The sequence below is a fragment of the Vicugna pacos genome, unplaced genomic scaffold (genome assembly GCF_048564905.1).
Source record: "Vicugna pacos unplaced genomic scaffold, VicPac4 scaffold_77, whole genome shotgun sequence".
NCBI lineage: Eukaryota > Metazoa > Chordata > Mammalia > Artiodactyla > Camelidae > Vicugna > Vicugna pacos.
The window spans coordinates 20034-91925 of record NW_027328758.1 but is presented as its reverse complement, the minus strand read 5'-3'; positions in this window follow the sequence as shown (position 1 = coordinate 91925).

The following is a 71892-nucleotide window of genomic DNA, read 5'->3' as shown; positions in this document are numbered from 1 at the left end:
AAAGGCAGAGTGAGATGTACAAACACGTTCTCTGATTTCTCAATATGTTTCTTAAACCTGGTTTCAAGTAAAAGTGGTTTGCAGTGAAAAACTGAGTTCGTGCTAGTATGTCCCCATATATATGAAAGCAGCAAAGTTTTCCTTGGACTGAAAATATGGGTTTCCAACAAGCTAGGTGAAAGGCGGCTTCCACACTTCTACATTCCTGAAAATTGAGCATGTGGAGAGGCGTCCTTTCATCCAGAACAAAAGGCAGAGGGACTTCCAGACACACATTCTCTGATTTCTGAGCATGTTTCTTACGCCGGTTTCAATGTAAAAGCGGTTTGATCTGGAAAAAGAAGTTGGAACGAGTGCCCCCCCTTACATATGTAAGTAGCTTAGTTCCCCTATACAAGAAAATCTGGGGTTCCAACAAGTAAGGTGAAGGACGGCTCCAAGAGAAATTCAGATGTCAAAAGTGAGCTTATGGAGAGGCTTCTTTCATCCAGCCTTGAAGGTTAAGTTACATACAGAAACAAGTACTCTGATTTCTCAGCATGTTTCTCAAAGCCGGTTTCAAGTAAAAGCAGTTTGCAGTGAAAAATCGAGTTCGTGCTAGTACATACACATATATTGGAAAGTGCAGTTTACCTTGGACTGAAACACTGGGTTTCCAAAAAGCTAGGTGAAGAACGGCTTTCACACTCATACAGATCTGATAAATGAGCATGTTGAGAGGCGTTCCTTCATGCAGCATAAAAGGCAGAGATATTCTAGACACAAATTCTCTGATTTCTAAGCATGTTTCCTAACGCCTTTTTCAATGTTAAACCAGTTTGCTGTGGAAAACCACTTTAGAGCGAGTGCCTCCCCTTACATATGTAAGAAGCGTAGTGCCCCTATACAAGAAACTTTGGTTTTCCAACTAGTTAGGTGAAGGACAGCTCCAACACAAATGCAGATGTGAGAAGTGAGCTTGTGAAGAGACGTTCTTTTATCCAGCATTAAAAGTTACGTGACATACATAAACATTTACTCCGATTTCTCAGCATGCTTCTCAAGGCCCGTTTCAACTAAAAGCGGTTTGCAGTGTAAAACCGAGGTCATGCTTGTTCGTCCCTATATATATGAAAGTAGCTTAGTTTACCTTAACTGAAACTCAGGGTTTCCAACAACCTAGGTGAAGTATGGCTTCGAAAATCATACAGCTCTGAAAATTGAGCATGTGGAGATACGTTCTTTCATGCAGCATAAAATGCAGAGGTATTCTTCACACACACCCTCTGACTTCTCAGCAGGTTTCCTACCACCGTTTTCAATGTAAAACCGATTTGCTGTGGAAAACCAAGTTGGAGCAAGTGCCTCCCGTTAGATATGTAAGCAGCTTAATTCCTCTATACCAGAAACTATGCGTTTCCAACAAGTTATTTGAAGAACAGCTTCAAAACACATTTAGATATCCGACGTGAACTTATGGAGTGGCATTCCTTCATCAAGCATTGAAGGTTAAGGGACATACAGAAACAGTTACTCTGATTTCTCAGCATGGTTGTCATAGCCGCTTTCAAGTAAAGGCAGTTTGCAGTGTAAAATCGAGTTCGTACTAGTACGTCCCGATATAGATGGAAACAGCGTAGTTTATATTGGGCTGAAACTATGGGTTTCCAACAAGCTAGGTGAATTACGGCTTCCACACTCATACAGTTATGAAAATTGAGCATGTTCAGAGGAGTTCCTTCATGCAGCATAAAATGCAGAGGTAATATAGACACACACTCTCTAAAATTTCAACATGTTTCCTAATGCCGTTTTCAATGTAAAAGCGATTTAGTGTGAAAAACACGGAGCAAGTTCCTCCCCTTAGATATGTAACTAGTGCAGTTCCCCTATAACAGAAACTCTGGTTTTCCAACAAGTTAGGTGAAGGAAGTCTCCAAAACAAATTCAGATGTCAGAAGTAAGCCTGTGGAGAGGCGTTTTTTCACCCAGCATTGAAGGTTAAGTGATATACAGAAACAAATTCTCTGAGTTGTCAGCATGTTTCTCAAAGCCGGTTTCAAATAAAAGTGGTTTGCAGTGTAAAACCAAGTCCGTGCTAGTAACTCCCGATATATATGAAAGAAGCGTAGTTTCCATTGGACTGAAACTCTGGGTTTCCAACAAGGTAGGTAAAGGATGGCTTCAACACTCATTCAGTTCTGAGTATTGAGATTGTGGAGAGACATTCGTTTGTCTAGCATAAAGGTAATGGTTTCCAGTAGAAACACCTACACTGGATTCTCAGTATGTTTCCTAGTGCTGGTTTGAAGTTCATGCAGTTTTCATTGTAAATCCGAGTTGGAAGTAGTAACTCCACATTTCTACAAATGTAGTGAATTTACCCAATCATAAAAAACTGTGTTCCCAACAAGCTAGCTGACAGAAGACTTTCACACACACTTAACTCTCAGAATTGTGCAAGTGGAGAGATGTTCGTTCATCTAGCATGAAGGGAATGGGTTGCAGTAGAAACACTTGTTCTGGATTCTCAGTATGTTTTCCTAGGGCCGGTTGGATATTCATGCACTTCACACTGAAAAACAGAGTTGGAGCTTGAACCTCCCAAAATATATTAATTTCACACAGTTTCGCACAGAAAAGAAACTGTGTGTTCCCAAAAAACTATGTGGTTGACACATTTCATACTCATTTAAATGCCAGAATTCAGAATGTGATGAGACGTTCGATCATCTAGCATTAAGGGAATGGGTTGTAGAAACATGTACTCGGGTTTCTCAGTATGTTTTCAACTGCCGGTTTGAAGTTAATGCAGTTTTCACTGTAAAACCGAGTTGGAACTACTACCGCCCCAAATATATATAAATAGTGTTGTTTCCAACTGAAAAGAAACATAGTGTTCCCAACAAGCTATGTGAATGACGGCTTTCACACACATTTATTTCTCAGATCTGAGCATGTGGAGAGAAGTTCGTTCATCTAGTATAAAGTTAGTGGGTTGCAGAAGAAACACTTACTCTGGTATTACAGTATGCTTCCTAGCGTCGGTTTGAAATTCATGCAGTATTCCCTTTAATACCGTGTTGGAGCAAGAACATCCCCATATATATGTATGTACTGTTTTTCCAACTGAACAGAAATTTTATGTTCTCAAGAAGATAGGTGAAAGACCACTTTGATGCACACTGATTACTCAAAATTGAGCCTGAGGAGAGGCGATCGACCATCAAATATAATGGGAATGTTTTGCAGTTGAAACACTTATTCTCTTTTCTCAGTATGTTTCGTACTGCTGGCTAGAAGTTCATGCAGATTTCATTTTAAATTAAAGTTGGAGATAGCACCAACCCTTCCAAAAGTATGTAGCATTTATTCAAACTGAAAAGAAACTTACTGTTCCCAACAAGAAACCTGAAAAACGGCTTTCACACAAACACTTACTTTAGAACTGAGATTGTAGACAGAAATTCGTTCATTTAGCATAAAAGAGATGGTTTGCAGTAGGAACATTTACTCAGCGTTCTAAACCGGTATTCTAGAGTCAGTTTGTAGTTCATGCAGTTTTCACAGTAAAACGGTATTGGAGATAGAAAATCGAAATATATATACATGCAGTGTATATCCCACTGAAAAGAAAATGTGTTCCCAAGAAGCAGCTGCAGAATGGTTTCACACAAATTATCTTTCTGAGCTACTCATGTAGTGAGAAGAACGTTCATCTAGCACAAAGGGAACGGGTTGCATAAGAAACACTGACTCAGGATACTAAGTTTGTTTCAAAGTGCCGATCAGAAATTCATGCAGTTATCGACATAAAATATTATTGGAATTAGAATTTACCAATATATACGAATGTAGTGTAGTTTCCCAAAGAAAAGAATCTTTAATGTCTAAACAAGATAAGTGAATAGAAAATAATACATAAAAACACATAAAATTGAGCATGTGCAGGGACATTCGTTCATCTAGCACAAAGGGAACTGGTTGCAGGAGAAATACTTACTCTGATTTCTCAGAATGTTTCCTACTGCCGGTTTGAAGATCCTGTAGTTTTCACGCTAAAACCGAGTTGGAGCTTCTACCTCACCATATATATGTATGCAGTGGAGTTTACAACTGAAAAGAAAATTTGTGTACCTTTCAAGCTAGGTGAAGGACGGCTTTCACACACACTTATCTCTCAGAACTGAGCATGTGGAGAGAGGTTCGTTCATCCAGCACAAAGGGAAAGGGCTGCAGGAGAAACATTTACTCTGGTTTCTCAGTCTGCTTCCTAGTGCCGGTTTCAAGTTCCTGCGGTTTTCACTGTAAAACAGAGTTGGTGCTTTTACATCCCCATATATATGTATGGAGTGGAGTTTGCAACTGAAAATAAATTTTGTGGTCTCTTCAAGCTAGATGAAGGACGGCTTTCACACACACTTACCTCGCAGAACTGAGCATGTGGGGAGACGTTCGTTCATTGAGTACAAAGGGAAGGGGTTGCAGGGGAAAAACTTACTCTGGTTTCTCAGTCTATTTCAAGGGCCGGTTGGAAGTTCCTGGGGTTTTCACAGTAAAACCTAGTTGGAGCCTGAACCTCCCCATATATATGTATGTACTGGAGTTTGGAACTGAAAGGAAAATTTCTGTTGCCTTCAAACAAGATCAAAGATGGCCTTCACACACACTTATCTCTCAGAACTGAGCATGTGGAGAGACGTTCGTTCATCCAGCACAAAGGGAACGGGTTGCAGGAGAAACCCTTACTCTGGTTTCTTAGTCTGTTTCCTAATGCCGGTTTGAAGTGCCTGCCGTTTTCACTGTAAAACCGAGTTGGAGCTTGTACCTCCCCATATATATGTATGGAGTGGAGTTTGCAACTGAAAAGAAAATTTGTGTTCCATTCAAGCTAGGTGAAGGACGGATTTCACACACAATTATCTCTCAGAACTGAGCATGAGGAGAGACGTTCGTTTATCCAGCCCAAAGGGAACGGGTTGCAGGAGATACACTTAATCTGGTCTCTCAGTCGGTTTCCTAGTGCCGGTTTGAAGTGCCTGCCGTTTTCACTGTAAAACCGAGTTGGAGCTTGTACCTCCCCATATATATGTATGGAGTGGAGTTTGCAACTGAAAAGAAACTTTGTGTTCCCTTCAAGCCAGGTGAAGGACGGCTTTCACACACACTTATCTCTCAGAACTGAGCATGTGGAGAGACGTTCGTTCATCTAAAACAAAGGGAACGGGTTGCAGGAGAAACACTTCCTCTGGTTTCTCAGTATGTTTCCTAGTGCCGGTTTGAAGTGCCAGCCGTTTTCACAGTAAAACCGAGTTGGAACTTGTACCTCCCCATATATATGTATGGAGTGGAGTTTGCAACTGAAAAAAAACTTTGTGTTCCCTTCAAGCTAGGTGAAGGACGGCTTTCACACACACTTATCTCTCAGAACTGAGCATGTGGAGAGACGTTCGTTCATCCAGCACAAAGGGAACGGGTTGCAGGAGAAACCCTTACTCTGGTTTCTCAGTCTGTTTCCTAGTGCCGGTTTGAAGTGCCTGCCGTTTTCACTGTAAAACTGAGTTGGAGCTTGTACCTCCCCATATATATGTATGGAGTGGAGTTTGCAAATGAAAAGAAACTTTGTGTTCACTCCAAGCTAGGTGAAGGACGGCTTTCACACACACTTATCTCTCAGAATTGAGCATGTGGAGAGACGATCGTTTATCCAGCACAAAGGGAACGGTTTGCAGGAGAAACAATTACTCTGATTTCTCAGTTTGTTTCCTAGTGCCGGTTTGAAGTGCCTGCCGTTTTCACTGTAAAACCGAGTTGGAGCTTGTACCTCCCCATATATATGTATGGAGTGGAGTTTGCAACTGAAAAGAAACTTTGTGTTCCCTTCAAGCTAGGTGAAGGACGGCTTTCACACACACATATCTCTCAGAACTGAGCATGTGGAGAGACGTTCGTTTATCCAGCACAAAGGGAACGGGTTGCAGGAGAAACAATACCTCTGGTTTCTCAGTATGTTTCCTAGTGCCGGTTTGAAGTGCCTGCCGTTTTCACTGTAAAAACGAGTTGGAGCTAGTACCTCCCCATATATAAGTATGGAGTGGAGTTTGCAACTGAAAAGAAACTCTGTGTTCCCTTCAAGCTAGGTGAAGGACGGCTTTCAAACACACTTATCTCTCAGAACTGAGCATGTGGAGAAACGATCGTTTATCCAGCACAAAGGGAATGGGATGCAGTAGAAACACTTAGTCTGCTTTCTCAGTCTTTTTCCTAGTGCCGGTTTGAAGTGCATACCGTTTTCACTGTAAAACCGAGTTGGAGCTTGTACATTCCCATATATATGTATGGAGTGGAGTTTGCAACTGAAAAGAAACTTTGTGTTCCCTCCAAACTAGGTGAAGGACGGCTTTCACACACACTTATCTCTCAGAACTGAGCATGTGGAGAGACGTTCGTTCATCCAGCACAAAGGGAACGGGTTGCAGGAGAAACAATTCCTCTGGTTTCTAAGTCTGTTTCCTAGTGCCGGTTTGAAGTGCCTGCCGTTTTCACAGTAAAATCGAGTTGGGGCTTGTATCTCCCCATATATATGTAAGGAATCGAGTTTGCAACTGAAAAGTAACTTTGTGTTCCCTTCAAGCAAGTTGAAGGACGGCTTTCACACACACTTATCTCTCAGAACTGAGCATGTGGAGAGACGTTCGTTCATCCAGCACAAAGGGAACGGGTTGCAGGAAAAACAATTGCTCTGGTTTCTCAGTTTGTTTCCTAGTGCCGGTTTGAATTGCCTGCCGTTTTCACTGTAAAACCGAGTTGGAGCTTGTACCTCCCCATATATATGTATGGAATGGAGTTTGCAACTGAAAAGAAACTCTGTGTTCCCTTCAATCTAGGTGAAGGACGGCTTTCACACACACTTAACTCTCAGAACTGAGCATGTGGAGAGACGTTCGTTCATCCAGCACAAAGAGAACGGGTTGCAGGAGAAACAATTCCTCTGCTTTCTCAGTCTGTTCCCTAGTGCCGGTTTGAAGTGCCTGCCGTTTTCACTGTAAAACCGAGTTGGAGCTTGTACCTCCCCATATATATGTATGGAGTGGAGTTTGCAACTGAAAAGAAACTTTGTGTTCCCTTCAAGCTAGGTGAAGGACGGCTTTCACACACACTTATCTCTCAGAACTGAGCATGTGGAGAGACGTTCGTTCATGCAGCACAAAGGGAACGGGTTGCAGGAGAAACCATTACTCTGGTTTCTCAGTATGTTTCCTAGTGCCGGTTTGAAGTGCCTGCCGTTTTCACTGTAAAACCGAGTTGGAGCTTGTTCCTACCCATATATATGTATGGAGTGAAGTTGGCAACTGAAAAGAAACTATGTGTTCCCTTCAAGCTAGGTGAAGGACGGCTTTCACACACACTTATGTCTCAGAACTGAGCATGTGGAGAGACGTTCGTTCATCTAGCACAAAGGGAACTGGGTGCAGGAGAAACACTTAATCTGATTTCTCAGAATGTTTCCTACTGCCGGTTTGAAGATCCTGTAGTTTTCACGCTAAAACCGAGTTGGAGCTTCTACCTCACTATATATATGTATGCAGTGGAGTTTACAACTGAAAAGAAAATTTGTGTACCTTTCAAGCTAGGTGAAGGACGGCTTTCACACACACTTATCTCTCAGAACTGAGCATGTGGAGAGAGGTTCGTTCATCCAGCACAAAGGGAACGTGCTGCAGGAGAAACATTTACTCTGGTTTCTCAGTCTGTTTCCTAGTGCCGGTTTCAAGTTCCTGCGGTTTTCACTTTAAAACAGAGTTGGAGCTTGTACCTCCCCATATATATGTATGTACTGGAGTTTGGAACTGAAAGGAAAATTTCTGTTGCCTTCAAACAAGATCAAAGATGGCCTTCACACACACTTATCTCTCAGAACTGAGCATGTGGAGAGACGTTCGTTCATCCAGCACAAAGGGAACGGGTTGCAGGAGAAACCCTTACTCTGGTTTCTCAGTCTGTTTCCTAATGCCGGTTTGAAGTGCCTGCCGTTTTCACTGTAAATCCGAGTTGGAGCTTGTACCTCCCCATATATATGTATGGAGTGGAGTTTGCAACTGAAAAGAAACTTTGTGTTCCCTTCAAGCTAGGTGAAGGACGGCTTTCACACACACTTATCTCTCAGAACTGAGCATGTGGAGAGACGTTCGTTCATCCAGCACAAAGGGAACGGGTTGCAGGAGAAACCCTTACTCTGGTTTCTCAGTCTGTTTCCTAGTGCCGGTTTGAAGTGCCTGCCGTTTTCACTGTAAAACCGAGTTGGAGCTTGTACCTCCCCATATATATGTATGGAGTGGAGTTTGCAACTGAAAAGAAACTTTGTGTTCCCTTCAAGCTAGGTGAAGGACGGCTTTCACACACACTTATCTCTCAGAACTGAGCATGTGGAGAGACGTTCGTTCATCCAGCACAAAGGGAACGGGTTGCAGGAGAAACCCTTACTCTGGTTTCTCAGTCTGTTTCCTAGTGCCGGTTTGAAGTGCCTGCCGTTTTCACTGTAAAACTGAGTTGGAGCTTGTACCTCCCCATATATATGTATGGAGTGGAGTTTGCAAATGAAAAGAAACTTTGTGTTCACTCCAAGCTAGGTGAAGGACGGCTTTCACACACACTTATCTCTCAGAATTGAGCATGTGGAGAGACGATCGTTTATCCAGCACAAAGGGAACGGTTTGCAGGAGAAACAATTACTCTGGTTTCTCAGTTTGTTTCCTAGTGCCGGTTTGAAGTGCCTGCCGTTTTCACAGTAAAATCGAGTTGGGGCTTGTATCTCCCCATATATATGTATGGAGTGGAGTTTGCAACTGAAAAGAAACTTTGTGTTCCCTTCAAGCTAGGTGAAGGACGGCTTTCACACACACTTATCTCTCAGAACTGAGCATGTGGAGAGACGTTCGTTTATCCAGCACAAAGGGAACGGGTTGCAGGAGAAACAATTCCTCTGGTTTCTCAGTATGTTTCTTAGTGCCGGTTTGAAGTGCCTGCCGTTTTCACTGTAAAAACGATTTGGAGCTTGTACCTCCCCATATATAAGTATGGAGTGGAGTTTGCAACTGAAAAGAAACTCTGTGTTCCCTTCAAGCTAGGTGAAGGACGGCTTTCAAACACACTTATCTCTCAGAACTGATCATGTGGAGAAACGATCGTTTATCCAGCACAAAGGGAATGGGGTGCAGTAGAAACACTTAGTCTGCTTTCTCAGTCTTTTTCCTAGTGCCGGTTTGAAGTGCCTGCCGTTTTCACTGTAAAACCGAGTTGGAGCTTGTACCTCCCCATATATATGTATGGAGTGGAGTTTGCATCTGAAAAGAAACTTTGTGTTCCCTTCAAGCCAGGTGAAGGACGGCTTTCACACACACTTATCTCTCAGAACTGAGCATGTGGAGAGACGTTCGTTCATCTAAATCAAAGGGAACGGGTTGCAGGAGAAACACTTCCTCTGGTTTCTCAGTTTGTTTCCTAGTGCCGGTATGAAGTGCCTGCCGTTTTCACTGTAAAACCGAGTTGGAGCTTGTACCTCCCCATATATATGTATGGAGTGGAGTTGGCAACTGAAAAGAAACTTTGTGTTCCCTTCAAGCTAGGTGAAGGACGGCTTTCACACACACTTATCTCTCAGAACTGAGCATGTGGAGAGACGTTCGTTCATCCAGCACAAAGGGAACGGGTTGCAGGAAAAACAATTGCTCTGGTTTCTCAGTTTGTTTCCTAGTGCCGGTTTGAAGTGCCTGCCGTTTTCACTGTAAAACCGAGTTGGAGCTTGTACCTCCCCATATATATGTATGGAGTGGAGTTTGCAACTGAAAAGAAACTCTGTGTTCCCTTCAATCTAGGTGAAGGACGGCTTTCAAACACACTTATCTCTCAGAACTGAGCATGTGGAGAAACGATCGTTTATCCAGCACAAAGGGAATGGGATGCAGTAAAAACACTTAGTCTGCTTTCTCAGTCTTTTTCCTAGTGCCGGTTTGAAGTGCCTACCGTTTTCACTGTAAAACCGAATTGGAGCTTGTACATTCCCATATATATGTATGGAGTGGAGTTTGCAACTGAAAAGAAACTTTGTGTTCCCTCCAAACTAGGTGAAGGACGGCTTTCACACACACTTATCTCTCAGAACTGAGCATGTGGAGAGACGTTCGTTCATGCAGCACAAAGGGAACGGGTTGCAGGAGAAACAATTCCTCTGGTTTCTAAGTCTGTTTCCTAGTGCCGGTTTAAGTGCCTGCCGTTTTCACAGTAAAAACGAGTTGGGGCTTGTATCTCCCCATATATATGTATGGAGTCGAGTTTGCAACTGAAAAGTAACTTTGTGTTCCCTTCAAGCAAGTTGAAGGACGGCTTTCACACACACTTATCTCTCAGAAATGAGCATGTGGAGAGACGTTCGTTCATCCAGCACAAAGGGAACGGGTTGCAGGAAAAACAATTGCTCTGGTTTCTCAGTTTGTTTCCTAGTGCCGTTTTAAGTGCCTGCCGTTTTCACAGTAAAAACGAGTTGGGGCTTGTATCTCCCCATATATATGTAAGGAGTGGAGTTTGCAACTGAAAAGAAACTCTGTGTTCCCTTCAATCTAGGTGAAGGACGGCTTTCACACACACTTACCTCTCAGAACTGAGCATGTGGAGAGACGTTCGTTCATCCAGCACAAAGGGAACGGGTTGCAGGAGAAACATGTACTCTGGTTTCTCTGTCTTTTTCCTAGTGCCGGTTTGAAGTGCCTACAGTTTTCACTGTAAAACCGAGTTGGAGCTTGTATCTCCCCATATATATGTATGGAGTGGGGTTTGCAACTGAAAAGAAACTTTGTGTTCCCTTCAAGCTAGTTGAAGGACGGCTTTCACACACACTTATCTCTCAGAACTGAGCATGTGGAGAGACGTTCGTTCATCCAGCACAAAGGGAACGGGTTGCAGGAGAAACCCTTACTCTGGTTTCTCAGTCTTTTTCCTAGTGCCGGTTTGAAGTGCCTACCGTTTTCACTGTAAAACCGAGTTGGAGCTTGTACATTCCCATATATATGTATGGAGTGGAGTTTGCAACTGAAAAGAAACTTTGTGTTCCCTCCAAACTAGGTGAAGGACGGCTTTCACACACACTTATCTCTCAGAACAGAGCATGTGGAGAGACGTTCGTTCATCCAGCACAAAGGGAACGGGTTGCAGGAAAAACAATTGCTCTGGTTTCTCAGTTTGTTTCCTAGTGCCGGTTTGAAGTGCCTGCCGTTTTCACTGTAAAACCGAGTTGGAGCTTGTACCTCCCCATATATATGTATGGAGTGGAGTTTGCAACTGAAAAGAAACTCTGTGTTCCCTTCAATCTAGGTGAAGGACGGCTTTCACACACACTTACCTCTCAGAACTGAGCATGTGGAGAGACGTTCGTTCATCCAGCACAAAGGGAACGGGTTGCAGGAGAAACATGTACTCTGGTTTCTCTGTCTGTTTCCTAGTGCCGGTTTGAAGTGCCTACAGTTTTCACTGTAAAACCGAGTTGGAGCTTGTATCACCCCATATATATGTATGGAGTGGGGTTTGCAACTGAAAAGAAACTTTGTGTTCCCTTCAAGCTAGTTGAAGGACGGCTTTCACACACACTTATCTCTCAGAACTGAGCATGTGGAGAGACGTTCGTTCATCCATCACAAAGGGAACGGGTTGCAAGAGAAACCCTTACTCTGGTTTCTCAGTCTGTTTCCTAGTGCCGGTTTGAAGTGCCTGCAGTTTTCACTGTAAAACCGTGTTGGAGCTTGTAAGTCCCCATATATATGTATGGAGTGGAGTTTGCAACTGAAAATTAACTTTGTGTTCCCTTCAAGCTAGGTGAAGGACGGCTTTCAAACACAATTACCTCTCAGAACTGAGCATGTGGAGAGACGTTCGTTCATCCAGCACAAAGGGAAAGGGTTGCAGGAAAAACAATTGCTCTGGTTTCTCAGTTTGTTTCCTAGTGCCGGTTTGAAGTGCCTGCCGTTTTCACTGTAAAACCGAGTTGGAGCTTGTACCTCCCCATATATATGTATGAAGTGGAGTTTGCAACTGAAAAGAAACTTTGTGTTCCCTTCAAGCCAGGTGAAGGACGGCTTTCACACACACTTATCTCTCAGAACTGAGCATGTGGAGAGACGTTCGTTCATCTAAAACAAAGGGAACGGGTTGCAGGAGAAACAATTCCTCTGGTTTCTCAGTTTGTTTCCTAGTGCCGGTTTGAAGTCCCTGCCGTTTTCACAGTAAAACCGAGTTGGAACTTGTACCTCCCCATATATATGTATGGAGTGGAGTTTGCAACTGAAAAGAAACTTTGTGTTCCTTTCAAGCTAGGTGAAGGACGGCTTTCACACACACTTATCTCTCAGAACTGAGCATGTGGAGAGACGTTCGTTCAATCAGCACAAAGGGAACGGGTTGCAGGAGAAACCATTACTCTGGTTTCTCAGTCTGATTCCTAGTGCCGGTCTGAAGTGCCTGCCTTTTTCACTGTAAAACCGGGTTGGAGCTTGTACTTCCCCATATATATTTATGGAGTGGAGTTTGCAACTGAAGAGAAACTTTGTGTTCCCTTCAAGCTAGGTGAAGGACGGCTTTCACACACACTTATCTCTCAGAACTGAGCATGTGGAGAGACGTTCGTTCATCCAGCACAAAGGGAACGGGTTGCAGGAGAAACACTTCCTTTGGTTTCTCAGTCTGTTTCCTAGTGCCGGTTTGAAGTGCCTGCCGTTTTCACTGTAAAAACCTAGTTGGGGCTTGTACCTCCCCATATATATGTATGGAGTGGAGTTTGCAACTGAAAAGAAACTTTGTGTTCCCTTCAAGCTAGTTGAAGGACGGCTTTCACACACACTTATCTCTCAGAACTGAGCATGTGGAGAGACGTTCGTTCATCCAGCACAAAGGGAACGGGTTGCAGGAGAAACCCTTACTCTGGTTTCTCAGTCTGTTTCCTAGTGCCGGTTTGAAGTGCCTGCCGTTTTCACTGTAAAACCGAGTTGGAGCTTGTACCTCCCCATATATATGTATGGAGTGGAGTTTGCAACTGAAAAGAATCATTGTGTTCCCTTCAAGCTAGGTGAAGGACGGCTTTCACACACACTTATCTCTCAGAACTGAGCATGTGGAGAGACGTTCGTTCATCCAGCACAAAGGGAACGGGTTGCAGGAGAAACCCTTACTCTGGTTTCTCAGTCTGTTTCCTAGTGCCGGTTTGAAGTGCCTGCCGTTTTCACTGTAAAACCGAGTTGGAGCTTGTTCCTACCCATATATATGTATGGAGTGAAGTTGGCAACTGAAAAGAAACTATGTGTTCCCTTCAAGCTAGGTGAAGGACGGCTTTCACACACACTTATCTCTCAGAACTGAGCATGTGGAGAGACGTTCGTTCATCTAGCACAAAGGGAACTGGGTGCAGGAGAAACACTTACTCTGATTTCTCAGAATGTTTCCTACTGCCGGTTTGAAGATCCTGTAATTTTCACGCTAAAACCGAGTTGGAGCTTCTACCTCACCATATATATGTATGCAGTGGAGTTTACAACTGAAAAGAAAATTTGTGTACCTTTCAAGCTAGGTGAAGGACGGCTTTCACACACACTTATCTCTCAGAACTGAGCATGTGGAGAGAGGTTCGTTCATCCAGCACAAAGGGAACGTGCTTCTGGAGAAACATTTACTCTGGTTTCTCAGTCTGTTTCCTAGTGCCGGTTTCAAGTTCCTGCGGTTTTCACTGTAAAACAGAGTTGGTGCTTTTACATCCCCATATATATGTATGGAGTGGAGTTTGCAACTGAAAATAAATTTTGTGGTCTCTTCAAGCTTGATGAAGGACGGCTTTCACACACACTTACCTGTCAGAACTGAGCATTTGGGGAGACGTTCGTTCATTGAGTACAAAGGGAACGGGTTGCAGGGGAAAAACTTACTCTGGTTTCTCAGTCTATTTCAAGGGCCGGTTGGAAGTTCCTGGGGTTTTCACAGTAAAACCTAGTTGGAGCCTGAACCTCCCCATATATATGTATGTACTGGAGTTTGGAACTGAAAGGAAAATTTCTGTTGCCTTCAAACAAGATCAAAGATGGCCTTCACACACACTTATCTCTCAGAACTGAGCATGTGGAGAGACGTTCGTTCATCCAGCACAAAGGGAACGGGTTGCAGGAGAAACCCTTACTCTGGTTTCTCAGTCTGTTTCCTAATGCCGGTTTGAAGTGCCTGCCGTTTTCACTGTAAATCCGAGTTGGAGCTTGTACCTCCCCATATATAAGTATGGAGTGGAGTTTGCAACTGAAAAGAAACTTTGTGTTCCCTTCAAGCTAGGTGAAGGACGGCTTTCACACACACTTATCTCTCAGAACTGAGCATGTGGAGAGACGTTCGTTCATCCAGCACAAAGGGAACGGGTTGCAGGAGAAACCCTTCCTCTGGTTTCTCAGTCTGATTCCTAGTGCCGGTTTGAAGTGCCTGCCGTTTTCACTGTAAAACCGAGTTGGAGCTTGTACCTCCCCATATATATGTATGGAGTGGGGTTTGCAACTGAAAAGAAACTTTGTGTTCCCTTCAAGCTAGGTGAAGGACGGCTTTAACACACACGTATCTCTCAGAACTGAGCATGTGGAGAGACGTTCGTTCATTAGGCACAAAGGGAACGGGTTGCAGGAGAAACCCTTACTCTGGTTTCTCAGTCTGTTTCCTAGTGCCGGTTTGAAGTGCCTGCCGTTTTCACTGTAAAACCGAGTTGGAGCTTGTACCTCCCCATATATATGTATGGAGTGGAGTTGGCAACTGAAAAGAAACTTTGTGTTCCCTTCAAGCTAGGTGAAGAACGGCTTTCACACACACTTATCTCTCAGAACTGAGCATGTGGAGAGACGTTCGTTTATCCAGCACAAAGGGAACGGGTTGCAGGAGAAACAATTCCTCTGGTTTCTCAGTATGTTTCCTAGTGCCGGTTTGAAGTGCCTGCCGTTTTCACTGTAAAAACGAGTTGGAGCTTGTACCTTCCCATATATAAGTATGGAGTGGAGTTTGCAACTGAAAAGAATCATTGTATTCCCTTCAAGCTAGGTGAAGGACGGCTTTCACACACACTTATCTCTCAGAACTGAGCATGTGGAGAGACGTTCGTTCATCTAGCACAAAGGGATCTGGGTGCAGGAGAAACACTTACTCTGATTTCTCAAAATGTTTCCTACTGCCGGTTTGAAGATCCTGTAGTTTTCACGCTAAAACCGAGTTGGAGCTTCTACCTCACCATATATATGTATGCAGTGGAGTTTACAACTGAAAAGAAAATTTTTGTACCTTTCAAGCTAGGTGAAGGACGGCTTTCAAACACACTTATCTCTCAGAACTGAGCATGTGGAGAAACGATCGTTTATCCAGCACAAAGGGAATGGGATGCAGTAGAAACACTTTGTCTGCTTTCTCAGTCTTTTTCCTAGTGCCGGTTTGAAGTGCCTACCGTTTTCACTGTAAAACCGAGTTGGAGCTTGTACATTCCCTTATATATGTATGGAGTGGAGTTTGCAACTGAAAAGAAACTTTGTGTTCCCTCCAAACTAGGTGAAGGACGGCTTTCACACACACTTATCTCTCAGAACTGAGCATGTGGAGAGACGTTCGTTCATCCAGCACAAAGGGAACGGGTTGCAGGAGAAACAATTCCTCTGGTTTCTCAGTCTGTTTCATAGTGCCGGTTTGAAGTGCCTGCCGTTTTCACAGTAAAATCGAGTTGGGTCTTGTATCTCCCCATATATATGTATGGAGTCGAGTTTGCAACTGAAAAGTAACTTTGTGTTCCCTTCAAGCAAGTTGAAGTTCGGCTTTCACACACACTTATCTCTCAGAACTGAGCATGTGGAGAGACGTTCGTTCATCCAGCACAAAGGGAACGGGTTGCAGGAGAAACCCTTACTCTGGTTTCTCAGTCTGATTCCTAGTGCCGGTTTGAAGTGCCTGCCGTTTTCACTGTAAAACCGAGTTGGAGCTTGTACCTCCCCATATATATGTATGGAGTGGGGTTTGCAACTGAAAAGAAACTTTGTGTTCCCTTCAAGCTAGGTGAAGGACGGCTTTAACACACACGTATCTCTCAGAACTGAGCATGTGGAGAGACGTTCGTTCATTAGGCACAAAGGGAACGGGTTGCAGGAGAAACCCTTACTCTGGTTTCTCAGTCTGTTTCCTAGTGCCGGTTTGAAGTGCCTGCCGTTTTCACTGTAAAACCGAGTTGGAGCTTGTACCTCCCCATATATATGTATGGAGTGGAGTTGGCAACTGAAAAGAAACTTTGTGTTCCCTTCAAGCTAGGTGAAGAACGGCTTTCACACACACTTATCTCTCAGAACTGAGCATGTGGAGAGACGTTCGTTTATCCAGCACAAAGGGAACGGGTTGCAGGAGAAACAATTCCTCTGGTTTCTCAGTATGTTTCCTAGTGCCGGTTTGAAGTGCCTGCCGTTTTCACTGTAAAAACGAGTTGGAGCTTGTACCTTCCCATATATAAGTATGGAGTGGAGTTTGCAACTGAAAAGAATCATTGTGTTCCCTTCAAGCTAGGTGAAGGACGGCTTTCACACACACTTATCTCTCAGAACTGAGCATGTGGAGAGACGTTCGTTCATCTAGCACAAAGGGATCTGGGTGCAGGAGAAACACTTACTCTGATTTCTCAAAATGTTTCCTACTGCCGGTTTGAAGATCCTGTAGTTTTCACGCTAAAACCGAGTTGGAGCTTCTACCTCACCATATATATGTATGCAGTGGAGTTTACAACTGAAAAGAAAATTTTTGTACCTTTCAAGCTAGGTGAAGGACGGCTTTCAAACACACTTATCTCTCAGAACTGAGCATGTGGAGAAACGATCGTTTATCCAGCACAAAGGGAATGGGATGCAGTAGAAACACTTTGTCTGCTTTCTCAGTCTTTTTCCTAGTGCCGGTTTGAAGTGCCTACCGTTTTCACTGTAAAACCGAGTTGGAGCTTGTACATTCCCTTATATATGTATGGAGTGGAGTTTGCAACTGAAAAGAAACTTTGTGTTCCCTCCAAACTAGGTGAAGGACGGCTTTCACACACACTTATCTCTCAGAACTGAGCATGTGGAGAGACGTTCGTTCATCCAGCACAAAGGGAACGGGTTGCAGGAGAAACAATTCCTCTGGTTTCTCAGTCTGTTTCATAGTGCCGGTTTGAAGTGCCTGCCGTTTTCACAGTAAAATCGAGTTGGGTCTTGTATCTCCCCATATATATGTATGGAGTCGAGTTTGCAACTGAAAAGTAACTTTGTGTTCCCTTCAAGCAAGTTGAAGTTCGGCTTTCACACACACTTATCTCTCAGAACTGAGCATGTGGAGAGACGTTCGTTCATCCAGCACAAAGGGAACGGGTTGCAGGAGAAACCCTTTCTCGGTATTCTCAGTCTGTTTCCTAGTGCCGGATTGAAGTGCCTGCCGTTTTCACTGTAAAACCGAGTTGGAGCTTGTACCTCCCCATATATATGTATGGAGTGGAGTTGGCAACTGAAAAGAAACTTTGTGTTCCCTTCAAGCTAGGTGAAGGACGGCTTTCACACACACTTATGTCTCAGAACTGAGCATGTGGAGAGACGTTCGTTCATCCAGCACAAAGGGAACGGGTTGCAGGAGAAACCCTTACTCTGGTTTCTCAGTCTGTTTCCTATTGCCGGTTTGAAGTGCCTGCCGTTTTCACTGTAAAACCGAGTTGGAGCTTGTACCTCCCCATATATATGTATGGATTGGAGTTGGCAACTGAAAAGAATCTTTGTGTTCCCTTCAAGCTAGGTGAAGGACGGCTTTCACACACACTTATCTCTCAGAACTGAGCATGTGGAGAGACGTTCGTTCATCCAGCACAAAGGGAACGGGTTGCAGGAGAAACCCTTCCTCTGGTTTCTCAGTTTGTTTCCTAGTGCCGGTTTGAAGTGCCTGCCGTTTTCACTGTAAAACCGAGTTGGAGCCTGTACCTCCCCATATATATGTATGGAGTGTAGTTGGCAACTGAAAAGAAACTTTGTGTTCCCTTCAAGCTATGTGAAAGATGGCTTTCACACACACTTATCTCTCAGAACTGAGCATGTGGAGAGACGTTCGTTCATCCAGCACAAAGGGAACGGGCTGCAGGAGAAACCCTTACTCTGGTTTCTCAGTCTGTTTCCTAGTGCCGGTTTGAAGTGCCTGCCGTTTTCACTGTAAAACCGAGTTGGAGCTTGTTCCTACCCATATATATGTATGGAGTGAAGTTGGCAACTGAAAAGAAACTTTGTGTTCCCTTCAAGCTAGGTGAAGGACGGCTTTCACACACACTTATCTCTCAGAACTGAGCATGTGGAGAGACGTTCGTTCATCTAGCACAAAGGGATCTGGGTGCAGGAGAAACACTTACTCTGATTTCTCAGAATGTTTCCTACTGCCGGTTTGAAGATCCTGTAGTTTTCACACTAAAACCGAGTTGGAGCTTCTACCTCACCATATATATGTATGCAGTGGAGTTTACAACTGAAAAGAAAATTTTTGTACCTTTCAAGCTAGGTGAAGGACGGCTTTCACACACACTTATCTCTCAGAACTGAGCATGTGGAGAGAGGTTCGTTCATCCAGCACAAAGGGAACGTGCTGCAGGAGAAACATTTACTCTGGTTTCTCAGTCTGTTTCCTAGTGCCGGTTTCAAGTTCCTGCAGTTTTCACTGTAAAACAGACTTGGTGCTTTTACATCCCCATATATATGTATGGAGTGGAGTTTGCAACTGAAAATAAATTTTGTGGTCTCTTCAAGCTAGATGAAGGACGGCTTTCACACACACTTACCTCTCAGAACTGAGCATGTGGGGAGACGTTCGTTCATTGAGTACAAAGGAACGGGTTGCAGGGGAAAAACTTACTCTGGTTTCTCAGTCTATTTCAAGGGCCGGTTGGAAGTTCCTGGGGTTTTCACAGTAAAACCTAGTTGGAGCCTGAACCTCCCCACATATATGTATGTACTGGAGTTTGGAACTGAAAGGAAAATTTCTGTTGCCTTCAAACAAGATCAAAGATGGCCTTCACACACACTTATCTCTCAGAACTGAGCATGTGGAGAGACGTTCGTTCATCCAGCACAAAGGGAACGGGTTGCAGGAGAAACCCTTACTCTGGTTTCTCAGTCTGTTTCCTAGTGCCGGTTTGAAGTGCCTGCCGTTTTCACCGTGAAACCGAGTTGGAGCTTGTACCTCCCCATATATATGTATGGAGTGGAGTTGGCAACTGAAAAGAAACTTTTTGTTCCCTTCAAGCTAGGTGAAGGACGGCTTTCACACACACTTATCTCTCAGAACTGAGCATGTGGAGAGACGTTCGTTCATCCAGCACAAAGGGAACGGGTTGCAGGAGAAACCCTTACTCTGGTTTCTCAGTCTGTTTCCTAGTGCCGGTTTGAAGTGCCTGCCGTTTTCAGTGTAAATCCGAGCTGGAGCTAGTACCTCCCCATATATATGTATGGAGTGGAGTTTGCAACTGAAAAGAATCTTTGTGTTCCCTTCAAGCTAGGTGAAGGACGGCTTTCACACACACTTAACTCTCAGAACTGAGCATGTGGAGAGGCGTTCGTTCATCCAGCACAAAGGGAACGGGTTGCAGGAGAGACCCTTACTCTGGTTTCTTAGTCTGTTTCCTAGTGCCGGTTTGAAGTGCCTGCCGTTTTCACTGTAAAACCGATTTGGAGCTTGTACCTCCCCATATATATGTATGGAGAGGAGTTGGCAACTGAAAAGAAACTTTGTGTTCCCTTCAAGCTAGGTGAAGAACGGCTTTCACACACACTTATCTCTCAGAATGGAGCATGTGGAGAGACGTTCGTTCATCCAGCACAAAGGGAACGGTTTGCAGGAGAAACCCTTCCTCTGGTTTCTCAGTTTGTTTCCTAGTGCCGGTTTGAAGTGCCTGCCGTTTTCACTGTAAAACCGAGTTGGAGCCTGTACCTCCCCATATATATGTATGGAGTGTAGTTGGCAACTGAAAAGAAACTTTGTGTTCCCTTCAAGCTATGTGAAAGATGGCTTTCACAAACACTTATCTCTCAGAACTGAGCATGTGGAGAGACGTTCGTTCATCCAGCACAAAGGGAACGGGCTGCAGGAGAAACCCTTACTCTGGTTTCTCAGTCTGTTTCCTAGTGCCTGTTTGAAGTGCCTGCCGTTTTCACTGTAAAACGAGTTGGAGCTTGTACCTCCCCATATATATGTATGGAGTGGATTTGGCAACTGAAAAGAAACTTTGTGTTCCCTTCAAGCTAGGTGAAGGACGGCTTTCACACACACTTATCTCTCAGAACTGAGCATGTGGAGAGATGTTCGTTCATCCAGCACAAAGGGAACGGTTTGCAGGAGAAACCCTTCCTCTGGTTTCTCAGTCTATTTCCTAGTGCCGGTTTGACGTGCCTGCCGTTTTCACTGTAAAACCGAGTTGGAGCTTGTACCTCCCCATATATATGTATGGAGTGGTTTTGGCAACTGAAAACAAACTTTGTGTTCCCTTCAAGCTAGGTGAAGAATGGCTTTCACACACACTTATCTCTTAGAACTGAGCATGTGGAGAGACGTTCGTTCATCCAGCACAAAGGGAACGGGTTGCAGGGGAAACCCTTACTCTGGTTTCTCAGTCTGTTTCCTAGTGCCGGTTTGAAGTGCCTGCCGTTTTCAGTGTAAAACCGAGCTGGAGCTAGTACCTCCCCATATATATGTATGGAGTGGAGTTGGCAACTGAAAAGAAACTTTGTGTTCCCTTCAAGCTAGGTGAAGGACGGCTTTCACACACACTTATTTCTCAGAACTGAGCATGTGGAGAGACGTTCGTTCATCCAGCACAAAGGGAACGGGTTGCAGGAGAAACCCTTTCTCGGGATTCTCAGTCTGTTTCCTAGTGCCGGATTGAAGTGCCTGCCGTTTTCACTGTAAAACCGATTTGGAGCTTGTACCTCCCCATATATATGTATGGAGTGGAGTTGGCAACTGAAAAGAAACTTTGTGTTCCCTTCAAGCTAGGTGAAGGACGGCTTTCACACACACTTAGGTCTCAGAACTGAGCATGTGGAGAGACGTTCGTTCATCCAGCACAAAGGGAACGGGTTGCAGGAGAAACCCTTACTCTGGTTTCTCAGTCTGTTTCCTAGTGCCGGTTTGAAGTGCCTGCCGTTTTCACTGTAAAACCGAGTTGGAGCTTCTACCTCCCCATATATATGTATGGATTGGAGTTCGCAACTGAAAAGAATCTTTGTGTTCCCTTCAAGCTAGGTGAAGGACGGCTTTCACACACACTTATCTCTCAGAACTGAGCATGTGGAGAGACGTTCGTTCATCCAGCACAAAGGGAACGGGTTGCAGGAGAAACCCTTACTCTGGTTTCTCAGTCTGTTTCCTAGTGCCGGTTTGAAGTGCCTGCCGTTTTCAGTGTAAAACCGAGCTGGAGCTAGTACCTCCCCATATATATGTATGGAGTGGAGTTTGCAACTGAAAGAAACTTTGTGTTCCCTTCAAGCTAGGTGAAGGACGGCTTTCACACACACTTAACTCTCAGAACTGAGCATGTGGAGAGGCGTTCGTTCATCCAGCACAAAGGGAACGGGTTGCAGGAGAAACCCTTACTCTGGTTTCTCAGTCTATTTCCTAGAGCCGGTTTGAAGTGCCAGCCGTTTTCACTGTAAAACCGAGTTGGAGCTTGTACCTCCCCATATATATGTATGGAGTGCAGTTGGCAACTGAAAAGAAACTTTGTGTTCCCTTCAAGCTAGGTGAAGAATGGCTTTCACACACACTTATCTCTCAGAACTGAGCATGTGGAGAGACGTTCGTTCATCCAGCACAAAGGGAACGGGTTGCAGGGGAAACCCTTACTCTGGTTTCTCAGTCTGTTTCCTATTGCCGGTTTGAAGTGCCTGCCGTTTTCAGTGTAAAACCGAGCTGGAGCAAGTACCTCCCCATATATATGTATGGAGTGGAGTTGGCAACTGAAAAGAAACTTTGTGTTCCCTTCAAGCTAGGTGAAGGAGGGCTTTCACACACACTTATCTCTCAGAACTGAGCATGTGGATAGACGTTCGTTCATCCAGCACAAAGGGAACGGGTTGCAGGAGAAACCCTTTCTCGGTATTCTCAGTCTGTTTCCTAGTGCCGGATTGAAGTGCCTGCCGTTTTCACTGTAAAACCGAGTTGGAGCTTGTACCTCCCCATATATATGTATGGAGTGGAGTTGGCAACTGAAAAGAAACTTTGTGTTCCCTTCAAGCTAGGTGAAGGACGGCTTTCACACACACTTATGTCTCAGAACTGAGCATGTGGAGAGACGTTCGTTCATCCAGCACAAAGGAACGGGTTGCAGGAGAAACCCTTACTCTGGTTTCTCAGTCTGTTTCCTAGTGCCGGTTTGAAGTGCCTGCCGTTTTCACTGTAAAACCGAGCTGGAGCTTGTACCTCCCCATATATATGTATGGATTGGAGTTGGCAACTGAAAAGAATCTTTGTGTTCCCTTCAAGCTAGGTGAAGTACGGCTTTCACACACACTTATCTCTCAGAACTGAGCATGTGGAGAGACGTTCGTTCATCCAGCACAAAGGGAACGGGTTGCAGGAGAAACCCTTACTCTGGTTTCTCAGTCTGTTTCCTAGTGCCGGTTTGAAGTGCCTGCCGTTTTCAGTGTAAAACCGAGCTGGAGCTAGTACCTCCCCATATATATGTATGGAGTGGAGTTTGCAACTGAAAGAAACTTTGTGTTCCCTTCAAGCTAGGTGAAGGACGGCTTTCACACACACTTAACTCTCAGAACTGAGCATGTGGAGAGGCGTTCGTTCATCCAGCACAAAGGGAACGGGTTGCAGGAGAGACCCTTACTCTGGTTTCTCAGTCTGTTTCCTAGTGCCGGTTTGAAGTGCCTGCCGTTTTCACTGTAAAACCGATTTGGAGCTTGTACCTCCCCATATATATGTATGGAGTGGAGTTGGCAACTGAAAAGAAACTTTGTGTTCCCTTCAAGCTAGGTGAAGGACGGCTTTCACACACACTTATCTCTCAGAATGGAGCATGTGGAGAGACGTTCGTTCATCCAGCACAAAGGGAACGGTTTGCAGGAGAAACCTTTCCTCTGGTTTCTCAGTCTGTTTCCTAGTGCCGGTTTGAAGTGCCTGCCGTTTTCACTGTAAAACCGAGTTGGAGCCTGTACCTCCCCATATATATGTATGGAGTGTAGTTGGCAACTGAAAAGAAACTTTGTGTTCCCTTCAAGCTATGTGAAAGATGGCTTTCACACACACTTATCTCTCTGAACTGAGCATGTGGAGAGACGTTCGTTCATCCAGCACAAAGGGAACGGGTTGCAGGAGAAACCCTTCCTCTGGTTTCTCAGTCTGTTTCCTAGTGCCGGTTTGAAGTGCCTGCCGTTTTCACCGTAAAACCGAGTTGGAGCTTGTACCTCCCCATATATATGTATGGAGTGCAGTTGGCAACTGAAAAGAAACTTTGTGTTCCCTTCAAACTAGGTGAAGGACGGCTTTCACACACACTTATCACTCAGAACTGAGCATGTGGAGAGACGTTCGTTCATCCAGCACAAAGGGAACGGGTTGCAGGAGAAACCCTTCCTCTGGTTTCTCAGTCTGTTTCCTAGTGCCGGTTTGAAGTGCCTGCCATTTTCACTGTAAAACCGAGTTGGAGCTTGTACCTCCCCATATATATGTATGGAGTGGATTTGGCAACTGAAAAGTAACTTTGTGTTCCCTTCAAGCTAGGTGAAGGACGGCTTTCACACACACTTATCTCTCAGAACTGAGCATGTGGAGAGACGTTCGTTCATCCAGCACAAAGGGAACGGGTTGCAGGAGAAACCCTTTCTCGGGTTTCTCAGTCTGTTTCCTAGTGCCGGATTGAAGTGCCTGCCGTTTTCACTGTAAAACCGAGTTGGAGCTTGTACCTCCCCATATATATGTATGGAGTGGAGTTGGCAACTGAAAAGAAACTTTGTGTTCCCTTCAAGCTAGGTGAAGGACGGCTTTCACACACACTTATGTCTCAGAACTGAGCATGTGGAGAGACGTTCGTTCATCCAGCACAAAGGGAACGGGTTGCAGGAGAAACCCTTTCTCGGGTTTCTCAGTCTGTTTCCTAGTGCCGGATTGAAGTGCCTGCCGTTTTCACTGTAAAACCGAGTTGGAGCTTGTACCTCCCCATATATATGTATGGATTGGAGTTGGCAACTGAAAAGAATCTTTGTGTTCCCTTCAAGCTAGGTGAAGGACGGCTTTCACACACACTTATCTCTCAGAACGGAGCATGTGGAGAGACGTTCGTTCATCCAGCACAAAGGGAACGGGTTGCAGGAGAAACCCTTACTCTGGTTTCTCAGTCTGTTTCCTAGTGCCGGTTTGAAGTGCCTGCCGTTTTCACTGTAAAACCGAGTTGGAGCTTGTACCTCCCCATATATATGTATGGAGTGGAGTTGGCAACTGAAAAGAAACTTTGTGTTCCCTTCAAGCTAGGTGAAGGACGGCTTTCACACACACTTATCTCTCAGAACGGAGCATGTGGAGAGACGTTCGTTCATCCAGCACAAAGGGAACGGATTGCAGGATAAACCCTTACTCTGGTTTCTCAGTCTGATTCCTAGTGCCGGTTTGAAGTGCCTGCCGTTTTCACTGTAAAACCGAGTTGGAGCTTGTACCTCCCCATATATATGTATGGAGTGCAGTTGGCAACTGAAAAGAAACTTTGTGTTCCCTTCAAACTAGGTGAAGGACGGCTTTCACACACACTTATCACTCAGAACTGAGCATGTGGAGAGACGTTCGTTCATCCAGCACAAAGGGAACGGGTTGCAGGAGAAACCCTTCCTCTGGTTTCTCAGTCTGTTTCCTAGTGCCGGTTTGAAGTGCCTGCCATTTTCACTGTAAAACCGAGTTGGAGCTTGTACCTCCCCATATATATGTATGGAGTGGATTTGGCAACTGAAAAGTAACTTTGTGTTCCCTTCAAGCTAGGTGAAGGACGGCTTTCACACACACTTATCTCTCAGAACTGAGCATGTGGAGAGACGTTCGTTCATCCAGCACAAAGGGAACGGGTTGCAGGAGAAACCCTTTCTCGGGTTTCTCAGTCTGTTTCCTAGTGCCGGATTGAAGTGCCTGCCGTTTTCACTGTAAAACCGAGTTGGAGCTTGTACCTCCCCATATATATGTATGGAGTGGAGTTGGCAACTGAAAAGAAACTTTGTGTTCCCTTCAAGCTAGGTGAAGGACGGCTTTCACACACACTTATGTCTCAGAACTGAGCATGTGGAGAGACGTTCGTTCATCCAGCACAAAGGGAACGGGTTGCAGGAGAAACCCTTTCTCGGGTTTCTCAGTCTGTTTCCTAGTGCCGGATTGAAGTGCCTGCCGTTTTCACTGTAAAACCGAGTTGGAGCTTGTACCTCCCCATATATATGTATGGATTGGAGTTGGCAACTGAAAAGAATCTTTGTGTTCCCTTCAAGCTAGGTGAAGGACGGCTTTCACACACACTTATCTCTCAGAACGGAGCATGTGGAGAGACGTTCGTTCATCCAGCACAAAGGGAACGGGTTGCAGGAGAAACCCTTACTCTGGTTTCTCAGTCTGTTTCCTAGTGCCGGTTTGAAGTGCCTGCCGTTTTCACTGTAAAACCGAGTTGGAGCTTGTACCTCCCCATATATATGTATGGAGTGGAGTTGGCAACTGAAAAGAAACTTTGTGTTCCCTTCAAGCTAGGTGAAGGACGGCTTTCACACACACTTATCTCTCAGAACGGAGCATGTGGAGAGACGTTCGTTCATCCAGCACAAAGGGAACGGATTGCAGGATAAACCCTTACTCTGGTTTCTCAGTCTGATTCCTAGTGCCGGTTTGAAGTGCCTGCCGTTTTCACTGTAAAACCGAGTTGGAGCTTGTACCTCTCCATATATGTGTATGGAGTCGAGTTGGCAACTGAAAAGAAACTTTGTGTTCCCTTCAAGCTAGGTGAAGGACGGCTTTCACACACACTTATCTCTCAGAATTTAGCATGTGGAGAGACGTTCGTTCATCCAGCACAAAGGGAACGGTTTGCAGGAGAAACACTTACTCGGGTTTCTCAGTCTGTTTCCTAGTGCCGGTTTGAAGTGCCTGCCGTTTTCACTGTAAAACCGAGTTGGAGCTTGTACCTCCCCATATATATGTATGGATTGGAGTTGGCAACTGAAAAGAAACATTGTGTTCCCTTCAAGCTAGGTGAAGGACGGCTTTCACACACACTTATCTCTCAGAACTGAGCATGTGGAGAGACGTTCGTTCATCCAGCACAAAGGGAACGGGTTGCAGGAGAAACCCTTACTCTGGTTTCTCAGTCTGTTTCCTAGTGCCGGTTTGAAGTGCCTGCCGTTTTCACTGTAAAACCGAGTTGGAGCTTGTACCTCCCCATATATATGTATGGAGTGGAGTTGGCAACTGAAAAGAAACTTTGTGTTCCCTTCAACCTAGGTGAAGGACGGCTTTCACACACACTTATCTCTCAGAACTGAGCATGTGGAGAGACGTTCGTTCATCCAGCACAAAGGGAACGGGTTGCAGGAGAGACCCTTACTCTGGTTTCTCAGTCTGATTCCTAGTGCCTGTTTGAAGTGCCTGCCGTTTTCACCGTAAAACCGAGTTGGAGCTTGTACCTCCCCATATATATGTATGGAGTGGAGTTGGCAACTGAAAAGAAACTTTGTGTTCCCTTCAAGCTAGGTGAAGAACGGCTTTCACACACACTCTTCTCTCAGATCTGAGCATGTGGAGAGACGTTCGTTCATCCAGCACAAAGGGAACGAGTTGCAGGAGAAACCCTTACTCTGGTTTCTCAGTCTGTTTCCTAGTGCCGGTTTGAAGTGCCTGCCGTTTTCACTGTAAAACCGATTTGGAGCTTGTACATCCCCATATATATGCATGGAGTGCAGTTGACAACTGAAAAGAAACTTTGTGTTCCCTTCAAGCTAGGTGAAGGATGGCTTTCACACATACTTATGTCTCAGAACTGAGCATGTGGAGAGACGTTCGTTCATCCAGCACAAAGGGAACGGGTTGCAGGGGAAACCCTTACTCTGGTTTCTCAGTCTGTTTCCTAGTGCCGGTTTGAAGTGCCTGCCGTTTTCACTGTAAAACCGAGTTGGAGTTTGTACCTCCCCATATATATGTATGGAGTGGATTTGGCAACTGAAAAGTAACTTTGTGTTCCCTTCAAGCTAGGTGAAGGACGGCTTTCACACACACTTATCTCTCAGAACTGAGCATGTGGAGAGACGTTCGTTCATCCAGCACAAAGGGAAAGGGTTGCAGGAGAAACCCTTTCTCGGGTTTCTCAGTCTGTTTCCTAGTGCCGGTTTGAAGTGCCTGCCGTTTTCACTGTAAAACCGAGTTGGGGCTTGTACCTCCCCATATATATGTATGGAGTGGAGTTGGCAACTGAAAAGAAACTTTGTGTTCCCTTCAAGCTAGGTGAAGGACGGCTTTCACACACACTTATGTCTCAGAACTGAGCATGTGGAGAGACGTTCGTTCACCCAGCACAAAGGGAACGGGTTGCAGGAGAAACCCTTTCTCGGGTTTCTCAGTCTGTTTCCTAGTGCCGGATTGAAGTGCCTGCCGTTTTCACTGTAAAACCGAGTTGGAGCTTGTACCTCCCCATATATATGTATGGATTGGAGTTGGCAACTGAAAAGAATCTTTGTGTTCCCTTCAAGCTAGGTGAAGGACGGCTTTCACACACACTTATCTCACAGACCTGAGCATGTGGAGAGACGTTCGTTCATCCAGCACAACGGGAACGGGTTGCAGGAGAAACCCTTACTCTGGTTTCTCAGTCTGTTTCCTAGTGCCGGTTTGAAGTGCCTGCCGTTTTCACTGTAAAACCGAGTTGGAGCTTGTACCTCCCCATATATATGTATGGAGTGGAGTTGGCAACTGAAAAGAAACTTTGTGTTCCCTTCAAGCTAGGTGAAGGACGGCTTTCACACACACTTATCTCTCAGAACGTAGCATGTGGAGAGACGTTCGTTCATCCAGCACAAAGGGAACGGATTGCAGGAGAAACCCTTACTCTGGTTTCTCAGTCTGATTCCTAGTGCCGGTTTGAAGTGCCTGCCGTTTTCACTGTAAAACCGAGTTGGAGCTTGTACCTCCCCATATATGTGTATGGAGTCGAGTTGGCAACTGAAAAGAAACTTTGTGTTCCCTTCAAGCTAGGTGAAGGACGGCTTTCACACACACTTATCTCTCAGAATTGAGCATGTGGAGAGACGTTCGTTCATCCAGCACAAAGGGAACGGTTTGCAGGAGAAATACTTACTCGGGTTTCTCAGTCTGTTTCCTAGTGCCGGTTTGAAGTGCCTGCCGTTTTCACTGTAAAACCGAGTTGGAGCTTGTACCTCCCCATATATATGTATGGATTGGAGTTGGCAACTGAAAAGAAACATTGTGTTCCCTTCAAGCTAGGTGAAGGACGGCTTTCACACACACTTATCTCTCAGAACTGAGCATGTGGAGAGACGTTCGTTCATCCAGCACAAAGGGAACGGGTTGCAGGAGAAACCCTTACTCTGGTTTCTCAGTCTGTTTCCTAGTGCCGGTTTGAAGTGCCTGCCGTTTTCAGTGTAAAACCGAGCTGGAGCTAGTACCTCCCCATATATATGTATGGAGTGGAGTTTGCAACTGAAAGAAACTTTGTGTTCCCTTCAAGCTAGGTGAAGGACGGCTTTCACACACACTTAACTCTCAGAACTGAGCATGTGGAGAGGCGTTCGTTCATCCAGCACAAAGGGAACGGGTTGCAGGAGAAACCCTTACTCTGGTTTCTCAGTCTATTTCCTAGAGCCGGTTTGAAGTGCCAGCCGTTTTCACTGTAAAACCGAGTTGGAGCTTGTACCTCCCCATATATATGTATGGAGTGCAGTTGGCAACTGAAAAGAAACTTTGTGTTCCCTTCAAGCTAGGTGAAGAATGGCTTTCACACACACTTATCTCTCAGAACTGAGCATGTGGAGAGACGTTCGTTCATCCAGCACAAAGGGAACGGGTTGCAGGGGAAACCCTTACTCTGGTTTCTCAGTCTGTTTCCTAGTGCCGGTTTGAAGTGCCTGCCGTTTTCAGTGTAAAACCGAGCTGGAGCAAGTACCTCCCCATATATATGTATGGAGTGGAGTTGGCAACTGAAAAGAAACTTTGTGTTCCCTTCAAGCTAGGTGAAGGAGGGCTTTCACACACACTTATCTCTCAGAACTGAGCATGTGGAGAGACGTTCGTTCATCCAGCACAAAGGGAACGGGTTGCAGGAGAAACCCTTTCTCGGGATTCTCAGTCTGTTTCCTAGTGCCGGATTGAAGTGCCTGCCGTTTTCACTGTAAAACCGAGTTGGAGCTTGTACCTCCCCATATATATGTATGGAGTGGAGTTGGCAACTGAAAAGAAACTTTGTGTTCCCTTCAAGCTAGATGAAGGACGGCTTTCACACACACTTATGTCTCAGAACTGAGCATGTGGAGAGACGTTCGTTCATCCAGCACAAAGGAACGGGTTGCAGGAGAAACCCTTACTCTGGTTTCTCAGTCTGTTTCCTAGTGCCGGTTTGAAGTGCCTGCCGTTTTCACTGTAAAACCGAGCTGGAGCTTGTACCTCCCCATATATATGTATGGATTGGAGTTGGCAACTGAAAAGAATCTTTGTGTTCCCTTCAAGCTAGGTGAAGTACGGCTTTCACACACACTTATCTCTCAGAACTGAGCATGTGGAGAGACGTTCGTTCATCCAGCACAAAGGGAACGGGTTGCAGGAGAAACCCTTACTCTGGTTTCTCAGTCTGTTTCCTAGTGCCGGTTTGAAGTGCCTGCCGTTTTCAGTGTAAAACCGAGCTGGAGCTAGTACCTCCCCATATATATGTATGGAGTGGAGTTTGCAACTGAAAGAAACTTTGTGTTCCCTTCAAGCTAGGTGAAGGACGGCTTTCACACACACTTAACTCTCAGAACTGAGCATGTGGAGAGGCGTTCGTTCATCCAGCACAAAGGGAACGGGTTGCAGGAGAGACCCTTACTCTGGTTTCTCAGTCTGTTTCCTAGTGCCGGTTTGAAGTGCCTGCCGTTTTCACTGTAAAACCGATTTGGAGCTTGTACCTCCCCATATATATGTATGGAGTGGAGTTGGCAACTGAAAAGAAACTTTGTGTTCCCTTCAAGCTAGGTGAAGGACGGCTTTCACACACACTTATCTCTCAGAATGGAGCATGTGGAGAGACGTTCGTTCATCCAGCACAAAGGGAACGGTTTGCAGGAGAAACCCTTCCTCTGGTTTCTCAGTCTGTTTCCTAGTGCCGGTTTGAAGTGCCTGCCGTTTTCACTGTAAAACCGAGTTGGAGCTTGTACCTCCCCATATATATGTATGGAGTGGAGTTGGCAACTGAAAAGAAACTTTGTGTTCCCTTCAAGCTATGTGAAAGATGGCTTTCACACACACTTATCTCTCTGAACTGAGCATGTGGAGAGACGTTCGTTCATCCAGCACAAAGGGAACGGGTTGCAGGAGAAACCCTTCCTCTGGTTTCTCAGTCTGTTTCCTAGTGCCGGTTTGAAGTGCCTGCCGTTTTCACCGTAAAACCGAGTTGGAGCTTGTACCTCCCCATATATATGTATGGAGTGCAGTTGGCAACTGAAAAGAAACTTTGTGTTCCCTTCAAACTAGGTGAAGGACGGCTTTCACACACACTTATCACTCAGAACTGAGCATGTGGAGAGACGTTCGTTCATCCAGCACAAAGGGAACGGGTTGCAGGAGAAACCCTTCCTCTGGTTTCTCAGTCTGTTTCCTAGTGCCGGTTTGAAGTGCCTGCCATTTTCACTGTAAAACCGAGTTGGAGCTTGTACCTCCCCATATATATGTATGGAGTGGATTTGGCAACTGAAAAGTAACTTTGTGTTCCCTTCAAGCTAGGTGAAGGACGGCTTTCACACACACTTATCTCTCAGAACTGAGCATGTGGAGAGACGTTCGTTCATCCAGCACAAAGGGAACGGGTTGCAGGAGAAACCCTTTCTCGGGTTTCTCAGTCTGTTTCCTAGTGCCGGATTGAAGTGCCTGCCGTTTTCACTGTAAAACCGAGTTGGAGCTTGTACCTCCCCATATATATGTATGGAGTGGAGTTGGCAACTGAAAAGAAACTTTGTGTTCCCTTCAAGCTAGGTGAAGGACGGCTTTCACACACACTTATGTCTCAGAACTGAGCATGTGGAGAGACGTTCGTTCATCCAGCACAAAGGGAACGGGTTGCAGGAGAAACCCTTTCTCGGGTTTCTCAGTCTGTTTCCTAGTGCCGGATTGAAGTGCCTGCCGTTTTCACTGTAAAACCGAGTTGGAGCTTGTACCTCCCCATATATATGTATGGATTGGAGTTGGCAACTGAAAAGAATCTTTGTGTTCCCTTCAAGCTAGGTGAAGGACGGCTTTCACACACACTTATCTCTCAGACCTGAGCATGTGGAGAGACGTTCGTTCATCCAGCACAAAGGGAACGGGTTGCAGGAGAAACCCTTACTCTGGTTTCTCAGTCTGTTTCCTAGTGCCGGTTTGAAGTGCCTGCCGTTTTCACTGTAAAACCGAGTTGGAGCTTGTACCTCCCCATATATATGTATGGAGTGGAGTTGGCAACTGAAAAGAAACTTTGTGTTCCCTTCAAGCTAGGTGAAGGACGGCTTTCACACACACTTATCTCTCAGAACGGAGCATGTGGAGAGACGTTCGTTCATCCAGCACAAAGGGAACGGATTGCAGGAGAAACCCTTACTCTGGTTTCTCAGTCTGATTCCTAGTGCCGGTTTGAAGTGCCTGCCGTTTTCACTGTAAAACCGAGTTGGAGCTTGTACCTCTCCATATATGTGTATGGAGTCGAGTTGGCAACTGAAAAGAAACTTTGTGTTCCCTTCAAGCTAGGTGAAGGACGGCTTTCACACACACTTATCTCTCAGAATTTAGCATGTGGAGAGACGTTCGTTCATCCAGCACAAAGGGAACGGTTTGCAGGAGAAACACTTACTCGGGTTTCTCAGTCTGTTTCCTAGTGCCGGTTTGAAGTGCCTGCCGTTTTCACTGTAAAACCGAGTTGGAGCTTGTACCTCCCCATATATATGTATGGATTGGAGTTGGCAACTGAAAAGAAACATTGTGTTCCCTTCAAGCTAGGTGAAGGACGGCTTTCACACACACTTATCTCTCAGAACTGAGCATGTGGAGAGACGTTCGTTCATCCAGCAAAAAGGGAACGGGTTGCAGGAGAAACCCTTACTCTGGTTTCTCAGTCTGTTTCCTAGTGCCGGTTTGAAGTGCCTGCCGTTTTCACTGTAAAACCGAGTTGGAGCTTGTACCTCCCCATATATATGTATGGAGTGGAGTTGGCAACTGAAAAGAAACTTTGTGTTCCCTTCAACCTAGGTGAAGGACGGCTTTCACACACACTTATCTCTCAGAACTGAGCATGTGGAGAGACGTTCGTTCATCCAGCACAAAGGGAACGGGTTGCAGGAGAGACCCTTACTCTGGTTTCTCAGTCTGATTCCTAGTGCCTGTTTGAAGTGCCTGCCGTTTTCACCGTAAAACCGAGTTGGAGCTTGTACCTCCCCATATATATGTATGGAGTGGAGTTGGCAACTGAAAAGAAACTTTGTGTTCCCTTCAAGCTAGGTGAAGAACGGCTTTCACATACACTCTTCTCTCAGATCTGAGCATGTGGAGAGACGTTCGTTCATCCAGCACAAAGGGAACGAGTTGCAGGAGAAACCCTTACTCTGGTTTCTCAGTCTGTTTCCTAGTGCCGGTTTGAAGTGCCTGCCGTTTTCACTGTAAAACCGATTTGGAGCTTGTACATCCCCATATATATGCATGGAGTGCAGTTGACAACTGAAAAGAAACTTTGTGTTCCCTTCAAGCTAGGTGAAGGATGGCTTTCACACATACTTATGTCTCAGAACTGAGCATGTGGAGAGACGTTCGTTCATCCAGCACAAAGGGAACGGGTTGCAGGGGAAACCCTTACTCTGGTTTCTCAGTCTGTTTCCTAGTGCCGGTTTGAAGTGCCTGCCGTTTTCACTGTAAAACCGAGTTGGAGCTTGTACCTCCCCATATATATGTATGGAGTGGATTTGGCAACTGAAAAGTAACTTTTTGTTCCCTTCAAGCTAGGTGAAGGACGGCTTTCACACACACTTATCTCTCAGAACTGAGCATGTGGAGAGACGTTCGTTCATCCAGCACAAAGGGAACGGATTGCAGGAGAAACCCTTACTCTGGTTTCTCAGTCTGATTCCTAGTGCCGGTTTGAAGTGCCTGCCGTTTTCACTGTAAAACCGAGTTGGAGCTTGTACCTCCCCATATATGTGTATGGAGTCGAGTTGGCAACTGAAAAGAAACTTTGTGTTCCCTTCAAGCTAGGTGAAGGACGGCTTTCACACACACTTATCTCTCAGAATTGAGCATGTGGAGAGACGTTCGTTCATCCAGCACAAAGGGAACGGTTTGCAGGAGAAATACTTACTCGGGTTTCTCAGTCTGTTTCCTAGTGCCGGTTTGAAGTGCCTGCCGTTTTCACTGTAAAACCGAGTTGGAGCTTGTACCTCCCCATATATATGTATGGATTGGAGTTGGCAACTGAAAAGAAACATTGTGTTCCCTTCAAGCTAGGTGAAGGACGGCTTTCACACACACTTATCTCTCAGAACTGAGCATGTGGAGAGACGTTCGTTCATCCAGCACAAAGGGAACGGGTTGCAGGAGAAACCCTTACTCTGGTTTCTCAGTCTGTTTCCTAGTGCCGGTTTGAAGTGCCTGCCGTTTTCACTGTAAAACCGAGTTGGAGCTTGTACCTCCCCATATATATGTATGGAGTGGAGTTGGCAACTGAAAAGAAACTTTGTGTTCCCTTCAAGCTAGGTGAAGGACGGCTTTCACACACACTTATCTCTCAGAACTGAGCATGTGGAGAGACGTTCGTTCATCCAGCACAAAGGGAACGGGTTGCAGGAGAAACCCTTCCTCTGGTTTCTCAGTCTGTTTCCTAGTGCTGGTTAGAAGTGCCTGCCGTTTTCACTGTAAAAATGAGTTAGAGCTTGTACCTCCCATATATATATGTATGGAGTGGAGTTGGCAAATGAAAAGAAACTTTGTGTTCCCTTCAAGCTAGGTGAAGGAAGGCTTTCACGCACACTTATCTCTCAGAACTGAGCATGTGGAGAGACGTTCGTTCATCCAGCACAAAGGGAACGGGTTGCAGTAGAAACCCTTACTCGGGTTTCTCAGTCTGTTTCCTAGTGCCGGTTTGAAGTGCCTGCCGTTTTCACTGTAAAACCGAGTTGGAACTTGTACCTCCCCTTGTATATGTATGGAGTGGAGTTGGCAACTGAAAAGAAACTTTGTGTTCCCTTCAAGCTAGGTGAAGGACGGCTTTCACACACACTTATGTCTCAGAACTGAGCATGTGGAGAGACGTTCGTTCATCCAGCACAAAGGGAACGGGTTGCAGGAGAAACCCTTACTCTGGTTTCTCAATCTGTTTCCTAGTGCCGGTTTGAAGTGCCTGCCGTTTTCACTGTAAAACCGAGTTGGAGCTTGTACCTCCCCATATATATGTATGGATTGGAGTTGGCAACTGAAAAGAATCTTTGTGTTCCCTTCAAGCTAGGTGAAGGACGGCTTTCACACACACTTATCTCTCAGAACTGAGCATGTGGAGAGACGTTCGTTCATCCAGCACAAAGGGAACGGGTTGCAGGAGAAACCCTTACTCTGGTTTCTCAGTCTGTTTCCTAGTGCCGGTTTGAAGTGCCTGCCGTTTTCACTGTAAAACCGAGTTGGAGCTTGTACCTCCCCTTATATATGTATGGAGTGGAGTTGGCAACTGAAAAGAAACTTTGTGTTCCCTTCAAGCTAGGTGAAGGACGGCTTTCACACACACTTATCTCTCAGAACGGAGCATGTGGAGAGACGTTCGTTCATCCAGCACAAAGGGAACGGGTTGCAGGAGAAACCCTTACTCTGGTTTCTCAGTCTGATTCCTAGTGCCGGTTTGAAGTGCCTGCCGTTTTCACTGTAAAACCGAGTTGGAGCTTGTACCTCCCCATATATGTGTATGGAGTCGAGTTGGCAACTGAAGAGAAACTTTGTGTTCCCTTCAAGCTAGGTGAAGGAAGGCTTTCACGCACACTTATCTCTCAGAACTGAGCATGTGGAGAGACGTTCGTTCATCCAGCACAAAGGGAACGGGTTGCAGTAGAAACCCTTACTCGGGTTTCTCAGTCTGTTTCCTAGTGCCGGTTTGAAGTGCCTGCCGTTTTCACTGTAAAACCGAGTTGGAACTTGTACCTCCCCTTATATATGTATGGAGTGGAGTTGGCAACTGAAAAGAAACTTTGTGTTCCCTTCAAGCTAGGTGAAGGACGGCTTTCACACACACTTATCTCTCAGAACGGAGCATGTGGAGAGACGTTCGTTCATCCAGCACAAAGGGAACGGATTGCAGGAGAAACCCTTACTCTGGTTTCTCAGTCTGATTACTACTGCCGGTTTGAAGTGCCTGCCGTTTTCACTGTAAAACCGAGTTGGAGCTTGTACCTCCCCATATATGTGTATGGAGTCGAGTTGGCAACTGAAAAGAAACTTTGTGTTCCCTTCAAGCTAGGTGAAGGACGGCTTTCACACACACTTATCTCTCAGAATTGAGCATGTGGAGAGACGTTCGTTCATCCAGCACAAAGGGAACGGTTTGCAGGAGAAACACTTACTCTGGTTTCTCAGTCTGTTTCCTAGTTCCGGTTGGAAGTGCCTGCCGTTTTCACCATAAAACCGAGTTGGAGCTTGTACCTCCCCATATATATGTATGGAGTGCAGTTTGCAACTGAAAAGAAACTTTGTGTTCCCTACAAGCTAGGTGAAGGACGGCTTTCACACACACTTATCTCTCAGAACTGAACATGTGGAGAGCCGTTCGTTTATCCAGCACAAAGGGAACGAGATGCAGGAGAAACCCTTACTCTTGTTTCCCAGTCTGTTTCCTAGTGCCGGTTTGAAGTGCCTGCCGTTTACACTGTAAAACCGAGTTGGAGCTTGTACCTCCCCATATATATGTATGGAGTGGAGTTTGCAACTGAAAAGAAACTTTGTGTTCCCTTCAAGCTAGGTGAAGGTCGGCTTTCACACACACTTATGTCTCAGAACTGAGCATGTGGAGAGACGTTCGTTCATCCAGCACAAAGGGAACGGGTTGCAGGAGAAACCCTTACTCTGGTTTCTCAGTCTGTTTCCTAGTGCCGGTTTGAAGTGCCTGCCGTTTTCACTGTAAAACCGAGTTGGAGCTTGTACCTCCCCATATATATGTATGGAGTGGAGTTGGCAACTGAAAAGAAACTTTGTGTTCCCTTCAAGCTAGGTGAAGAACGGCTTTCACACACACTCTTCTCTCAGATCTGAGCATGTGGAGAGACGTTCGTTCATCCAGCACAAAGGGAACGAGTTGCAGGAGAAACCCTTACTCTGGTTTCTCAGTCTGTTTCCTAGTGCCGGTTTGAAGTGCCTGCCGTTTTCACTGTAAAACCGATTTGGAGCTTGTACATCCCCATATATATGTATGGAGTGCAGTTGACAACTGAAAAGAAACTTTGTGTTCCCTTCAAGCTAGGTGAAGGATGGCTTTCACACATACTTATGTCTCAGAACTGAGCATGTGGAGAGACGTTCGTTCATCCAGCACAAAGGGAACGGTTTGCAGGGGAAACCCTTACTCTGGTTTCTCAGTCTGTTTCCTAGTGCCGGTTTGAAATGCCTGCCGTTTTCACTGTAAAACCGAGTTGGAGCTTTTACCTCCCCATATATATGTATGGAGTGCAGTTGGCAACTGAAAAGAAACTTTGTGTTCCCTTCAAGCTAGTTGAAGTACGGCTTTCACACACACTTATGTCTCAGAACTGAGCATGTGGAGAGACGTTCGTTCATCCAGCACAAAGGGAACGGTTTGCAGGAGAAACACTTACTCTGGTTTCTCAGTCTGTTTCCTAGTTCCGGTTGGAAGTGCCTGCCGTTTTCACCATAAAACCGAGTTGGAGCTTGTACCTCCCCATATATATGTATGGAGTGCAGTTTGCAACTGAAAAGAAACTTTGTGTTCCCTACAAGCTAGGTGAAGGACGGCTTTCACACACACTTATCTCTCAGAACTGAACATGTGGAGAGACGTTCGTTCATCCAGCACAAAGGGAACGAGTTGCAGGAGAAACCCTTACTCTTGTTTCCCAGTCTGTTTCCTAGTGCCGGTTTGAAGTGCCTGCCGTTTACACTGTAAAACCGAGTTGGAGCTTGTACATCCCCATATATATGTATGGAGTGGAGTTTGCAACTGAAAAGAAACTTTGTGTTCCCTTCAAGCTAGGTGAAGGTCGGCTTTCACACACACTTATCTCTCAGAACTGAGCATGTGGAGAGACGTTCGTTCATCCAGCACAAAGGGAACGGGTTGCAGGAGAAACAGTTACTCTGGTTTCTCAGTCTGTTTCCTAGTGCCGGTTTGAAGTGCCTGCCGTTTTCACTGTAAAACCGAGTTGGAGCTTGTACCTCCCCATATATATGTATGGAGTGGAGTTGGCAACTGAAAAGAAACTTTGTGTTCCCTTCAAGCTATGTGAAGGACGGCATTCACACACACTTATCTCTCAGAACTGAGCATGTGGAGAGACGTTCGTTCATCCAGCACAAAGGGAACGGGTTGCAGGAGAACCTCTTCCTCTGGTTTCTCATTCTGTTTCCAAGTGCCGGTTTGAAGTGCCTGCCGTTTTCACTGTAAAACCGAGTTGGAGCTTGTACCTCCCCATATATATGTATGGAGTGGAGTTGGCAACTGAAAAGAAACTTTGTGTTCCCTTCAAGCTAGGTGAAGGACGGCTTTCACACACACTTATCTCTCAGAACTGAGTATGTGGACAGACGTTCGTTCATTCAGCACATAGGGAACGGGTTGCAGGAGAAACCCTTCCTCTGGTTTCTCAGTCTGTTTCCTAGTGCTGGTTAGAAGTGCCTGCCGTTTTCACTGTAAAACCGAGTTAGAGCTTGTACCTCCCATATATATATGTATGGAGTGGAGTTGGCAAATGAAAAGAAACTTTGTGTTCCCTTCAAGCTAGGTGAAGGACGGCTTTCACGCACACTTATCTCTCAGAACTGAGCATGTGGAGAGACGTTCGTTCATCCAGCACAAAGGGAACGGGTTGCAGTAGAAACCCTTACTCGGGTTTCTCAGTCTGTTTCCTAGTGCCGGTTTGAAGTGCCTGCCGTTTTCACTGTAAAACCGAGTTGGAACTTGTACCTCCCCTTATATATGTATGGAGTGGAGTTGGCAACTGAAAAGAAACTTTGTGTTCCCTCCAAGCTAGGTGAAGGACGGCTTTCACACACAATTATCTCTCAGAACTGAGCATGTGGAGAGACGTTCGTTCATCCAGCACAAAGGCAACGGGTTGCAGGAGAAACCCTTACTCGGGTTTCTCAGTCTGTTTCCTAGTGCCGGTTTGAAGTGCCTGCCGTTTTCACTGTAAAACCGATTTGGAGCTTGAACCTCCCCATATATATGTATGGAGTGGAGTTGGCAACTGAAAAGAAACTTTGTGTTCCCTTCAAGCTAGGTGAAGGACGGCTTTCACACACACTTATCTCTCAGAACTGAGCATGTGAGAGACGTTCGTTCATCCAGCACAAAGGGAACGGGTTGCAGGAGAAACCCTTACTCTGGTTTCTCAGTCTGTTCCCTAGTGCCGGTTTGAAGTGCCTGCCTTTTTCACTGTAAAACCGAGTTGGAGCTTGTAACTCCCCATATATATGTATGGAGTGGAGTTGGCAACTGAAAAGAAACTTTGTGTTCCCTACAAGCTAGGTGAAGGAAGGCTTTCACACACACTTAACTCTCAGAACTGAGCATGTGGAGAGACGTTCGTTCATCCAGCACAAAGGGAACGGGTTGCAGGAGAACCTCTTCCTCTGGTTTCTCAGTCTGTTTCCTAGTGCCGGTTTGAAGTGCCTGCCGTTTTCACTGTAAAACCGAGTTGGAGCTTGTACATCCCCATATATATGTATGGAGTGGAGTTGGCAACTGAAAAGAAACTTTGTGTTCCCTTCAAGCTAGGTGAAGGACGGCTTTCACACACACTTAACTCTCAGAACTGAGCATGTGGAGAGACGTTCGTTCATCCAGCACAAAGGGAACGGGTTGCAGGAGAACCCCTTCCTCTGGTTTCTCAGTCTGTTTCCTAGTGCCGGTTTGAAGTGCCTGCCGTTTTCACTGTAAAACCGAGTTGGGGCTTGGACCTCCCCATATATATGTATGGAGTGGAGATGGCAACTGAAAAGAAACTTTGTGTTCCCTTCAAGCTAGGTGAAGGACGGCTTTCAATCACACTTATCTCTCAGAACTGAGCATGTGGACAGACTTTCGTTCATCCAGCACAAAGGGAACGGGTTGCAGGAGAAACCCTTCCTCTGGTTTCTCAGTCTGTTTCCTAGTGCTGGTTTGAAGTGCCTGCCGTTTTCACTGTAAAACGAGTTAGAGCTTGTACCACACATATATATATGTATGGAGTGGAGTTGGCACCTGAAAAGAAATTTTGTGTTCCCTTCCAGCTAGGTGAAGGACGGCTTTCACACACACTTATCTCTCAGAACTGAGCATGTGGAGAGACGTTCTTTCATCCAGCACAATGGGAACGGGTTGCAGGAGAAACCCTTACTCGGGTTTCTCAGTCTGTTTCCTAGTGTCGGTTTGAAGTGCCTGCCGTTTTCACTGTAAAACCGATTTGGAGCTTGTACCTCCCCTTATATATGTATGGAGTGGAGATGGCACCTGAAAAGAAACTTTGTGTTCCCTTCAAGCTAGGTGAAGGTCGGCTTTCACACACACTTATGTCTCAGAACTGAGCATGTGGAGAGACGTTCGTTCATCCAGCACAAAGGGAACCGGTTGCAGGAGAAACCCTTACTCTGGTTTCTCAGTCTGTTTCCTAGTGCCGGTTTGAAGTGCCTGCCGTTTTCACTGTAAAACCGAGTTGGAGCTTGTACCTCCCCATATATATGTATGGAGTGGAGTTGGCAACTGAAAAGAAACTTTGTGTTCCCTTCAAGCTAGGTGAAGGACGGCATTCACACACACTTATCTCTCAGAACTGAGCATGTGGAGAGACGTTCGTTCATCCAGCACAAAGGGAACGGGTTGCAGGAGAACCTCTTCCTCTGGTTTCTCATTCTGTTTCCTAGTGCCGGTTTGAAGTGCCTGCCGTTTTCACTGTAAAACCGAGTTGGAGCTTGTACCTCCCCATATATATGTATGGAGTGGAGATGGAAACTGAAAAGAAACTTTGTGTTCCCTTCAAGCTAGGTGAAGGACGGCTTTCACACACACTTATCTCTCAGAACTGAGTATGTGGACAGACGTTCGTTCATTCAGCACATAGGGAACGGGTTGCAGGAGAAACCCTTCCTCTGGTTTCTCAGTCTGTTTCCTAGTGCTGGTTAGAAGTGCCTGCCGTTTTCACTGTAAAACCGAGTTAGAGCTTGTACCTCCCATATATATATGTATGGAGTGGAGTTGGCAAATGAAAAGAAACTTTGTGTTCCCTTCAAGCTAGGTGAAGGAAGGCTTTCACGCACACTTATCTCTCAGAACTGAGCATGTGGAGAGACGTTCGTTCATCCAGCACAAAGGGAACGGGTTGCAGTAGAAACCCTTACTCGGGTTTCTCAGTCTGTTTCCTAGTGCCGGTTTGAAGTGCCTGCCGTTTTCACTGTAAAACCGAGTTGGAACTTGTACCTCCCCTTATATATGTATGGAGTGGAGTTGGCAACTGAAAAGAAACTTTGTGTTCCCTTCAATCTAGGTGAAGGACGGCTTTCACACACACTTATCTCTCAGAACGGAGCATGTGGAGAGACGTTCGTTCATCCAGCACAAAGGGAACGGTTTGCAGGAGAAACCCTTACTCTGGTTTCTCAGTCTGATTACTACTGCCGGTTTGAAGTGCCTGCCGTTTTCACTGTAAAACCGAGTTGGAGCTTGTACCTCCCCATATATGTGTATGGAGTCGAGTTGGCAACTGAAAAGAAACTTTGTGTTCCCTTCAAGATAGGTGAAGGACGGCTTTCACACACACTTATCTCTCAGAATTGAGCATGTGGAGAGACGTTCGTTCATCCAGCACAAAGGGAACGGTTTGCAGGAGAAACACTTACTCTGGTTTCTCAGTCTGTTTCCTAGTTCCGGTTGGAAGTGCCTGCCGTTTTCACCATAAAACCGAGTTGGAGCTTGTACCTCCCCATATATATGTATGGAGTGCAGTTTGCAACTGAAAAGAAACTTTGTGTTCCCTACAAGCTAGGTGAAGGACGGCTTTCACACACACTTATCTCTCAGAACTGAACATGTGGAGAGCCGTTCGTTTATCCAGCACAAAGGGAACGAGTTGCAGGAGAAACCCTTACTCTTGTTTCCCAGTCTGTTTCCTAGTGCCGGTTTGAAGTGCCTGCCGTTTACACTGTAAAACCGAGTTGGAGCTTGTACCTCCCCATATATATGTATGGAGTGGAGTTTGCAACTGAAAAGAAACTTTGTGTTCCCTTCAAGCTAGGTGAAGGTCGGCTTTCACACACACTTATGTCTCAGAACTGAGCATGTGGAGAGACGTTCGTTCATCCAGCACAAAGGGAACGGGTTGCAGGAGAAACCCTTACTCTGGTTTCTCAGTCTGTTTCCTAGTGCCGGTTTGAAGTGCCTGCCGTTTTCACTGTAAAACCGAGTTGGAGCTTGTACCTCCCCATATATATGTATGGAGTGGAGTTGGCAACTGAAAAGAAACTTTGTGTTCCCTTCAAGCTATGTGAAGGACGGCATTCACACACACTTATCTCTCAGAACTGAGCATGTGGAGAGACGTTCGTTCATCCAGCACAAAGGGAACGGGTTGCAGGAGAACCTCTTCCTCTGGTTTCTCATTCTGTTTCCTAGTGCCGGTTTGAAGTGCCTGCCGTTTTCACTGTAAAACCGAGTTGGAGCTTGTACCTCCCCATATATATGTATGGAGTGGAGTTGGCAACTGAAAAGAAACTTTGTGTTCCCTTCAAGCTAGGTGAAGGACGGCTTTCACACACACTTATCTCTCAGAACTGAGTATGTGGACAGACGTTCGTTCATTCAGCACATAGGGACCGGGTTGCAGGAGAAACCCTTCCTCTGGTTTCTCAGTCTGTTTCCTAGTGCTGGTTAGAAGTGCCTGCCGTTTTCACTGTAAAACCGAGTTGGAGCTTGTAACTCCCCATATATATGTATGGAGTGGAGTTGGCAACTGAAAAGAAACTTTGTGTTCCCTACAAGCTAGGTGAAGGAAGGCTTTCACACACAATTATCTCTCAGAACTGAGCATGTGGAGAGACGTTCGTTCATCCAGCACAAAGGCAACGGGTTGCAGGAGAAACCCTTACTCGGGTTTCTCAGTCTGTTTCCTAGTGCCGGTTTGAAGTGCCTGCCGTTTTCACTGTAAAACCGATTTGGGGCTTGAAACTCCCCATATATATGTATGGAGTGGAGTTGGCAACTGAAAAGAAACTTTGTGTTCCCTTCAAGCTAGGTGAAGGACGGCTTTCACACACACTTATCTCTCAGAACTGAGCATGTGAGAGACGTTCGTTCATCCAGCACAAAGGGAACGGGTTGCAGGAGAAACCCTTACTCTGGTTTCTCAGTCTGTTCCCTAGTGCCGGTTTGAAGTGCCTGCCTTTTTCACTGTAAAACCGAGTTGGAGCTTGTAACTCCCCTTATATATGTATGGAGTGGAGTTGGCAACTGAAAAGAAACTTTGTGTTCCCTACAAGCTAGGTGAAGGAAGGCTTTCACACACACTTAACTCTCAGAACTGAGCATGTGCAGAGACGTTCGTTCATCCAGCACAAAGGGAACGGGTTGCAGGAGAACCTTTTCCTCTGGTTTCTCAGTCTGTTTCCTAGTGCCGGTTTGAAGTGCCTGCCGTTTTCACTGTAAAACCGAGTTGGAGCTTGTACATCCCCATATATATGTATGGAGTGGAGTTGGCAACTGAAAAGAAACTTTGTGTTCCCTTCAAGCTAGGTGAAGGACGGCTTTCACACACACTTAACTCTCAGAACTGAGCATGTGGAGAGACGTTCGTTCATCCAGCACAAAGGGAACGGGTTGCAGGAGAAACCCTTCCTCTGGTTTCTCAGTCTGTTTCCTAGTGCCGGTTTGAAGTGCCTGCCGTTTTCACTGTAAAACCGAGTTGGAGCTTGGACCTCCCCATATATATGTATGGAGTGGAGATGGCAACTGAAAAGAAACTTTGTGTTCCCTTCAAGCTAGGTGAAGGACGGCTTTCAATCACACTTATCTCTCAGAACTGAGCATGTGGACAGACTTTCGTTCATCCAGCACAAAGGGAACGGGTTGCAGGAGAAACCCTTCCTCTGGTTTCTCAGTCTGTTTCCTAGTGCTGGTTTGAAGTGCCTGCCGTTTTCACTGTAAAACGAGTTAGAGCTTGTACCACCCATATATATATGTATGGAGTGGAGTTGGCACCTGAAAAGAAATTTTGTGTTCCCTTCCAGCTAGGTGAAAGACGGCTTTCACACACACTTATCTCTCAGAACTGAGCATGTGGAGAGACGTTCTTTCATCCAGCACAATGGGAACGGGTTGCAGGAGAAACCCTTACTCGGGTTTCTCAGTCTGTTTCCTAGTGTCGGTTTGAAGTGCCTGCCGTTTTCACTGTAAAACCGATTTGGAGCTTGTACCTCCCCTTATATATGTATGGAGTGGAGATGGCACCTGAAAAGAAACTTTGTGTTCCCTTCAAGCTAGGTGAAGGACGGCTTTCACACACACTTGTATCTCATAACTGAGCATGTGGAGAGACGTTCGTTCATCCAGCACAAAGGGAACGGTTTGCAGGTGAAACCCTTACTCGGGTTTCTCAGTCTGTTTCCTAGTGTCGGTTTGAAGTGCCTGCCGTTTTCACTCTAAAACCGAGTTGTAGCTTGTACCTCCCCATATATATGTATGGAGTGGAGTTGGCAACTGAAAAGAAACTATGTGTTCCCTTCAAGCTAGGTGAAGGACGGCTTTCACACACACTTATCTCTCAGAACTGAGCATGTGGAGAGACGTTCGTTCATCCAGCACAAAGGGAACGGGTTGAAAGGGAAACCCTTACTCGGGTTTCTCAGTCTGTTTCCTAGTGCGGTTTGAAGTGCCTGCCGTTTTCACTGTAAAACCGAGTTGGAGCTTGTACCTCCCCATATATATGTATGGAGTGGAGTTGGCAACTGAAAAGAAACTTTGTGTTCCCTTCAAGCTAGGTGAAGGAAGGCTTTCACACACACTTTACTCTCAGAACTGAGCATGTGGAGAGACGTTCGTTCATCCAGCACAAAGGGAACGGGTTGCAGGAGAACCTCTTCCTCTGGTTTCTCATTCTGTTTCCTAGTGCCGGTTTGAAGTGCCTGCCGTTTTCACTGTAAAACCGAGTTGGAGCTTGTACCTCCCCATATATATGTATGGAGTTGAGATGGCAACTGAAAAGAAACTTTGTGTTCCCTTCAAGCTAGGTGAAGGACGGCTTTCACACACACTTATCTCTCAGAACTGAGTATGTGGACAGACGTTCGTTCATTCAGCACATAGGGAACGGGTTGCAGGAGAAACCCTTCCTCTGGTTTCTCAGTCTGTTTCCTAGTGCTGGTTTGAAGTGCCTGCCGTTTTCACTGTAAAACCGAGTTAGAGCTTGTACCTCCCATATATATATGTATGGAGTGGAGTTGGCAAATGAAAAGAAACTTTGTGTTCCCTTCAAGCTAGGTGAAGGTCGGCTTTCACGCACACTTATCTCTCAGAACTGAGCATGTGGAGAGACGTTCGTTCATCCAGCACAAAGGGAACGGGTTGCATTAGAAACCCTTACTCGGGTTTCTCAGTCTGTTTTCTAGTGCCGGTTTGAAGTGCCTGCCGTTTTCACTGTAAAACCGAGTTGGAACTTGTACCTCCCCTTATATATGTATGAAGTGGAGTTGGCAATTGAAAAGAAACTTTGTGTTCCCTTCAAGCTAGGTGAAGGACGGCTTTCACACACAATTATCTCTCAGAACTGAGCATGTGGAGAGACGTTCGTTCATCCAGCACATAGGCAACGGGTTGCAGGAGAAACCCTTACTCGGGTTTCTCAGTCTGTTTCCTAGTGCCGGTTTGAAGTGCCTGCCGTTTTCACTGCAAAACCGAGTTGGAGCTTGAACCTCCCCATATATATGTATGGAGTGGAGTTGGCAACTGAAAAGAAACTTTGTGTTCCCTTCAAGCTAGGTGAAGGACGGCTTTCACACACACTTATCTATCAGAACTGAGCCTGTGGAGAGACGGTCGTTCATCCAGCACAAAGAGAACGGGTTGCAGGAGAAACCCTTACTCGGGTTTCTCAGTCTGTTTCCTAGTGCCGGTTTGAAGTGCCTGTCGTTTTCACTGTAAACACGAGTTGGAGCTTGTACCTCCCCTTATATATGTATGGAGTGGAGTTGGCAACTGAAAAGAAACTTTGTGTTCCCTTCAAGCTAGGTGAAGGACGGCTTTCACACACACATATCTCTCATAACTGAGCATGTGGAGAGACGTTCGTTCATCCAGCACAAAGGGAACGGGTTGCAGGACAAACCCTTCCTCTGGTTTCTCATTCTGTTTCCTAGTGCCGGTTAGAAGTGCCTGCCGTTTTCACTGCAAACCGAGTTGGAGCTTGTACCTCCCCATATATATGTATGGAGTGGAGATGGCAACTGAAAAGAAACTTTGTTTTCCCTTCAAGCTAGGTGAAGGACGGCTTTCACACACACTTATCTCTCAGAACTGAGCATGTGGACAGACGTTCGTTCATTCAGCACATAGGGAACGGGTTGCAGGAGAAACCCTTCCTCTGGTTTCTCAGTCTGTTTCCTAGTGCTGGTTTGAAGTGCCTGCCGTTTTCACTGTAAAACCGAGTTAGAGCTTGTACCTCCCATATATATATGTATGGAGTGGAGTTGGCAACTGAAAAGAAACTTTGTGTTCCCTTCAAGCTAGGTGAAGGACGGCTTTCACACACACTTATCTCTCAGAACTGAGCATGTGGAGAGACGTTCGTTCATCCAGCACAAAGGGAACGGGTTGCAGGAGAAACCCTTACTCGGGTTTCTCAGTCTGTTTCCTAGTGCTGGTTTGAAGTGCCTGCCGTTTTCACTGTAAAACCGAGTTGGAACTTGTACCTCCCCTTATATATGTATTGAGTGGAGTTGGCAACTGAAAAGAAACTTTGTGTTCCCTTCAAGCTATGTGAAGGACGGCTTTCACACACAATTATCTCTCAGAACTGAGCATGTGGAGAGACGTTCGTTCATCCAGCACAAAGGGAACGGGTTGCAGGAGAACCTCTTCCTCTGGTTTCTCATTCTGTTTCCTAGTGCCGGTTTGAAGTGCCTGCCGTTTTCACTGTAAAACCGAGTTGGAGCTTGTACCACCCCATATATATGTATGGAGTGGAGATGGCAACTGAAAAGAAACTTTGTGTTCCCTTCAAGCTAGGTGAAGGACGGCTTTCACACACACTTATCTCTCAGAACTGAGTATGTGGACAGACGTTCTTTCATTCAGCACATAGGGAACGGGTTGCAGGAGAAACCCTTCCTCTGGTTTCTCAGTCTGTTTCCTAGTGCTGGTTTGAAGTGCCTGCCGTTTTCACTGTAAAACCGAGTTAGAGCTTGTACCTCCCATATATATATGTATTTAGTGGAGTTGGCAAATGAAAAGAAACTTTGTGTTCCCTTCAAGCTAGGTGAAGGTCGGCTTTCACGCACACTTATCTCTCAGAACTGAGCATGTGGAGAGACGTTCGTTCATCCAGCACAAAGGGAACGGGTTGCAGTAGAAACCCTTACTCGGGTTTCTCAGTCTGTTTCCTAGTGCCGGTTTGAAGTGCCTGCCGTTTTCACTGTAAAACCGAGTTGGAACTTGTACCTCCCCTTATATATGCATGAAGTGGTGTTGGCAATTGAAAAGAAACTTTGTGTTCCCTTCAAGCTAGGTGAAGGACGGCTTTCACACACAATTATCTCTCAGAACTGAGCATGTGGAGAGACGTTCGTTCATCCAGCACATAGGCAACGGGTTGCAGGAGAAACCCTTACTCGGGTTTCTCAGTCTGTTTCCTAGTGCCGGTTTGAAGTGCCTGCCGTTTTCACTGTAAAACCGAGTTGGAGCTTGAACCTCCCCATATATATGTATGGAGTGGAGTTGGCAACTGAAAAGAAACTTTGTGTTCCCTTCAAGCTAGGTGAAGGACGGCTTTCACACACACTTATCTATCAGAACTGAGCCTGTGGAGAGACGGTCGTTCATCCAGCACAAAGAGAACGGGTTGCAGGAGAAACCCTTACTCGGGTTTCTCAGTCTGTTTCCTAGTGCCGGTTTGAAGTGCCTGCCGTTTTCACTGTAAACACGAGTTGGAGCTTGTACCTCCCCTTATATATGTATGGAGTGGAGTTGGCAACTGAAAAGAAACTTTGTGTTCCCTTCAAGCTAGGTGAAGGACGGCTTTCACACACACATATCTCTCATAACTGAGCATGTGGAGAGACGTTCGTTCATCCAGCACAAAGGGAACGGGTTGCAGGAGAAACCCTTCCTCTGGTTTCTCATTCTGTTTCCTAGTGACGGTTAGAAGTGCCTGCCGTTTTCACTGCAAACCGAGTTGGAGCTTGTACCTCCCCATATATATGTATGGAGTGGAGATGGCAACTGAAAAGAAACTTTGTTTTCCCTTCAAGCTAGGTGAAGGACGGCTTTCACACACACTTATCTCTCAGAACTGAGCATGTGGACAGACGTTCGTTCATTCAGCACATAGGGAACGGGTTGCAGGAGAAACCCTTCCTCTGGTTTCTCAGTCTGTTTCCTAGTGCTGGTTTGAAGTGCCTGCCGTTTTCACTGTAAATCCGAGTTAGAGCTTGTACCTCCCATATATATATGTATGGAGTGGAGTTGGCAACTGAAAAGAAACTTTGTGTTCCCTTCAAGCTAGGTGAAGGACGGCTTTCACACACACTTATCTCTCAGAACTGAGCATGTGGAGAGACGTTCGTTCATCCAGCACAAAGGGAACGGGTTGCAGGAGAAACCCTTACTCGGGTTTCTCAGTCTGTTTCCTAGTGCTGGTTTGAAGTGCCTGCCGTTTTCACTGTAAAACCGAGTTGGAACTTGTACCTCCCCTTATATATGTATGGAGTGGAGTTGGCAACTGAAAAGAAACTTTGTGTTCCCTTCAAGCTATGTGAAGGGCGGCTTTCACACACAATTATCTCTCAGAACTGAGCATGTGGTGAGACGTTCGTTCATCCAGCACAAAGGCAACGGGTTGCAGGAGAAACCCTTACTCGGGTTTCCCAGTCTGTTTCCTAGTGCCGGTTTGAAGTGCCTGCCGTTTTCACTGTAAAACCGAGTTGGAGCTTGTACCTCCCCATATATATTTATGGATTGGAGATTGCAACTGAAAAGAAACTTTGTGTTCCCATCAAGCTAGGTGAACGACGGCTTTCACACACACTTATCTCTCAGAACTGAGCATGTGGACAGACATTCGTTCATTCAGCACATAGGGAACGGGTTGCAGGAGAAACCCTTCCTCTGGTTTCTCAGTCTGTTTCCTAGTGCTGGTTTGATGTGCCTGCCGTTTTCACTGTAAAACCGAGTTAGAGCTTGTACCTCCCATATATATATGTATGGAGTGGATTTGGCAACTGAAAAGAAACTTTGTGTTCCCTTCAAGCTAGGTGAAGGACGGCTTTCACACACACTTATCTCTCAGAACTGAGCATGTGGAGAGAACTTCGTTCATCCAGCACAAAGGGAACGGGTTGCAGGAGAAACCCTTACTCGGGTTTCTCAGTCTGTTTCCTAGTGCCGGTTTGAAGTGCCTGCCGTTTTCACTGTAAAACCGAGTTGGAGCTTGTACCTCCCCATATATATGTATGGAGTGGAGTTGGCAACTGAAAAGAAACTTTGTGTTCCCTTCAAGCTAGGTGAAGGACGGCTTTCACACACACTTATCTCTCAGAACTGAGCATGTGGAGAGACGTTCGTTCATCCAGCACAAAGGGAACGGGTTGCAGGAGAAACCCTTCCTCTGGTTTCTCAGTCTGTTTCCTAGTGCCGGTTTGAAGTGTCTGCCGTTTTCACTGTAAAACCGAGTTGGAACTTGTACCACCCCATATATATGTATGGAGTGGAGTTGGCAACTGAAAAGAAATTTTGTGTTCCCTTGAAGCTGGTTGAAGGACGGCTTTCACACACACTTATCTCTCAGAACTGAGCATGTGGAGAGACGTTCGTTCATCCAGCACAAAGGGAACGGGTTGCAGGAGAAACCCTTCCTCGGGTTTCTCAGTCTGTTTCCTAGTGCCGGTTTGAAGTGCCTGCCGTTTTCACTGTAAAACCGAGTTGGAGCTTGTACCTCCCCATATATATGTATGGAGTGGTGTTGGCATCTGAAAAGAAACTTTGTGTTCCCTTCAAGCTAGGTGAAGGACGGCTTTCACACACACTTATCTCACAGAACTGAGCATGTGGAGAGACGTTCGTTCATCCAGCACAAAGGGAACGGGTTGCAGGAGAAACCCTTCCTCTGGTTTCTCAGTCTGTTTCCTAGTGCCGGTTTGAAGTGCCTGCCGTTTTCACTGTAAAACCGAGTTGGAGCTTGTAAATCCCCATATATATGTATGGAATGGAGTTGGCAACTGAAAAGAAACTTTGTGTTCCCTTCAAGCTAGGTGAAGGACGGCTTTCACACACACTTATCTCTCAGAACTGAGCATGTGGAGAGACGTTCGTTCATCCAGCACAAAGGGAACGGGTTGCAGGAGAAACCCTTCCTCTGGTTTCTCAGTCTGATTCCTAGTGCCGGTTTGAATTGCCTGCCGTTTTCACTGTAAAACCGAGTTGGAGCTTGTACCTCCCCATATATATGTATGCAGTGAAGTTGGCAACTGAAAAGAAACTTTGTGTTCCCTTCAAGCTAGGTGAAGGACGGCTTTCACACACACTTATCTCTCAGAACTGAGCATGTGGAGAGACGTTCGTTCCTACAGCACAAAGGGAACGTGTTGCAGGAGAAACCCTTCCTCTAGTTTCTCATCTGTTTCCTAGTGCCGGTTTGAAGTGCCTGCCGTTTTCACTGTAAAACCGAGTTGGAGCTTGTACTTCCCCATATATATGTATGGAGTGGAGTTGGCAATCTAAAAGAAACTTTGTGTTCCCTTCAAGATAGGTGAAGGACGTCTTTCACACACACATATCTCTCAGAACTGAGCATGTGGAGAGACGTTCGTTCATCCAGCACAAAGGGAACGGTTTGCAGGAGAAACCCTTACTCTGGTTTCTCAGTCTGTTTCCTAGTGCCGGTTTGAAGTGCCTGCCGTTTTCCCTGTAAAACCGAGTTGGAGCTTGTACCTCCCCATATATATGTATGGAGTGGAGTTGGAAACTGAAAAGAAATTTTGTGTTCCCTTCAAGCTATGTGAAGGACGGCTTTCACACACACTTATATCTCAGAACTGAGCATGTGGAGAGACGTTCGTTCATCCAGCACAAATGGAACTGGTTGCAGGAGAAACCCTTATTCTGGTTTCTCATCTGTTTCCTAGTGCCGGTTTGAAGTGCCTGCCGTTCTCACTGTAAAACCGAGTTGGAGCTTGTACCTCCTCATATATATGAATGGAGTGGAGTTGTCAACTGAAAAGAAACTTTGTGTTCCCTTCAAGCTAGGTGAAGGACGGCTTTCACACACACTTATCTCTCAGAACTGAGCATATGGAGAGACGTTCGTTCATCCAGCACAAAGGGAACGGGTTGCAGGAGAAACCCTTACTCTGGTTTCTCAGTATGTTTCCTAGAGCCGGTTTGAAGTGCCTGCAGTTTTCACTGTAAAACCGAGTTGCAGCATGTACCTCCCCATATATATGTATGGAGTGGAGTTGGCAACTGAAAAGAAACTTTGTGTTCCCTTCAAGCTAGGTGAAGGACGGCTTTCACACACACTTATCTCTCAGAACTGAGCATGTGGAGAGACGTTCGTTCATCCAGCACAAAGGGAACGGGTTGCAGGAGAAACCCTTCCTCTGGTTTCTCAGTCTGTTTCCTAGTGCCGATTAGAAGTGCCTGCCGTTTTCACTGTAAAACCGAGTTGGAGCTTGTACTTCCCCATATATATGTATGGAGTGGGGTTGGCAACCTAAAAGAAACTTTGTGTTCCCTTCAAGCTAGGTGAAGGACGGCTTTCACACACACTTATCTCTCAGAACTGAGCATGTGGAGAGACGTTCGTTCATCCAGCACAAAGGGAACGGGTTGCAGGAGAAACCCTTCCTCTGGATTCTCAGTATGTTTCCTAGTGCCGGTTTGAAGTGCCTGCCGTTTTCACTGTAAAACCGAGTTGGAGCTTGTACCTCCCCATATATAAGTATGGAGTGGAGTTGGCAACCTAAAAGAAACTTTGTGTTCCCTTCAAGCTTGGTGTAGCACGGCTTTCACACACACTTATCTCTCAGAACTGAGCATGTGGAGAGACGCACGTTCATCCACCACAAAGGGAACGGGTTGCAGGAGAAACCCTTACTCTGGTTTCTCAGTCTGTTTCCTAGTGCCGGTTTGAAGTGCCTGCCGTTTTCACTGTAAAACCGAGTTGGGGCTTGTACCTCCCCATATATATGTATGGAGTGGAGTTGACAACTGAAAAGATACTTTGTGTTCCCTTCAAGCTAGGTGAAGGACGGCTTTCACACACACTTATCTCTCAGAACTGAGCATGTGGAGAGACGTTCGTTCATCCAGCACAAAGGGAACGGGTTGCAGGAGAAACCCTTCCTCTGGTTTCTCGTCTGTTTCCTAGTGCCGGTTTGAAGTGCCTGCCGTTTTCACTGTAAAACCGAGTTGGAGCTTGTACTTCCCCATATATATGTATGGAGTGGAGTTGGCAACCTAAAAGAAACTTTGTGTTCCCTACAAGATAGGTGAAGGACGGCTTTCACACACACTTATCTCTCAGAACTGAGCATGTGGAGAGACGTTCGTTCATCCAGCACAAAGGGAACGGGTTGCAGGAGAAACCCTTACTCTGGTTTCTCAGTCTGTTTCCTAGTGCCGGTTTGAAGTGCCTGCAGTTTTCACTGTAAAACCGAGTTGGAGCATGTACCTCCCCATATATATGTATGGAGTGGAGTTGGCAACTGAAAAGAAACTTTGTGTTCCCTTCAAGCTAAGTGAAGGACGGCTTTCACACACACTTATCTCTCAGAACTGAGCATGTGGAGAGACGTTCGTTCATCCAGCACAAAGGGAACGGGTTGCAGGAGAAACCCTTCCTCTGGTTTCTCAGTCTGTTTCCTAGTGCCGATTAGAAGTGCCTGCCTTTTTCACTGTAAAACCGAGTTGGAGCTTGTACTTCCCCATATATATGTATGGAGTGGAGTTGGCAACCTAAAAGAAACTTTGTGTTCCCTTCAAGCTAGGTGAAGTACGGCTTTCACACACACTTATCTCTCAGAACTGAGCATGTGGTGAGACGTTCGTTCATCCAGCACAAAGGGAACGGGTTGCAGGAGAAACCCTTACTCTGGTTACTCAGTGTGTTTCCAAGTGCCGGTTTGAAGTGTCTGCATTTTTCACTGTAAAACCGAGTTGGAGCTTGTACCTCCCCATACATATGTATGGAGTGGAGATGGCAACTGAATAAAAACTTTGTGTTCCCTTCAAGCTAGGTGAAGGACTGCTTTCACACACACTTATCTCTCAGAACTGAGCATGTGGAGAGACGTTCGTTCATCCATCACATAGGGAACGGGTTGCAGGAGAAATCCTTAATCGGGTTTCTCATTCTGTTTCCTAGTGCCGGTTTGAAGTGCCTGCCGTTTTCACTTTAAAACCGAGTTGGAGCTTGTACCTCCCCATATATATGTATGGAATGGTGTTGGCAACTGAAAAGAAACTTTGTGTTCCCTTCAAGCTAGGTGAAGGACGGCTTTCACACACACTTATCTCTCAGAACTGAGCATGTGGAGAGACGTTCGTTCATCCAGCACAAAGGGAACGGTTTGCAGGAGAAACCCTTACTCTGGTTTCTCAGTCTGTTTCCTAGTGCCGGTTTGAAGTGCCTGCCGTTTTCCCTGTAAAACCGAGTTGGAGCTTGTACCTCCCCATATATATGTATGGAGTGGAGTTGGAAACTGAAAAGAAACTTTGTGTTCCCTTCAAGCTATGTGAAGGACGGCTTTCACACACACTTATATCTCAGAACTGAGCATGTGGAGAGACGTTCGTTCATCCAGCACAAATGAAACGGGTTGCAGGAGAAACCCTTATTCTGGTTTCTCATCTGTTTCCTAGTGCCGGTTTGAAGTGCCTGCCGTTTTCACTGTAAAACCGAGTTGGAGCTTGTACCTCCTCATATATATGTATGGAGTGGAGTTGGCAACTGAAAAGAAACTTTGTGTTCCCTTCAAGCTAGGTGAAGGACGGCTTTCACACACACTTATCTCTCAGAACTGAGCATATGGAGAGACGTTCGTTCATCCAGCACAAAGGGAACGGGTTGCAGGAGAAACCCTTACTCTGGTTTCTCAGTATGTTTCCTAGTGCCGGTTTGAATTGCCTGCAGTTTTCACTGTAAAACCGAGTTGGAGCATGTACCTCCCCATATATATGTATGGAGTGGAGATGGCAACTGAAGAGAAACTTTGTGTTCCCTTCAAGCTAGGTGAAGGACGGCTTTCACACACACTTATCTCTCAGAACTGAGCATGTGGAGAGACGTTCGTTCATCCAGCACAAAGGGAACGGGTTGCAGGAGAAACCCTTCCTCTGGTTTCTCAGTCTGTTTCCTAGTGCCGATTAGAAGTGCCTGCCGTTTTCACTGTAAAACCGAGTTGGAGCTTGTACTTCCCCATATATATGTATGGAGTGGAGTTGGCAACCTAAAAGAAACTTTGTGTTCCCTTCAAGCTAGGTGAAGGACGGCTTTCACACACACTTATCTCTCAGAACTGAGCATGTGGAGAGACGTTCGTTCATCCAGCACAAAGGGAACGGGTTGCAGGAGAAACCCTTCCTCTGGTTTCTCAGTATGTTTCCTAGTGCCGGTTTGAAGTGCCTGCCGTTTTCACTGTAAAACCGAGTTGGAGCTTGTACCTCCCCATATATAAGTATGGAGTGGAGTTGGCAACCTAAAAGAAACTTTGTGTTCCCTTCAAGCTAGGTGAAGCACGGCTTCCACACACACTTATCTCTCAGAACTGAGCATGTGGAGAGACGCTCGTTCATCCAGCACAAAGGGAACGGGTTGCAGGAGAAACCCTTACTCTGGTTTCTCAGTCTGTTTCCTAGTGCCGGTTTGAAGTGCCTGCCGTTTTCACTGTAAAACCTAGTTGGGGCTTGTACCTCCCCATATATATGTATGGAGTTGAGTTGGCAACTGAAAAGATACTTTATGTTCCCTTCAAGCTAGGTGAAGGACGGCTTTCACACACACTTATCTCTCAGAACTGAGCATGTGGAGAGACGTTCGTTCATCCAGCACAAAGGGAACGTGTTGCAGGAGAAACCTTTCCTCTGGTTTCTCGTGTGTTTCCTAGTGCCGGTTTGAAGTGCCTGCAGTTTTCACTGTAAAACCGAGTTGGAGCATGTACCTCCCCATATATAAGTATGGAGTGGAGTTGGCAACTGAAAAGAAACTTTGTGTTCCCTTCAAGCTAGGTGAAGGACGGCTTTCACACACACTTATCTCTCAGAACTGAGCATGTGGAGAGACGTTCGTTCATCCAGCACAAAGGGAACGGGTTGCAGGAGAAACCCTTCCTCGGGTTTCTCAGTCTGTTTCCTAGTGCCGATTAGAAGTGCCTGCCTTTTTCACTGTAAAACCGAGTTGGAGCTTGTACTTCCCCATATATATGTATGGAGTGGAGTTGGCAACCTAAAAGAAACTTTGTGTTCCCTTCAAGCTAGGTGAAGGACGGCTTTCACACACACTTATCTCTCAGATCTGAGCATGTGGTGAGACGTTCGTTCATCCAGCACAAAGGGAACGGGTTGCAGGAGAAACCCTTACTCTGGTTACTCAGTGTGTTTCCAAGTGCCGGTTTGAAGTGTCTGCATTTTTCACTGTAAAACCGAGTTGGAGCTTGTACCTCCCCATATATATGTATGGAATGGAGATGGCAACTGAAAAAAAACTTTGTGTTCCCTTCAAGCTAGGTGAAGGACTGCTTTCACACACACTTATCTCTCAGAACTGAGCATGTGGAGAGACGTTCGTTCATCCATCACATAGGGAACGGTTTGCAGGAGAAATCCTTAATCGGGTTTCTCATTCTGTTTCCTAGTGCCGGTTTGAAGTGCCTGCCGTTTTCACTGTAAAACCGAGTTGGAGCTTGTACCTTCCCATATATATGTATGGAGTGGAGTTGGCAACTGTAAAGAAACTTTGTGTTCCCTTCAAGCTAGGTGAAGGACGGCTTTCACACACACTTATCTCTCAGAACTGAGCATGTGGAGAGACGTTCGTTCATCCAGCACAAAGGGAACGGGTTGCAGGAGAGACCCTTAATCGGGTTTCTCAGTCTGTTTTCTAGTGCCGGTTGGAAGTGCCTGCCGTTTTCACTGTAAAACCGAGTTGGAGCTTGTACCTCCCCATATATATGTATGGAGTGGAGTTGTCAACTGAAAAGAAACTTTGTGTTCCCTTCAAGCTAGGTGAAGGACGGCTTTCACACACACTTATCTTTCAGAACTGAGCATGTGGAGAGACGTTCGTTCATCCAGCACAAAGGGAACGGGTTGCAGGAGAAAACCTTCCTCTGGTTTCTCAGTCTGTTTCCTAGTGCCGGTTTGAAGTGCCTGCCTTTTTTACTGTAAAACCGAGTTGGAGCTTGTACCTCCCCATATATATGTATAGAGTGGAGATGGCAAATGAAAAGAAACTTTTGTTCCCTTGAAGCTAGGTGAAGGGCGGCTTTCACACACACTTATATCTCAGAACTGGACATGTGGAGAGACATTCGTTCATCCAGCACAAAGGGAACGGGTTGCAGGAGAAACCCTTAATCGGGTTTCTCATTCTGTTTCCTAGTGCCGGTTTGAAGTGCCTGCCGTTTTCACTGTAAAACCGAGTTGGAGCTTCTACCTCCCCTTATATATGTATGGAGTGGAGTTGGCAACTGAAAAGAAACTTTGTGTTCCCTTCAAGCTAGGTGAAGGACGGCTTTCACACACACATATCTCTCATAACTGAGCATGTGGAGAGACGTTCGTTCATCCAGCACAAAGGGAACGGGTTGCAGGAGAAACCCTTCCTCTGGTTTCTCATTCTGTTTCCTAGTGCCGGTTAGAAGTGCCTGCCGTTTTCACTGCAAACCGAGTTGGAGCTTGTACCTCCCCATATATATGTATGGAGTGGAGATGGCAACTGAAAAGAAACTTTGTTTTCCCTTCAAGCTAGGTGAAGGACGGCTTTCACACACACTTATCTCTCAGAACTGAGCATGTGGACAGACGTTCTTTCATTCAGCACATAGGGAACGGGTTGCAGGAGAAACCCTTCCTCTGGTTTCTCAGTCTGTTTCCTAGTGCTGGTTTGAAGTGCCTGCCGTTTTCACTGTAAAACCGAGTTGGAACTTGTACCTCCCCTTATATATGTATGGAGTGGAGTTGGCAACTGAAAAGAAACTTTGTGTTCCCTTCAAGCTATGTGAAGGACGGCTTTCACACACAATTATCTCTCAGAACTGAGCATGTGGAGAGACGTTCGTTCATCCAGCACAAAGGCAACGGGTTGCAGGAGAAACCCTTACTCGGGTTTCTCAGTCTGTTTCCTAGTGCCGGTTTGAAGTGCCTGCCGTTTTCACTGTAAAACCGAGTTGGAGCTTGTACCTCCCCATATATATTTATGGATTGGAGATTGCAACTGAAAAGAAACTTTGTGTTCCCATCAAGATAGGTGAACGACGGCTTTCACACACACTTATCTCTCAGAACTGAGCATGTGGACAGACATTCGTTCATTCAGCACATAGGGAACGGGTTGCAGGAGAAACCCTTCCTCTGGTTTCTCAGTCTGTTTCCTAGTGCTGGTTTGATGTGCCTGCCGTTTTCACTGTAAAACCGAGTTAGAGCTTGTACCTCCCATATATATATGTATGGAGTGTATTTGGCAACTGAAAAGAAACTTTGTGTTCCCTTCAAGCTAGGTGAAGGACGGCTTTCACACACACTTATCTCTCAGAACTGAGCATGTGGAGAGAATTTCGTTCATCCAGCACAAAGGGAACGGGTTGCAGGAGAAACCCTTACTCGGGTTTCTCAGTCTGTTTCCTAGTGCCGGTTTGAAGTGCCTACCGTTTTCACTGTAAAACCGAGTTGGAGCTTGTACCTCCCCATATATATGTATGGAGTGGAGTTGGCAACTGAAAAGAAACTTTGTGTTCCCTTCAAGCTAGGTGAAGGACGGCTTTCACACACACTTATCTCTCAGAACTGAGCATGTGGAGAGACGTTCGTTCATCCAGCACAAAGGGAACGGGTTGCAGGAGAAACCCTTCCTCTGGTTTCTCAGTCTGTTTCCTAGTGCCGGTTTGAAGTGCCTGCCGTTTTCACTGTAAAACCGAGTTGGAACTTGTACCACCCCATATATATGTATGGAGTGGAGTTGGCAACTGAAACGAAATTTTGTGTTCCCTTGAATCTAAGTGAAGGACGGCTTTCACACACACTTATCTCTCAGAACTGAGCATGTGGAGAGACGTTCGTTCATCCAGCACAAAGGGAACGGGTTGCAGGAGAAACCCTTCCTCGGGTTTCTCAGTCTGTTTCCTAGTGCCGGTTTGAAGTGCCTGCCGTTTTCACTGTAAAACCGAGTTGGAGCTTGTACCTCCCCATATATATGTATGGAGTGGTGTTGGCATCTGAAAAGAAACTTTGTGTTCCCTTCAAGCTAGGTGAAGGACGGCTTTCACACACACTTATCTCACAGAACTGAGCATGTGGAGAGACGTTCGTTCATCCAGCACAAAGGGAACGGGTTGCAGGAGAAACCCTTCCTCTGGTTTCTCAGTCTGTTTCCTAGTGCCGGTTTGAAGTGCCTGCCGTTTTCACTGTAAAACCGAGTTGGAGCTTGTACCTCCCCATATATATGTATGGAATGGAGTTGGCAACTGAAAAGAAACTTTGTGTTCCCTTCAAGCTAGGTGAAGGACGGCTTTCACACACACTTATCTCTCAGAACTGAGCATGTGGAGAGACGTTCGTTCATCCAGCACAAAGGGAACGGGTTGCAGGAGAAACCCTTCCTCTGGTTTCTCAGTCTGATTCCTAGTGCCGGTTTGAATTGCCTGCCGTTTTCACTGTAAAACCGAGTTGGAGCTTGTACCTCCCCATATATATGTATGCAGTGAAGTTGGCAACTGAAAAGACAATTTGTGCTCCCTTCAAGCTAGGTGAAGGACGGCTTTCACACACACTTATCTCTCAGAACTGAGCATGTGGAGAGACGTTCGTTCCTACAGCACAAAGGGAAAGTGTTGCAGGAGAAACCCTTCCTCTAGTTTCTCATCTGTTTCCTAGTGCCGGTTTGAAGTGCCTGCCGTTTTCACTGTAAAACCGAGTTGGAGCTTGTACTTCCCCATATATATGTATGGAGTGGAGTTGGCAATGTAAAAGAAACTTTGTGTTCCCTTCAAGATAGGTGAAGGACGTCTTTCACACACACATATCTCTCAGAACTGAGCATGTGGAGAGACGTTCGTTCATCCAGCACAAAGGGAACGGTTTGCAGGAGAAACCCTTACTCTGATTTCTCAGTCTGTTTTCTAGTGCCGGTTTGAAGTGCCTGCCGTTTTCCCTGTAAAACCGAGTTGGAGCTTGTACCTCCCCATATATATGTATGGAGTGGAGTTGGAAACTGAAAAGAAACTTTGTGTTCCCTTCAAGCTATGTGAAGGACGGCTTTCACACACACTTATATCTCAGAACTGAGCATGTGGAGAGACGTTCGTTCATCCAGCACAAATGGAACTGGTTGCAGGAGAAACCCTTATTCTGGTTTCTCATCTGTTTCCTAGTGCCGGTTTGAAGTGCCTGCCGTTTTCACTGTAAAACCGAGTTGGAGCTTGTACCTCCTCATATATATGTATGGAGTGGAGTTGTCAACTGAAAAGAAACTTTGTGTTCCCTTCAAGCTAGGTGAAGGACGGCTTTCACACACACTTATCTCTCAGAACTGAGCATATGGAGAGACGTTCGTTCATCCAGCACAAAGGGAACGGGTTGCAGGAGAAACCCTTACTCTGGTTTCTCAGTATGTTTCCTAGTGCCGGTTTGAAGTGCCTGCAGTTTTCACTGTAAAACCGAGTTGAAGCATGTACCTCCCCATATATATGTATGGAGTGGAGTTGGCAACTGAAAAGAAACTTTGTGTTCCCTTCAAGCTAGGTGAAGGACGGCTTTCACACACACTTATCTCTCAGAACTGAGCATGTGGAGAGACGTTCGTTCATCCAGCACAAAGGGAACGGGTTGCAGGAGAAACCCTTCCTCTGTTTCTCAGTCTGTTTCCTAGTGCCGATTAGAAGTGCCTGCCGTTTTCACTGTAAAACCGAGTTGGAGCTTGTACTTCCCCATATATATGTATGGAGTGGGGTTGGCAACCTAAAAGAAACTTTGTGTTCCCTTCAAGCTAGGTGAAGGACGGCTTTCACACACACTTATCTCTCAGAACTGAGCATGTGGAGAGACGTTCGTTCATCCAGCACAAAGGGAACGGGTTGCAGGAGAAACCCTTCCTCTGGTTTCTCAGTATGTTTCCTAGTGCCGGTTTGAAGTGCCTGCCGTTTTCACTGTAAAACCGAGTTGGAGCTTGTACCTCCCCATATATAAGTATGGAGTGGAGTTGGCAACCTAAAAGAAACTTTGTGTTCCCTTCAAGCTAGGTGTAGCACGGCTTTCACACACACTTATCTCTCAGAACTGAGCATGTGGAGAGACGCACGTTCATCCACCACAAAGGGAACGGGTTGCAGGAGAAACCCTTCCTCTGGTTTCTCGTCTGTTTCCTAGTGCCGGTTTGAAGTGCCTGCCGTTTTCACTGTAAAACCGAGTTGGGGCTTGTACCTCCCCATATATATGTATGGAGTGGAGTTGACAACTGAAAAGATACTTTGTGTTCCCTTCAAGCTAGGTGAAGGACGGCTTTCACACACACTTATCTCTCAGAACTGAGCATGTGGAGAGACGTTCGTTCATCCAGCACAAAGGGAACGGGTTGCAGGAGAAACCCTTCCTCTGGTTTCTCGTCTGTTTCCTAGTGCCGGTTTGAAGTGCCTGCCGTTTTCACTGTAAAACCGAGTTGGAGCTTGTACTTCCCCATATATATGTATGGAGTGGAGTTGGCAACCTAAAAGAAACTTTGTGTTCCCTACAAGATAGGTGAAGGACGGCTTTCACACACACTTATCTCTCAGAACTGAGCATGTGGAGAGACGTTCGTTCATCCAGCACAAAGGGAACGGGTTGCAGGAGAAACCCTTACTCTGGTTTCTCAGTCTGTTTCCTAGTGCCGGTTTGAAGTGCCTGCAGTTTTCACTGTAAAACCGAGTTGGAGCATGTACCTCCCCATATATATGTATGGAGTGGAGTTGGCAACTGAAAAGAAACTTTGTGTTCCCTTCAAGCTAGGTGAAGGACGGCTTTCACACACACTTATCTCTCAGAACTGAGCATGTGGAGAGACGTTCGTTCATCCAGCACAAAGGGAACGTGTTGCAGGAGAAACCCTTCCTCTGGTTTCTCAGTCTGTTTCCTAGTGCCGATTAGAAGTGCCTGCCTTTTTCACTGTAAAACCGAGTTGGAGCTTGTACTTCCCCATATATATGTATGGAGTGGATTTGGCAACCTAAAAGAAACTTTGTGTTCCCTTCAAGCTAGGTGAAGGACGGCTTTCACACACACTTATCTCTCAGAACTGAGCATGTGGTGAGACGTTCGTTCATCCAGCACAAAGGGAACGGGTTGCAGGAGAAACCCTTACTCTGGTTACTCAGTGTGTTTCCAAGTGCCGGTTTGAAGTGTCTGCATTTTTCACTGTAAAACCGAGTTGGAGCTTGTACCTCCCCATATATATGTATGGAGTGGAGATGGCAACTGAATAAAAACTTTGTGTTCCCTTCAAGCTAGGTGTAGGACTGCTTTCACACACACTTATCTCTCAGAACTGAGCATGTGGAGAGACGTTCGTTCATCCATCACATAGGGAACGGGTTGCAGGAGAAATCCTTAATCGGGTTTCTCATTCTGTTTCCTAGTGCCGGTTTGAAGTGCCTGCCGTTTTCACTGTAAAACCGAGTTGGAGCTTGTACCTCCCCATATATATGTATGGAATGGTGTTGGCAACTGAAAAGAAACTTTGTGTTCCCTTCAAGCTAGGTGAAGGACGGCTTTCACACACACTTATCTCTCAGAACTGAGCATGTGGAGAGACGTTCGTTCATCCAGCACAAAGGGAACGGTTTGCAGGAGAAACCCTTACTCTGGTTTCTCAGTCTGTTTCCTAGTGCCGGTTTGAAGTGCCTGCCGTTTTCCCTGTAAAACCGAGTTGGAGCTTGTACCTCCCCATATATATGTATGGAGTGGAGTTGGAAACTGAAAAGAAACTTTGTGTTCCCTTCAAGCTATGTGAAGGACGGCTTTCACACACACTTATATCTCAGAACTGAGCATGTGGAGAGACGTTCGTTCATCCAGCACAAATGAAACGGGTTGCAGGAGAAACCCTTATTCTGGTTTCTCATCTGTTTCCTAGTGCCGGTTTGAAGTGCCTGCCGTTTTCACTGTAAAACCGAGTTGGAGCTTGTACCTCCTCATATATATGTATGGAGTGGAGTTGGCAACTGAAAAGAAACTTTGTGTTCCCTTCAAGCTAGGTGAAGGACGGCTTTCACACACACTTATCTCTCAGAACTGAGCATATGGAGAGACGTTCGTTCATCCAGCACAAAGGGAACGGGTTGCAGGAGAAACCCTTACTCTGGTTTCTCAGTATGTTTCCTAGTGCCGGTTTGAATTGCCTGCAGTTTTCACTGTAAAACCGAGTTGGAGCATGTACCTCCCCATATATATGTATGGAGTGGAGATGGCAACTGAAAAGAAACTTTGTGTTCCCTTCAAGCTAGGTGAAGGACGGCTTTCACACACACTTATCTCTCAGAACTGAGCATGTGGAGAGACGTTCGTTCATCCAGCACAAAGGGAACGGGTTGCAGGAGAAACCCTTCCTCTGGTTTCTCAGTCTGTTTCCTAGTGCCGATTAGAAGTGCCTGCCGTTTTCACTGTAAAACCGAGTTGGAGCTTGTACTTCCCCATATATATGTATGGAGTGGAGTTGGCAACCTAAAAGAAACTTTGTGTTCCCTTCAAGCTAGGTGAAGGACGGCTTTCACACACACTTATCTCTCAGAAATGAGCATGTGGAGAGACGTTCGTTCATCCAGCACAAAGGGAACGGGTTGCAGGAGAAACCCTTCCTCTGGTTTCTCAGTATGTTTCCTAGTGCCGGTTTGAAGTGCCTGCCGTTTTCACTGTAAAACCGAGTTGGAGCTTGTACCTCCCCATATATAAGTATGGAGTGGAGTTGGCAACCTAAAAGAAACTTTGTGTTCCCTTCAAGCTAGGTGAAGCACGGCTTCCACACACACTTATCTCTCAGAACTGAGCATGTGGAGAGACGCTCGTTCATCCAGCACAAAGGGAACGGGTTGCAGGAGAAACCCTTACTCTGGTTTCTCAGTCTGTTTCCTAGTGCCGGTTTGAAGTGCCTGCCGTTTTCACTGTAAAACCGAGTTGGGGCTTGTACCTCCCCATATATATGTATGGAGTTGAGTTGGCAACTGAAAAGATACTTTGTGTTCCCTTCAAGCTAGGTGAAGGACGGCTTTCACACACACTTATCTCTCAGAACTGAGCATGTGGAGAGACGTTCGTTCATCCAGCACAAAGGGAACGGTTTGCAGGAGAAACCTTTCCTCTGGTTTCTCGTCTGTTTCCTAGTGCCGGTTTGAAGTGCCTGCAGTTTTCACTGTAAAACCGAGTTGGAGCATGTACCTCCCCATATATAAGTATGGAGTGGAGTTGGCAACTGAAAAGAAACTTTGTGTTCCCTTCAAGCTAGGTGAAGGACGGCTTTCACACACACTTATCTCTCAGAACTGAGCATGTGGAGAGACGTTCGTTCATCCAGCACAAAGGGAACGGGTTGCAGTAGAAACCCTTCCTCGGGTTTCTCAGTCTGTTTCCTAGTGCCGATTAGAAGTGCCTGCCTTTTTCACTGTAAAACCGAGTTGGAGCTTGTACTTCCCCATATATATTTATGGAGTGGAGTTGGCAACCTAAAAGAAACTTTGTGTTCCCTTCAAGCTAGGTGAAGGACGGCTTTCACACACACTTATCTCTCAGATCTGAGCATGTGGTGAGACGTTCGTTCATCCAGCACAAAGGGAACGGGTTGCAGGAGAAACCCTTACTCTGGTTACTCAGTGTGTTTCCAAGTGCCGGTTTGAAGTGTCTGCATTTTTCACTGTAAAACCGAGTTGGAGCTTGTACCTCCCCATATATATGTATGGAATGGAGATGGCAACTGAAAAAAAACTTTGTGTTCCCTTCAAGCTAGGTGAAGGACTGCTTTCACACACACTTATCTCTCAGAACTGAGCATGTGGAGAGACGTTCGTTCATCCATCACATAGGGAACGGTTTGCAGGAGAAATCCTTAATCGGGTTTCTCATTCTGTTTCCTAGTGCCGGTTTGAAGTGCCTGCCGTTTTCACTGTAAAACCGAGTTGGAGCTTGTACCTTCCCATATATATGTATGGAGTGGAGTTGGCAACTGAAAAGAAACTTTGTGTTCCCTTCAAGCTAGGTGAAGGACGGCTTTCACACACACTTATCTCTCAGAACTGAGCATGTGGAGAGACGTTCGTTCATCCAGCACAAAGGGAACGGGTTGCAGGAGAGACCCTTAATCGGGTTTCTCAGTCTGTTTTCTAGTGCCGGTTGGAAGTGCCTGCCGTTTTCACTGTAAAAACGAGTTGGAGCTTGTACCTCCCCATATATATGTATGGAGTGGAGTTGTCAACTGAAAAGAAACTTTGTGTTCCCTTCAAGCTAGGTGAAGGACGGCTTTCACACACACTTATCTTTCAGAACTGAGCATGTGGAGAGACGTTCGTTCATCCAGCACAAAGGGAACGGGTTGCAGGAGAAACCCTTCCTCTGGTTTCTCAGTCTGTTTCCTAGTGCCGGTTTGAAGTGCCTGCCGTTTTCACTGTAAAACCGAGTTGGAGCTTGTACCTCCCCATATATATGTATAGAGTGGAGATGGCAACTGAAAAGAAACGTTTGTTCCCTTGAAGCTAGGTGAAGGACGGCTTTCACACACACTTATCTCTCAGAACTGAGCATGTGGAGAGACGTTCGTTCATCCAGCACAAAGGGAACGGGTTGCAGGAGAAATCCTTAATCGGGTTTCTCATTCTGTTTCCTAGTGCCGATTTGAAGTGCCTGCCGTTTTCACTGTAAAACCGTGTTGGAGCTTGTACCTCCCCATATATATGTATGGAGTGGAGTTGGCAACTGAAAAGAAACTTTGTGTTCCCTTCAAGCTAGGTGAAGGACGGCTTTCACACACACTTATCTCTCAGAACTGAGCATGTAGAGAGACGTTCTTTCATCCAGCACAAATGGAACGGGTTACAGGAGAAACCCTTCCTCTGGTTTCTAATCTGTTTCCTAGTGCCGGTTTGAAGTGCCTGCCGTTTTCACTGTAAAACCGAGTTGGAGCTTGTACCTCCTCATATATATGTATGGAGTGGAGTTGGCAACTGAAAAGAAACTTTGTGTTCCCTTCAAGCTAGGTGAAGGACGGCTTTCACACACACTTCTCTCTCAGAACTGAGCATGTGGAGAGACGTTCGTTCATCCAGCACAAAGGGAACGGGTTGCAGGAGAAACCCTTCCTCTGGTTTCTCAGTCTGTTTCCTAGTGCCGGTTTGAAGTGCCTGCCGTTTTCACTGTAAAACCGAGTTGGAGCTTGTACCTCCTCATATATATGTATGGAGTCGAGTTGGCAACTGAAAAGAAACTTTGTGTTCCCTTCAAGCTAGGTGAAGTACGGCTTTCACACACACTTCTCTCTCAGAACTGAGCATGTGGAAAGACGTTCGTTCATCCAGCACAAAGGGAACGGGTTGCAGGAGAAACCCTTCCTCTGGTTTCTCAGTCTGTTTCCTAGTGCCGGTTTGAAGTGCCTGCCGTTTTCACTGTAAAACGGAGTTGGAGCATGTACCTTCCCATATATATGTATGGAGTGGAGTTGGCAACTGAAAAGAAACTTTGTGTTCCCTTCAAGCTAGGTGAAGGACGGCTTACACACACACTTACCTCTCAAAACTGAGCATGTGGAGAGACGTTCGTTCATCCAGCACAAAGGGAATGGTTTGCAGGTGAAACCCTTCCTCTGGTTTCTCAGTATGTTTCCTAGTGCCGGTTTGAAGTGCCTGCCGTTTTCACTGTAAAACCGAGTTGGAGCTTGTACTTCCCCATATATAAGTATGGAGTGGAGTTGGCAACCTAAAAGAAACTTTGTGTTCCCTTCAAGCTAGGTGAAGGACGGCTTTCACACACACTTATCTCTCAGAACTGAGCATGTGGAGAGACGCTCGTTCATCCAGCACAAAGGGAACGGGTTGCAGGAGAAACCCTTCCTCTGGTTTCTCAGTCTATTTCCTAGTGCCGGTTTGAAGTGCCTGCCGTTTTCAGTGTAAAACCGAGTTGGGGCTTGTACCTCCCCATATATATGTATGGAATGGAGTTGGTAACTGAAAAGAAACTTTGTGTTCCCTTCAAGCTAGGTGAAGGACGGCTTTCACACACACTTATCTCTCAGAACTGAGCATGTGGAGAGACGTTCGTTCATCCAGCAAAAAGGGAACGGGTTGCAGGAGAAACCCATTCTCTGGTTTCTCAGTCTATTTCCTAGTGCCGGTTTGAAGTGCCTGCCGTTTTCACTGTAAAACCGAGTTGGAGCTTGTACCTCCCCATATATATGTATGGTGTGGAGTTGCCACCTGAAAAGAAACTTTGTGTTCCCTTCAAGCTAGCTGAAGGACGGCATTCACACACACTTATCTCTCAGAACTGAGCATGTGGAGAGACGTTCGTTCATCCAGCACAAAGGGAACGGGTTGCAGGAGAAACCCTTTCTCTGGTTACTCAGTCTGTTTGCTAGTGCCGGTTTGAAGTGCCTGCCGTTTTCAATGTAAAACCGAGTTGGAGCTTGTACTTCCCCATATATATGTATGGAGTGGAGTTTGCAACTGAAAAGAAACTTTGTGTTCCCTTCAAGCTAGGTGAAGGACGGCTTTCACACACACTTATCTCTCAGAACTGAGCATGTGGAGAGACGTTCGTTCATCCAGCACAAAGGGAACGGGTTGCAGGAGAAACCCTTACTCGGGTTTCTCAGTCTGTTTCCTAGTGCCGGTTTGAAGTGCCTGCCGTTTTCACTGTAAAAACGAGTTGGAGCTTGTACCTCCCCATATATATGTATGGGGTGGATTTGGCAACTGAAAAGAAACTTTGTGTTCCCTTCAAGCTAGGTGAAGGACGGCTTTCACACACACTTATCTCTCAGAACTGAGCATGTGGAGAGACGTTCGTTCATCCAGCACAAAGGGAACGGGTTGCAGGAGAAACCCTTCCTCTGGTTTCTCAGTCTGTTTCCTAGTGCCGGTTTGAAGTGCCTGCCGTTTTCACTGTAAAACCCAGTTGGAACTTGTTCCTCCCCATATATATGTATGGAGTGGGGTTGGCAACTGAAAAGAAACTTTGTGTTCCCTTCAAGCTAGGTGCAGGACGGCTTTCACACACACTTACCTCTCAGAAATGAGCATGTGGAGAGACGTTCGTTCATCCATCACATAGGGAACGGGTTGCAGGAGAAACCATTCCTCTGGATTCTCAGTCTGTTTCCTAGTGCCGGTTTGAAGTGCCTGCCGTTTTCACTGTAAAACCGAGTTGGAGCTTGTACCTCCCCATATATATGTATGGAGTGGAGTTGGCAACTGAAAAGAAACTTTGTGTTCCCTTCAAGCTAGGTGAAGGACGGCTTTCACACACACTTATCTCTCAGAACTGAGCATGTGGAGAGACGTTCGTTCATCCAGCACAAAGGGAACGGGTTGCAGGAGAAACCCTTCCTCTGGTTTCTCAGTATGTTTCCTAGTGCCGGTTTGAAGTGCCTGCCGTTTTCACTGTAAAACCGAGTTGGAGCTTGTACCTCCCCATATATATGTATGGAGTGGAGTTGGCAACTGAAAACAAACTTTGTGTTCCCTTCAAGCTAGGTGAAGGACGGCTTTCACACACACTTATCTCTCAGAACTGAGCATGTGGAGAGACGTTCGTTCATCCAGCACAAAGGGAACGGGTTGCAGGAGAAACCATTACTCGGGTTTCTCAGTCTGTTTCCTAGTTCCGGTTTGAAGTGCCTGCCGTTTTCACTGTAAAACCGAGTTGGAGCTTGTACTTCCCCATATATATGTATGGAGTGGAGTTGGCAACTGAAAAGAAACTTTGAGTTCCCTTCAAGCTAGGTGAAGGACGGCTTTCACACACACTTATCTCTCAGAACTGAGCATGTGGAGAGACGTTCGTTCATCCAGCACAAAGGGAACGGGTTGCAGGAGAAACCCTTCCTCTGGTTTCTCAGTCTGATTCGTAGTGCCGGTTTGAAGTGCCTGCCGTTTTCATTGGAAAACCGTGTTGGGGCTTGTAGCTCCCCATATATATGTATGGATTGGAGTTGGCAACTGAAAAGAAACTTTGTGTTCCCTCAAAGCTAGGTGAAGGACAGCTTTCACACACACTTATCTCTCAGAACTGAGCATGTGGAGAGACGTTCGTTCATCCAGCACAAAGGGAACGGGTTGCAGGAGAAACCCTTACTCTGGTTTCTCAGTCTGATTCCTAGTGCCGGTTTCAATTGCCTGCCGTTTTCACTGTAAAACCGAGTTGGAGCTTGTACCTCCCCATATATATGTATGGAGTGGAGTTGGCAACTGAAAAGAAACTTTGTGTTCCCTTCAAGCTAGGTGAAGGACGGCTTTCACACACACTTATCTCTCAGAACTGAGCATGTGGAGAGACGTTCGTTCATCCAGCACAAAGGGAACGGTTTGCAGGAGAAACCCTTACTCGGGTTTCTCAGTCTGTTTCCTAGTGCCGGTTTGACGTGCCTGCCGTTTTCACTGTAAAACCGAGTTGGAGCTTGTACCTCCCCATATATATATATGGAGTGGAGTTGGCAACTGAAAAGAAACTTTGTGTTCCCTTCAAGCTAGGTGAAGGACGGCTTTCACACACACTTATCTCTCAGAACTGAGCATGTGGAAAGACGTTCGTTCATTCAGCACAAAGGGAACGGTTTGCAGGTGAAACCCTTCCTCTGGTTTCTCAGTCTGATTCCTAGTGCCGGTTTGAAGTGCCTGCCGTTTTCACTGTAAAACCGAGTTGGAGCTTGTACCTCCCCATATATGTGTATGGAGTGGAGTTGGCAACTGAAAAGAAACATTGTGTTCCCTTCAAGCTAGGTGAAGGACTGCTTTCACACACACTTATCTCTCAGAACTGAGCATGTGGAGAGACGTTCGTTCATCCAGCACAAAGGGAACGAGTTGCAGGAGAAACCCTTCCTCTGGTTTCTCATCTGTTTCCTAGTGCCGGTTTGAAGTGCCTGCCGTTTTCACTGTAAAACCGAGTTGGAGCTTGTACCTCCTCATATATATGTATGGAGTGGAGTTTGCAACTGAAAAGAAACTTTGTGTTCCCTTCAAGCTATGTGAAGAACGGCTTTCACACACACTTATCTTTCAGAACTGAGCATGTGGAGAGACGTTCGTTCATCCAGCACAAAGGGAACGGGTTGCAGGGGAAACCCTTCCTCTGGTTTCTCAGTCTGTTTCCTAGTGCCGGTTTGAAGTGCCTGCCGTTTTCACTGTAAAACCGAGTTGGAGATTGTAGCTCCCCATATATATGTATGGAGTGGATTTGGCAACTGAAAAGAAACTTTGTGTTCCCTTCAAGCTAGGTGAACGACGGCTTTCACACACACTTATCTCTCAGAACTGAGCATGTGGAGAGACGTTCGTTCATCCAGCACAAAGGGAACGGGTTGCAGGAGAAACCCTTCCTCTGGTTTCTCAGTCTGTTTCCTAGTGCCGGTTTGAAGTGCCTGCCGTTTTCACTGTAAAACCGAGTTGGAGCTTGTACCTCCCCATATATATGTATGGAGTGGAGTTGGCAACTGAAAAGAAACTTTGTGTTCCCTTCAAGCTAGGTGAAGGACGGCTTTCACACACACTTATCTCTCAGAACTGAGCATGTGGAGAGACGTTCGTTCATCCAGCACAAAGGGAACGGGTTGCAGGAGAAACCCTTCCTCTGGTTTCTCAGTCTGTTTCCTAGTGCCGGTTTGAAGTGCCTGCCGTTTTCACTGTAAAACCGAGTTGGAGCTTGTACCTCCTCATATATATGTATGGAGTGGAGTTGGCAACTGAAAAGAAACTTTGTGTTCCCTTCAAGCTAGGTGAAGGACGGCTTTCACACACACTTATCTCTCAGAACTGAGCATGTGGAGAGACTTTCGTTCATCCAGCACAAAGGGAACGGGTTGCAGGAGAAACCCTTCCTCTGGTTTCTCAGTCTGTTTCCTAGTGCCGGTTTGAAGTGCCTGCCGTTTTCACTGTAAAACCGAGTTGGAGCTTGTACCTTCCCATATATATGTATGGAGTGGAGTTGGCACCTGAAAACAAACTTTGTGTTCCCTTCAAGCTAGGTGAAGGACGGCTTTCACACACACTTATCTCTCAGAACTGAGCATGTGGAGAGACGTTCGTTCATCCAGCACAAAGGGAACGGGTTGCAGGAGAAACCCTTCCTCTGGTTTCTCATCTGTTTCCTAGTGCCGGTTTGAAGTGCCTGCCGTTTTCACTGTAAAACCGAGTTGGAGCTTGTACCTCCTCATATATATGTATGGAGTGGAGTTTGCAACTTAAAAGAAACTTTGTGTTCCCTTCAAGCTATGTGAAGAACGGCTTTCACACACACTTATCTCTCAGAACTGAGCATGTGGAGAGACGTTCGTTCATCCAGCACAAAGGGAACGGGTTGCAGGAGAAACCCTTCCTCTGGTTTCTCAGTCTGTTTCCTAGTGCCGGTTTGAAGTGCCTGCCGTTTTCACTGTAAAACCGAGTTGGAGCTTGTACCTCCCCATATATGTGTATGGAGTGGAGTTGGCAACTGAAAAGAAACATTGTGTTCCCTTCAAGCTAGGTGAAGGACTGCTTTCACACACACTTATCTCTCAGAACTGAGCATGTGGAGAGACGTTCGTTCATCCAGCACAAAGGGAACGAGTTGCAGGAGAAACCCTTCCTCTGGTTTCTCATCTGTTTCCTAGTGCCGGTTTGAAGTGCCTGCCGTTTTCACTGTAAAACCGAGTTGGAGCTTGTACCTCCTCATATATATGTATGGAGTGGAGTTTGCAACTGAAAAGAAACTTTGTGTTCCCTTCAAGCTATGTGAAGAACGGCTTTCACACACACTTATCTTTCAGAACTGAGCATGTGGAGAGACGTTCGTTCATCCAGCACAAAGGGAACGGGTTGCAGGGGAAACCCTTCCTCTGGTTTCTCAGTCTGTTTCCTAGTGCCGGTTTGAAGTGCCTGCCGTTTTCACTGTAAAACCGAGTTGGAGATTGTAGCTCCCCATATATATGTATGGAGTGGATTTGGCAACTGAAAAGAAACTTTGTGTTCCCTTCAAGCTAGGTGAACGACGGCTTTCACACACACTTATCTCTCAGAACTGAGCATGTGGAGAGACGTTCGTTCATCCAGCACAAAGGGAACGGGTTGCAGGAGAAACCCTTCCTCTGGTTTCTCAGTCTGTTTCCTAGTGCCGGTTTGAAGTGCCTGCCGTTTTCACTGTAAAACCGAGTTGGAGCTTGTACCTCCCCATATATATGTATGGAGTGGAGTTGGCAACTGAAAAGAAACTTTGTGTTCCCTTCAAGCTAGGTGAAGGACGGCTTTCACACACACTTATCTCTCAGAACTGAGCATGTGGAGAGACGTTCGTTCATCCAGCACAAAGGGAACGGGTTGCAGGAGAAACCCTTCCTCTGGTTTCTCAGTCTGTTTCCTAGTGCCGGTTTGAAGTGCCTGCCGTTTTCACTGTAAAACCGAGTTGGAGCTTGTACCTCCTCATATATATGTATGGAGTGGAGTTGGCAACTGAAAAGAAACTTTGTGTTCCCTTCAAGCTAGGTGAAGGACGGCTTTCACACACACTTATCTCTCAGAACTGAGCATGTGGAGAGACTTTCGTTCATCCAGCACAAAGGGAACGGGTTGCAGGAGAAACCCTTCCTCTGGTTTCTCAGTCTGTTTCCTAGTGCCGGTTTGAAGTGCCTGCCGTTTTCACTGTAAAACCGAGTTGGAGCTTGTACCTTCCCATATATATGTATGGAGTGGGGTTGGCACCTGAAAACAAACTTTGTGTTCCCTTCAAGCTAGGTGAAGGACGGCTTTCACACACACTTATCTCTCAGAACTGAGCATGTGGAGAGACGTTCGTTC